Source organism: Corapipo altera, unplaced genomic scaffold (genome assembly GCF_003945725.1).
Source record: "Corapipo altera isolate COAL_440 unplaced genomic scaffold, ASM394572v1 64, whole genome shotgun sequence".
Taxonomy (NCBI): domain Eukaryota; kingdom Metazoa; phylum Chordata; class Aves; order Passeriformes; family Pipridae; genus Corapipo; species Corapipo altera.
This window is the reverse complement of record NW_020884893.1, coordinates 4632596-4697503: the sequence shown is the minus strand read 5'-3', so window position 1 is coordinate 4697503 and position 64908 is coordinate 4632596. Positions and strand designations below refer to the sequence as shown.

The window sequence follows — 64908 nt, the reverse complement described above, 5'->3', positions numbered from 1 at the left end:
TCCCCAGGTACTTTCAAGTGGAGGTTAGAGACCACCACATAGTGAATGAAAGTTTGTTTTTCTTTGTTATCGTGCACAGGTCGTTTGGAAATGGCCCATGAACCCCTGAGCTGCTGTAGCTGGCTGGGGAGCAGCAGAGTAGATTAAAAAAAGACTAAGTGTAAAAGCAAGGGCTTAATTTGTGCCCTGTCAAAACACAGCATCCTTATCCTCAGGACAAGGCAGCAGCAACACAAGCTCACAAATAACCTAATTTTTCATTTCTGAGGAGGTAAGGAAATAGCCCAGGTCACAAACAATCCTCAGCCCAAGTGGTGGCACCAAAACTGCTCACCTCTCCTTCACTTTTGATCTGACTCAACAGGAATTCTCCTTGCAGATGCAGAGGGCTCACTGCTCCTTTCAGACAGCATTCCTTCCCCTCCGAGAGCCCATGCCTACACTTTAATTCAATATAAAGACATGTCTCCGCACGAAACTTGTTGCAGCTGTTGCATATCTGCATGAAGTGATCTTCAACAGTCGTGTGAGCAGCGTGTCTGCACTGCTTTGATTCTCTCTGACTACTCCAATTTTGCCTCGGATTGTTGTGGCCACACAGCACTAGGATGTTTTGAAACCAATAATCGTTGCTCTGGTCAAACTTCTTGCTCAACATTGCTCCATGTCTGTGCTGTCCGTGTTTGATGGGATGTTTCATGCTGGGTATTATATGATACTTCCCAGAAGGCATCAGAGTTCTCAGACAAAATTATATAGTTTTCATAATTCCTTTTGTTCATCCCATCACTCAGTTGTTTTCATATGGACCATTTTCTGACATTGCTGGAAAACAAGAATAATCCCTGTGATCCTGACACGCCACCATCTCAGCAAAGCACGCAGAGCTCCCCACAGCAGTGAGGGCTGCAAGGTCTGAGGGCAGAGGGATTTAGGGTTGTTGGTGCTTGCAAATATTCTGCTTCCACTCTGCCAGGAAAAAACTCATTAATGTGATCCTGGGAGTTCAGCTGTCGAGGAGAACCTTCTGTCAAAGAGGTGGATTTTCACGTAAGACATTTTGCTACAACGCAGGTAGGGACTGGGCTAAGGAATATACTTCCTTAGGAGGCAGCAGGTAGTATGATTCCATCTGATGTCCTGTGTTGGGATACAAAATAATGTCTGACAGACACAACACCTTCAAAATGACACTACTGCCACGTGCAGGGGGCTCAGAGGTGTATCCTTCCTTTCTAAGTACAGGTGGTAAGAGTGTGTTTGATCCTTCCGGAGTGAAACGGCAAAGGATTTCATTGCTCTGGTTGTTTGGCAGGGGAGCAGTTGTCCTCTCCAGCACAGCTGTGCTGAAAAGTGTATTCCAAGGAGAAGTATCCAGAGCAGAGGAGAACTGACAGCAGCACAGGCTGGCCCCCACCACCCCAGCATTTGGTACTCAGGACCTGCCTATGGCCCTTCTGCTCTTCACCTTTGCCACTGCACATCCAAAATGACACAACTATCCACCCTTGTAAGGGACACAAATTCTTTGAACACCTTGCTGCCTTGTATTACTTTTCTAGCAATATTATTTGGACTGGCAGTCAAGCCAACATCATCAACTACACCTCAGTCAGGGTGTGATGGCAGCTGTGGGGAAAGAAGCAGGAGAGGATGACATCTGTTAACTCATCCAGCCTGCAGTGCTAAAACATTGTCTTTTCTTGGTTTTTTTTTTTTTTCATTAATTTTTTAAAAGTAAGTCAATGCTGAGTGCTGAAATCTCTCACAAACACAGCACAACTTCTCCAGGTAACAGCAAATTCTGCAAACTTCCCAAAGTTTGACCTGTGCAGCACCTCTGCCAGAGTGGAGCCACTGGCACTGCAGAGCAGGGGCCGGCACTCGGCTCCAGTGAGCAAAGCAGGGAAGGGATCTGTGAGTGCTCCTCGTCTCCAAAAGTTACACACACTCCTGCTGTACTAATAAATCCTCAAAAGAAGACTGAGAACACTGAAATACTCGGGCTCACATCAAGCATAACTTCCAGATGCAACATCTTTAGTCTGAGTGAACACTAAACAACCCACGAGGATGGAAATGGAAGCAAATCACCACTGACTGGGAGAGCTATGGGCAGTCCCAGCAAAAACACAGCCTGCTCACAGAGGGACATGACTTCCCCCAGGACGGTGCCACCTCTCAGCAAAGGGCTGTTTGCTCACACCTTGAACACCAAGAGAAGATTGAAGCAAAATTTACCAGCCTGTTGTGCCACACGTGGGCAACACGGAGCAACAGGACAGAAGAAGAGCAAGTGCCTCCCTCATTCCCCACTGCCTGAAATGGTCTGAAACCCTGCTCTTATGCCAAGAGCTTTAGTAGGATGCCAACCCAACAAGCATTGTGCCATCTCCTCCAAAAATCCTCCTCTGCCTTTGATATGTTAATCCTGTGTAAGGCAAATTCTCCCATTAGAATATAGTCCATTCTGGTCTCCATGCAATCTGCATTATCCAGTTCAAAGTTAAATTAAAAATCCCAACCTGTGTGAATGTTGCAATCGCATTATGAAATCTGTAAATCTATTTTTAATGTCTTAATGCTGCTCTAGTTGAACAAGGCAAAGAGGCTGCATGGCATTTGCTTTACACTTTTTGAGATTCTCATGCACTAGTTAAATATTCACTCTGCAGCGTTTGCATTTCCAGTACTGCAGGACCCTAAAATAGAAGACAAGTTTTTCTTTCCCTCTTTTGTTTTTAAAATTCCAACTACAGGTAACTTGACTCAGGGATCTCTCCAAATCCACTGGGGAGCACTAAACATTTCAAGGAGAAAATGTTCCAGTGTAATACAGATGCCAGAAAACAGGATTTAAGTGCCAAACATGCAGCTATTTGCAGTGTTTTTATGGGCCAAAAGAGCCAAATATTTGATTTCATTTCAAATTTAAGATACATTAAATGTTAATTCTCTGAGTAGCTTGTTTTTATTAAGAAAATATTTGAACATTGCTGGAACAACTCAAGCAACGGATCCAACTCAACTATCCCAAATCAACCTCTTACAGAACATTACTTGGGGGAGTAGTTTGTGCTTTTCATTCTGATCTGGGATGGAAACAAGCTCCAAAGGACTGGAATTTTCTGCATAATGAAACCTCTATTTTCTGACCAACTCGCTTTGAAAAATTAGTGTATTAAGCAGTCAAATAAATCCTGCTGTTTTCACTTAAGAGTCATCCTATGAGAAGTCGGGCACTGGCTCTCTCTGCAGTCCAGCTCTTTATCACTATTAGTATTTCCCCACTAGTAATTGCGATGCATTCCCGGGATTAAGTGCGTACAAGCAACGTATGTATGCAAACAACTGAGAAATAAGGAAAGTACAACAGGGACAATAGAAATATCCTGAGATCCCAGATTTTTCGGGGCAGACACCCCAGCAAACCTCTGTCACAGACCCGCAGCAGCTCCCGCTGCTCCCCGGACCCCGCATGGTGCTGCAGCACCATCTCCTTGTCACTTGGACTCGCAGGGAATCAGGGTACGTCCCTGTAGGCGACAGGAGGGAAAGCTTTAGCAGAGCTGTTAATACCCGAGACATCGATCACGCCTGAAAAACGGAGATGACTCACAGCACGGCTGGGGAGTGTGTGGGCACCAAACCCCCAACACGGTTGGGGAGTGTCGGGAAACTTTGGGCACCAAAGCGAACAAGGACGTTTAGGAGGGCAGAATTTGGGTTGGCAGGGGGTCTTGACGGACCCTGCTCGTCCCGTCCAAGCCCTATTTCCCCTCTTTCCTCCTCCTGTCCCCTGCTATCCCTCCCAATTCCCCCCAGTCCCTCTCGGTCCCTCCTTGTCCCCCCGGCCCGGCGGTGCTCCGTGCCCGTGCCGCTGCCGCCACCTCCCGGCCACCGCCTGCAAGTGCAGCCCGGCCTCGGGACGCGGGGGCAGTTCGGCCCAAAATTCCTAAAATAAAAATAAAATAAAAGAAAAAGCCTCAAAAGACTAAACCCAGCCAAGCGCCCCGCCCTGCGGCGACTCCAGCTCAGCCATTCCCTTCGGGATCCACACATTTCACAGCCCTCAGGATGCTCGGGATCCCTGCTGGGGATGTCGCATTCCCCAGGATGAATTCCCAGGTGAATCCTCATTCATTTACAGGTGCTTGTTCTCAGGGTAGTTGAGGTAGTTGGGGGAAGTTGAATCTTCCCCCATTGAGTCAAATTCCAGCTCTTTTTACGGAGAACACAAGAATGCCAGGCTGGCTGTGCCCAGCCTCCCTGCTGCAGGAGTCGGGAGGGATAGGGAGTGTTCAACGATTCCTAAAAGAATGGAGACATGCAAACCAAATGAGGTTGAAGTAGCTTAAATCTCAATGGGAAAGTAAATGGCTCCAGCTTAAGAGATCCAACCAGCCCAGCATGCCCGCTGCTGACCACAATTCAAATGCAAGCAGATTCTGTTTCACTGAATTAAACAAGAGTGCTTGTTCAAATATTAGGAAAGACAAGAAAAAACAGTCTTGGAGAAACAAATCCTGCTGTGCTGGATGAGCTCCATGGACTAACTAATCCGGGATTCTGTCCTAGGGGTCACCAACACCAAATATCTGAGAAAGGTGCAAGGTACAGACAGCTCGTCTCATCTGAGACCTCAGGGATGTGAACAATTAAGGTAAACACAATAAATATATAAGAACTAGGTACCCTTAAGTGAAAGATTAGAGCTCAACTTCATCAGCTTGAACAGACAACGCAGTTATAATGACTGAGTTTTCAATTTTGTTAATGTAATTTATTGGTCCCAGTCAGATCCCAGCAGGGATGAGACCAACTTGAAAGGACAGTTCTGGGCTCACTAAAAATACATGTTAATCACATTAGGAATACCGTGTTCTCACAAGTAACATGTACTGCAAAGCCTGACTGGCAGCTGGAGCAGACAGGGTGGGAGCAGGGACGGGGCACTGGCTGTGAAAGGGAATCGATGGGGGTGAGAAGAGCACACGCAGGTATTGTGGTTGGCCTGGCCAGTGCTAATAATCAGTTCCATTCATAAGCATAAAAGAGTCAAGTATTTCCACCCCCCCCATTTAAAAAGTATCTGACCTAATTATTACTATCCCTGTTGTGTAAATTCAGCACTTTGTCAGTCTGAATAAATGTACATTAGCCTTAACATGAGTGAAACAAGTTTAAACAATGAAGGCAGCTTTGTAAAGCTCCCTTGCTTTTTAACTTATTTGACACCACACTAAAGAGCCCATTTAGACTAAAGAGTTCAGCACATTTTGGGACCCATTAAATACCCAGGTTGAGACTAGATATTCCCTTTTTCTTTTTTTAATTTGTCCTACCTAGTTGCTAAAGTCAGCATAATTGAGCAATAAGCTGCTTTGCATTTATTTAGCTTTGTAGGCAAGTTGCAGAAAGCTACACCCATCCTGTCCAGCACAGCCCTTCCAAGGCAGGGCAAACCCCACTTATCACTGGGACTAAGTCATTCTTTGGAATTACTTTTAATTAAAAAATTTACTTTTAATTAAAAAAGAGAGGTAACTCATGGCATAAAAATGTGACATTCATGACTGCTGGGGAAACACTCAAATTGTTTTTATTTTAGGCTAACACCATAGTTATTTCCAGAGCCAAGTCAGGCTTTCACGGAATCATTAAGGGTGGAAAATACATCCCAGAGCTCTGAGTGCCACATCCAGTTGTTCCTTGGACACCTCCAGGGATGGGGACTCCACCACCTCCCTCAGCAATGCCTGACCACCCTTTCTGTGAAGAAATTCTTCCTGATCAAGAAATTACAAGCTCCAGGCCTATCCTGACTCAAACTGCCCTCAAACTCAGTAGCCTGGAAGATGGAGGAAGTTCAGCTGGGTGAGGTGGCCTGTCCTTGGCTGCAGAGAAAGGCAGATCAGTCCCAAAAGAGCAAAGAGGGCTGAAAAACCAGACCATCATTACCCTGAACATTCCCTATTCCCTGCCCTCCTCCATCATCGAGCAAAGTATAGTCTGGTTTCTGTAGGCAGCAGAAAGGAGGAGGCAAACAAGAGGGAAGAAGGGAAAAGCTGGGTGGAAAAAGTAGTGCAGTCAGAGATGAACACTACTGCAAAGGGAAGGGGTTGTTCTTCACCAATGCATCCTTAATTCTTAAGAAAACCTCTTAGAGCTTTCCCAAAGGTTGAGTTCTGCTAAATGTGTAGCAAAGACTCGGTAGGGAAACATTTTAAAAAGAACATTCCATTTTACTCCATGCCATAATGAAACCGGTTCTTCCCCAAATGAGATCTGTGGTCAATCTGTAAATTGAATTCTGTCACTGACCTGTAAGAGATACTTTAAGCCACATGAAGTTAAATGCTTGACAAAACCACAGCTCTGACATTGTCAGCAGTACCTCCACAGGAACTGGGCACTTGGATGGATATTTAGTTTTAAATCCTGGTTTATAGGCAGAACTGCAGATGAATTAGGATTCCATCCCTCCTACTCATTTTGAAGGTTGGTAAAGTTTGAAGCACAGAAAAAAAAAACCCAACTCAATTATAATTTCTAGCTGTCAGGAAGGAATTCTATCAGCTCCATCCTCCAGAAGGAAATCCACACTGTCTAGCAGTAATCAGTTCCATTTGTGATCCTCCCAACAAAACACTTTTTGTCTGTGATTTGTATTCATCTTAGGACACACTGACTTCAGACCCTCTGTGGATTGTAATGTCTAAACAGCCTTTTTATTTTTAAATGCAACTAAGAAACTATTTGGCAGGGTCACCACAGCTCTGAATCTGGAGCAAAATATACCAACTGCAACTGGTGTCTGGGCTGCAAAGCAAGGCAGGGCACTCACAGACAACTGTGTTCCTTCAGTTGTCAAGAATAGGACATTAATAAGAAATATTTTAATCTAACAAGCATCATGTTTTAAAGGGAACTTTCAGCTTTTTTTTTTGTCAATTTGACTGGCATGTTATGACCTCATAGTGTGAAAGCTGGAGACCAAAGCAGACTGCCTTAGCAAACCACGTGCATTTTCCCACTGCACAACTCCCAAACTTCAGTCCCCGTATGGAGGAGGTAGTTCTACATTTACTCCTAAAAAATAAATAATGGAACATAAACATTAACATATTACAGAATGAAGTCTGACCCTTGAAGCTTACTATTCACTAACTACAGAGTTTTATCAGCAGAATGTCACTAATTCCAGTCTTTCCAGAACAGATACTACATATTCCTCCTCAGCTCTGCCTCTCCAATGGCTGCTGGGGGCACTGCTTTTTCTCTAAAGGGTTTTAGTCTTATTTTATTTTCTAGAGATTCACGGCTGCTACACCCTCCCCTGTGCCAGCAACATTATAAAACATGGTTTAATTTCAACTAAGATTCACAGATATAAAACTCTTTGAAGACAAGCCGTTTTCAGAAGTCTTCTGGAAAAAGACGGCTGGAGAGGCAGCAATCCACCCCAAAACCCACCTCTGTCAGCTCCAAGATAGGAGCAAGGATCAAGGTGTGCAAGGTTCACTGTTCTCCATGGAGACAAAATGCCAAGTTGTCAGCACCTCTGGTTCCCTTCACGGATCCGCATGTGGCACAGGTGAGCACAGGGAGGTATCACCTGCAGCAGGACACCACAGCTGCTCCACAGAGTCTGAGGCTGTGGATGCTGTTATGGATTATTTGGGACAAGGTAGTTTTTGGATATCCCACGAAACAGCAGGAAATATCCCACCTGATTTGGTGTGAGCAGGGAATGGAGCTGCAGTTCTGAACATCCATTGCTGGGTCTGAATGTGGGAACACCCTCAGATTTTTGGCTTCAGAGGCACCAATATTGGAAGGAGTGTACCTCTGCAAGTGTGCAGTCTGCCAGCCACATCCCAGGATTGTGGCTCAGGATACACAGCTTTCCAGCCCCTTTCCACTCATGCACATCTGGGCCAGGTTTCACGACCAGCGTTTGATCTTTGGACTGAATTTCAGTCCAGTTCCCAGTGGGCAGGTTCCACATCACAAAAACATCCCCCTATTATGCAACTGACACTAACTGGATCCTTTTTTAAGCTCTTTCAGAAGAGAGGCCAAGGCTTGAACATCATGGAAACAAAGTAACTGTTCTGTGAATTCCCCGGAACAGACAAATGAATGCAATGCTGCGGGACACTTATGTGGCATCTCCAAAAATACAGGTTTCAGATTCTAAGACTTCTGCAGTTTTCAACTTTCACCAACATTCAAATTCACCTACATTAAAAGAAAATTAAATTGTCCTCCCCAACAAAAAGCAAACCACAACAAAGCAAACATCCTCCAGCAAACTATTCACTTGAATCCATTAAAACTTGCCAAGTCAACGTTCCAGTCCACGCCGCCGATCCCAGCCAAGAGCACAAGTGTCAGTTTGGGCTCCTCTGTTTTACACTAACAACAGTCAATTGTGGCCAGGAATTGCATCACATGCCAGAAATATATCACATTCCTTCACTGCTGGTTTTCTGAAATGGGAAGGAAAAGCCCTCAGCACTCACTGCCAACACTTCTACAAACCATAAACGTTTTAAGAACTTCCATTCACCGTGTCAGGATGGTGGAATATTGAACACAACCCTCCCAGAGTGACACAGCACAAACTAATAAACCCAAAGGAATAGGAAGAACCTGTACACTAACTAAACCATGCCAACCATGAAATTATTTTAATACCTGAGCAGATCAAACTGAAAAAAGAAGTCACTATTATGGCCCAATGGGCAGGAAAGTCTGTTACCAGAAGCTGGACTCTGCCTGAATATTAGTAAGAAATAATTTTAAATATTTTGCTACTTCTTTAGCAAAGTAATAGCTAAATGAAAAGCATTAATTTAATTCTCCTTAGGAATTATAACTAGAAGAAAAGTGCACTCATGTATTGTCAAACAATTACACTGCAAATAAAGGACCTGATGTGGAACACCTGTTAGTGTAATTTCATTATCTGTAAGCAACAAGTAATAAAGGATAATAATTAAAAGAATATAGAACAGGGAGAACAAAGCTGATTCCTAGACATGCATACAAAATGTGGCTTCCTGGGAGCTCCAGTAAACCTCAAAGTGTTTGATGTGATGTATATGTGCATTCAGAGCTTTGGAAAACAAAAATTCTTACCACCATATAAATTCTACAACAAGCCAATTTTTAATTATACCTGTCAAAATAATAATAAAATCCCAGTAGTTTCATTCACCTTGCTTGAATTACAGAGACCACCTATGCAAATATCAACACAGCATTTGAATCTTCAGTTAACTATTGCCCAATTATAAATGGGGACACTTTTAAAAATGAATTATGAGGATAATTAATAATTTTCACACACAAAGGTAACATGATGCAGGGGTTTTAAAAGCCTCCCAATTTCTGCATTTCTATTCTGGTTGGTTGGTGCCAAGATTATAAAAGCATATTTCAATTTTAGAAGAGGGAGAAAGGAAGGTGAAAAACTTCCATCCCTCCCTCTGGTCATTTCATGTAGATATTATTGGATTCAAATATTCAGCCACTAAATTATTGCAATGGAACATGAACATTTTAAAAGGATTCCTGCATTTGGGGAAACAGCTAAGACTGAAATGGCTAAAGGAAAGCCATAAAAAGTTGCTCTGTTCTAAGTGACAAAAAAAGCACTTACATATCTGTTCAACTGAACATGAATGTTATGGTCATATGACAAGAGCAAGTTTTATTTAAATCAATGTCAAAGGGATAAATATGAAAGCAGAACTGGGTGACACACTATGCTGAGCATCTTTCTGTAACAACAGTCAAACAGTTGTTTGCTGTTCAGAATTTTAGGGCAGAAAATAAAACAATGTGCAAATTCAGAATGGCAAATTGCTCCTCAGAGATGGCCACAGAACCTCACTGTTCCAGCAGAACAGGAAAGAATCCCATACTTTTGTTCCACTGTACCCTGATCCTCTGACAAAAGGAAGCAAACTCCCACCTGATACTTCCAATTTCAACCCACATACCCAAAGAAGAAACCCCAAAACCTTGCTGGGAAAACAACAGCCTTTTTACAGGCTCCTCTTTAAAGATAAGATTTATAAGTGAATACTCTGCTACTAAAAACAGGCTACAACAATGTGTATAAGAAAAGTGCTGCACAAACATTTTCATGATTGTGCTCTCATATATTCTGTCAAAAGGTAAATGATTTGAAAACACCTACAGAACCTTTTAGGATCATACACTAGTTCCACCAGTTAGCTTCATGGAAAAACAGCATTATTGCTCTTTTTGCTGTCAGAGAGTTGCAGGAAGTTTGAATTCTGTACTAAGACTTTGAAAACTATAATTACAGGTGTGGCACAAATCAACAGAGGAGAAGAGTAGGCAGAAACTTCTCCCCTTCCTCCTCCTGAGGACACAGCCAGCGTGAATAAAGATGACAACACCCAACTGGAACGAGAAAAGAAAAATTTCCGTGCAAAAAATTCAACATTTTAGAATGAGGTCTGCTGCTACAACGTGGATTCTGGTGATCTATTTCTTCTTTAACAGAAGTTGCAACTAACACAAGTTCATTAGTTATTAGCAAGTTTCTAAACAACTTACAAACCGAGTAATTCCAGATAATATCAGATTACGACAAAAGTATCAGAGTTGTACAGAAAAAGCCTTGGGGAAGGAAAGCAGCAGTGGATGTTCCAATCAGGCTGCTCATTGTTTCAGAAATAGTAAGCTGTGTGAGTAACCCAATTGGAACACTCCTCCTTTGAACGTTTTGCTGAGCTGTGTGTTGTAAAAATAGATTTGTACGCCTCAGACTTCTCCTCGCTGTCTGCAATGGGTCTCTTCGTAGTAGCAGAAGGAGCCTTATTGACTTTTGCTGAGACAGATGAATTTCCATTTTCTGGGAGAGAAAAAGGAACAGAGTGAAGCATGAATAACAGCTTAAAATTGATAAAAGTACCTCAATAAAGACGAAAAAGAGTATTTTAAAAATAACATAGAGATGAAATACATACACTTCTGAGTTCTATCATAAAGATCTCAAATTGTACTCAATAGCTTTCAGAATTCACACTCAAATTCACTTAGAAATCCTGAAAGAAGAATTCTTTCCTATTTGTGTAAATCCCTTGCACTGCAATTCAGTATTGACAATATTTATTCCTCTAAGTGAAAAATGGCTCTGAGCTCTAGTCTTCAGAAACATGAAAGCATCCCACCACCCTGCAGTATTGTTTAGAAATTAGCTATCAAATGTCAAAAGCTAAACTTGTCACATACCTTCCCCAGGGAATCTCTCTCCTCCCTTTATTCTTTGCAAAGTCATTTATGAACAGTAACAATGGCCTGCACCATTTTATATTTGTAGTAGGAAAATGCCCATCCCTCTGTTTCTGATACCATTTCTCTCAGTGGATTATATTACTGCTACAAAAAAACCCTTCTCTTTCTTAACAACTATTGAATCTTCTCCCAACTTGCAGGGTGGTGTTTGAAAAAGCACATGCCAAGTCTCTGGTGCAAAGAAATGAACAGAGAAGTCTGCAGAAACTCAACATCCTTAGTTTAATCTAGGCACAACAACTTGTAAATAGCTGTGGGGAGCCTGTCTGAAAATGCACTGAGCTGCCTTCTGCTCACAGGAATTGTATGTGCAATCCCAAATCCTCACAGATGAAACCCTTTTATATTTGGAGAATGTTACTTGTAATGCCACCAATAGTTGTCTGGAAAGCATTACCAAGCACTGGATTTGAAAGAATGACTGTGCTGCAAGTCCAGAACCCTCAGGGTGCTGTGTTCACAAATTCATTTCAGTGCCACTGGTATTCCTCATGGATCTTCCTTTATTTTCCCTCTCTCCTCTTACCTCTTGCTGGTCAATATAACTGCTGCCAGAAACAGAAACCAATGACCTGACATTTCAGAAAGTATATTTTTTTCTTTTACACCCTCAGAAAATAAAAGTTCATTAAACATTATTAGAATTCCGAGGCTGCTAAACATCCAAGAGCAATTATAATTATGTAGAATGAAATATTTTTAAAAGCCTATCCTGTATAAAAGCAGACACTAGAGGGCAGGTCAGGCATTGCAGATGGAATTTCTCCCACAGTTTATCATTTAAACACTTTCAGATTCTTCCAATTATTCTGACTTTTTCCGTGGCTGTAACGGACATGATTTAATACTTCACACAGAAAACTCAGACTGACCTTAAAAATGTACCCATTCTTATAGTTTGGTATGAAAACATCAGTATGAACTGCAGACATTGAATAACAGGATATATATTAAATAAAGAGAGGGCACCATCCTTTGGGCTAAAGGGCTGCCAAGTTTACTCATGGCTGCAAGGCTGCTGTAGGTACATCAGTGCATCCTGAATTATACTCCACTACTCCCAGGGACACAGAGCAAATTAGCAGCTAAAAAGGAGGACTACAAGTCAGGTAACCAGGAATTTTTTACACACTTCACCAAAATGAACTGCCAGAATGTATTTCTTGACCACTTGTACCTCAAGAAACTACTAATTTTCCTCCACTACCTCCTGGACAGTAAGACAGATACACCAAACCCTTGACTGCATCACTGTGTGAATAAGAATCTCTGATTTCAATCATTCAAGATGGTTCCCACCAACTTAAAGCAATATCAGAATGACATAAACAAGCAAACCTGTTCAAATTTTTCACATTAAGATTAAAGAATTAACACCAACCTGAGCTTTTGGTGAAGATAATCTGTCTCTTTTCCCCAGAGCTGGAATTGATAAAATCCTTTCCATTCGTAGCTTTTGAGGGACCTGGAGAATCTAAAAAAAAAAAAATAAATAAAAAAACCCGGAAAGAACAAAAAAAATGAAATCATGAATCTGCTTCATGACTCAGAAGGTGACACAGAATTTGGAGCTGGGACATTACCTTCAGTGGTCTCTTGCTGAGAAGCTGATCCTGCTGACTTGCATTTCTTTGATTTCTGAAACAACACAAGCAGAGTCCTGGTGACATCCTGAAAGGATGTACAATTCCCAACTTGTATTTGATAGACACACAGCTTCACTTAGTACATTTTTATGTCTTACACAGTGGAACTCTTCCTTCCACGTTTTTTGTATTATTTCTACATGGAAAAAAGAATAATTTTGGCAACCCTAGAGTTACACTAAAGAAAACTGTGTAGGCCCAAACTAGATTTGCCTGGATTCAGTATTTTGGTTTTCATACTTTGCAGGGGTGTGTGTTATTATCATTAAGGTTATCTGATACTCTGAACCTACACAGCAGGACAGTAAATTGCAAAACATTAAACAGGACAGTTAACTGTAATCAATATATTTTCTATAAAAATTCCAGAAGAATCCTGCATCTCATATCCACTTAATTTTATTTAGCTGATAAAAAATCCCTCCTGGCTAATCTTCAATAACAGGGTTCTTTCTTGCATGATAGCTTGGGAAGAAGAGATGCAAATAGTTGATCTAAATCTTTTAAAAGCATCTGTCCAGCAGATTTTCCAAATTAATTTATGTTTTTCCAGATTAAAAACCATAGAAAAACCCAAACTACAGCAATAAGAATCCCACTACTGGCTTTGATTACATAAATGCTAAGCTGAAAAAGAAAGATGTATTAAAACAGTCCTTAGCATTGTTTTCACAAAAGATGGCTGGATACATTTAGAATGGTGTACATGTTTCAAGAGATCTGCACAAACTCCAAGGAAATAAATCTATTTAATTCTGTTATAAAAACTAGGAGAACCCATGCTGTGAAGCAAAGGATTAATGCTCGGGGGAAAAAATGCCACTGCAAATGTTGCTGCAAAGCTGAGCCAGGAGGGGGTGGCAGAGGGTTATGGCTCTGAAAGCAAACTTGGCTCTCCTGGTCTCACAGAATCATGGAATGGTTTGGGCTGGAAAACGACCTTAAAGCTCATCTCATTCCAACCCCTGCCATGGGCAGGGACACCTTCCACCAGACCAGGTTGCTCCAAGCCCCATCCAACCTGGTCTTCAGGGTATCTGAAAAACCTCTGTGCAGGTGTTTCCACCTTTTTGTTATGGGTGGATTTACAAAGAAATGTTACCTCCCAGTATCTGGCATCTGAACCACGAGATGTTTGTAAATGTATGGATGCATACATTCCTTATGCATAATATGGAGTACAGATGCATTTCATTATGGGTACATATGACACAGTCAAGCTTGAATAACTTTTTTATGCTAGTGCTGGTGCATCTTCCTGATGTTTTGTCTGATGGAGATAAAGAAAAGGATTTTGTGCTTTCTGCTCCAAATACAGGGGGTCCACTTAGCTTGCTCTGCAGTAACTGAGGAAGAAATCTGTGCCAACAAACTGGAAGTCATCCTCTGATATTGGGACTGGAGCTCCCAGGTCTCAGATCAGAGCGAATGGTGCCAGTGACAGAGACTGGTTTGAGCTGCACAGACCAGCTGGGACAGCAACATCAGAACTTGAGGATTAAATGCTGAGAGATTGGCAAATCCTGTTCCCTGCCTGTAATATAAGTCTCCACAGAACAAACAAATTGCATTTGCATATTCACCCAAGGCATAGAGAGCCCAAGGACCAAGGCATGGTGTCCTTTTGGCTGCCACCACAGTGACTGTGCTGGCACTGTAAGAGCCAGGACTGCTTGACACGCTCAGGTACCTCTTTGCTGTGCAGAAGTTGGGGACAGCACCAGCTTTCAGACTATTCCAAATTACTGACCCAAAGCTAAAAGTGCTTTGTTAGGACCATCTTCTTAAAGAAAATCAAGTGCAAGCAATCACTGCTTTTGGGGCTGAGCACTCATCTGCTGAAATCTGCAATAGTCTATCATCAAATTATCTGTACTTTTTTTTTTAAAACATTTAAGTACTAAGTACTGAGGGGAAAAAAAAAGAAAAACCATCATGAGGTTTTTGCTCTTATGCCAGGAGCTGTAGGACATGACATGCAGAGGCTATGAAAGAAAAAACACAGCAGGATAACCATCCTTTTGATGTATTGCCCAGGCCCACTGATGCTGTCCTGGCACAGATGAATAAAGATCTTATGATGAGAAGGAATCATATGCTCACTGGCATGTAAACAAGTATTTGTTTTAAAACAAACCAGGAAAATATTTGCATGCCACGTAATCTACAGCAGACAAAATCTAGGGCAGTAACAGGGGTGAGATGATCAACCTCCATCTAAAGTCTCAGTTGCTGGAAGTGTCAGACAATGATTCATGTTCTTGAGATTCAGCAAGAACTGCTGTCTGCACCTGGCCTGAGTCAGCACTGAAGGTTTTGTTTGCTTTGTCATCCTCCAGAACAGCAATGGCAGGCCAGGAAAAAATAGCAAGGCTGAAAAAATTCCCATATGCAGAACTGTCATTTGACTGCTCAGTGCCACAGAACTACTAATACTCCACAGAGGAGTAGTTACACAGTAGAGTACACAGAGCTGCAATGATTTTATTTCCATTGTATTTTGCCTGGTCAGATAAAAAATGTAAAGATCTCAACAGTATAGAGGGAATGAGCACTGTAGTAATTGCTGAGGATTGTGAGAACCACAAAACATGACAAAATTTCCATACTGTGGTCTTACAGCATCACACCAGGAATGTACAGATCCCAATATTGTGTTTCTGTGGCCAACAGAAAAGAATTGGAGATTAAAACACTAATAACCTGTCACCAGGAACTACCATGTGAAATGTAGATCATTATTAGAATGAATTAATGTCAAGAAAACCCTGAAGTATGGCTGGCACATTGTCCATGTTATCCACTGCACAGAAATCAGTGATTTCCAGAGCACTGGGCACTGCCTGCTGGTCAGAAGAAACTTTCAGTACATACAACTTCAATATGTCATTGGTAAAACACACACACAACTCTACTACTTTTAAAAGTAGTGCTTAAGTACAACACAGCTCACTGCCTGAAGTCTTTCATCTGCATAAAGATTAGCAAGTTTAAGAGCAGATTGCACTGCAGACAAGAACTCTTTCAATTCTGTATTAAATAACATATGAAACTATTACCTTTTCTAATTTACTTTTAAGTCTTCTGTCCTCCATCCTTTTCTTCAATACTTCCACATCTTCCTTGTTACCATTAAGGATAATCACATCTTCCTCTTGGAAGGGAACACCACACTTTGTGGAAAAAAAACCACCAAAAACAAAACCAGAACAAAATTAGTATTATTTTCCAGATTTTTATGCTGGCAAACCTTTGTTAAAATTAATACTGTGTTCTTTCTCCTTTAATACAGTCTAATACATCTTCTCACTTCAAATGGCAATGGAAATTGTGTATTTATTTCTCTGTCTCTTATAAACAACACTCTGAACTAATTCTTTTTTTTTTTTTTTTTCATTAAAAAGAGTCCCATAGGGTATTTTTTGTTCATGGGTTGTTTTACTGGCATAAATGTGCTTAAACAAAGTAGTTCTAAGTAGAATATACTCAAGTTTCTGAACCCCACAGCTAAAACTCAGAAGCACTTTCTGATTTTTAGTTATGAAAGCACTTGATTAGGATCTAACCAATATGCCATTCTGCTCTAGAATTTGTCTTTCAACTCAGTGATATGAGAAAAAACAACTGTCAAGAGCAGTTCCTTTACACTGAGTAAGGACAACACCAAAAGTGTTATTCCTCTATATGTAGAACTGACAGCACCAGGGAACTTGGAGGCTTTGATTTCTTCTAAATAAATAAACAAACAATAACAACAACAGCAACAACAAAACAACAACAATATTATTAGTATTAGTATATTACTATAGGGATAAAAAGAGGTCATAAAAGCAGAATAATTCATTCACCTTGTCTTGGTGTCTCACTGTCCTTCATCTGAATCATCAAACACTCCCAAGTTTCAAACTATTTTCAGAAATTAATCTGGATAATGGATGAAACGTGCTTCGTGTAATTCCATATTTGTTTCATGGATGAAAACACAGATGTTTCACTGTGCACATTTTCAATCATTTGGTGCACCAGCACATTTGACTACGATGTTTTCTTTTCTAAGATCTCAATTTCCTTTTATTTTTTTTTTTTTGCTGGCTTTTTTGTTTGGTAGGCTGTTTTGGGGTGGGTTTTCTTGTTATTTTGTTAAATCCAGAAGCTTTCTGTTAATCTGCAAGATTAGTTTATAATCCTGCCTCTGTCATTACTCTTCTGTTTTCTGAACAAAGGTTTAGAAAGGTTACTCATGTATTTGCGGTAGGAATTAAACAAATGAAAGGACACATGGGCAGTACTTTGCCCACAGTGTGCTCATGTGCTGAGCACAGTCTAAAAACTGAACCTGTACACAAGGGTCAGAGATTATGAAGGAGAAACAAGGGTTAGAGAGAGGCAGAGTAAGTAAATCAGGCAGAATAATAAGTCAAACACAAGAAATGGGTGAGTAGCCCAAATTTTTCCATTCCTACTCAATGAGCTGGTGTTAGAAACACCAGCCTTGAATGATCTCAGACACTTGAGAGGGAGATGTCTACAAAATCAAGACAGTCTTTATATTGAGGCAGGAGCAACTGGCAGCTGATTTGATTCTAAAGAAGCCTCACACATTCATTTTTTGTGGGGTGTTTCCTCATACAGCATTTAAAAAGCACATTCTGTCACTAGGACTCTAATTTCAATAAATGTAGCATTTTGAAAGAGCAAGCAAATCCAGGTTCCCATCTGGAAAACACAGGTGGAATTGTTCAAAAATGAAAAGTATTTACAAGAAACAGGGAAATATAGACAGTGTGTTCTTTCCATTCCCTGAAACAGGTATTTTTTGCCATGACAACAGTCGGATTATATCACAGAGACCATCCCCTTCCAAACATACTTGAAGTACAGCAAGTTATAGGCACAGAACCACCTTCACCTCTCCGGATTTCACTAACTCCTGTAGGGACTATTTGCTATTGCATCATACAGGGCATCAAATGTCAGTTCTGTTGGGTGCAAAGTTTTAATTCTGATTTTGTAAAAAGCTCACTACCTCTTCATGCAAAAAAAAGGAAAGATTTTTTTATCTTGACATTTCGATAATGAGACAAAAAACAGAAAGAAATTTCAGTTTTGCAAATCCAGAAGGACTGTTCCTTCACATTAATTAAGGTCTTTTGGGGCAGAGCTTTGTTTTATAACATCACAAGTTCTCCCTTGCTGTACCTTGTTTATCTTGGGACTTTAAACACATACCAAGGTACGTGCTGTAGTTCTTAGCACCTTGAATAGAAGACATTCCTAAATGAGACTGAACTTATAAACTGTTCTGCAATGGACAAAGCATTAGAGGAGCAGTTTGCAGATCCAAATCCAAGATTTAATCTGTAATTGAAGAGTGGGATGTTAAGGAGGAAGGAGATGCTGCACAAGGAGCGTGATTCTGGTCCAAAAGCCCTTTTGGGGTTCAATTACAGAAGCCACGTTCAAAACTTTTTCTATCTAAATGGCTTAACACCCTTGCATCAAGGAATTATTTAAAGAGGGGAAGATATGATCAGTCTTCAGAGTCTGATACTCATAAATTTATGCACCCTATATGTGCATGTGTACATAGCCCATGTGTACATACAAACATATATACACACAAATCAACTCCTCAGAAAACCAAACCAAATCCATCCCCAAATATTTGAAATAATAAGAACAATGAAGGTATTATGAGCTGTAACAGGTATATTAGCTTTGGTATAAATATAATCTGTTTAAGTAGAAAAAGAAATAGTGAAATTACTCATTAAACAGGGCAGGTATTGAGGACTGAACAAACACAGAGACTGAACATCCACAGACCATATCAATGTTCATCTCCCAGCCACACAAACTGATGTATTAAAGATTATTGTCTCTTATCACAGTTAACTAAACATGTTCTGAGAAATAGTTTTCCAGAGGTTTATCCATTAAAAGATCAGTAGCATTAAGATTTATTGAACATAACTTTCGACACTGCTGTCCCACCCAGACAAACAACAGGTCAGAGAGCAAAGGACAACTTGGGACGAGTGGAAAGTCTCCTACAAACTAATTCACAGAATGGGAACTTTCACTCAGGAGTTGCAGCATCTACCACAAAAACAGTCCAAACCAAAGCCTCTATTTAAAAAGTTTCTGTGAAAGTCAATGATTATTTTGTACCTGCCATACCTGCAGCTGTGACTTAATTTACTTTGAGGTTTCCTATTTATTTCTGACCAACGCGCTATTTTTATCAAAATGTGTCCAAAACACACCATCCTTCTCACTTTTTTCTAGAACCCCAAAGCTTCCTAATTCCAGTAAATCCAAGCCACTAACTCGTCACTTATTTAAACCTTTAAGAAGGTTTATTAAAACCTGTAAGAACCTTTATACAGGGAGTAACGGCAAACATTCAGCTTGTGACGGAGACCTTTCATTTAAGCTTCCAGTTTAAATACCCAGAGGCAGCTCCCAGCTGTAGTTATTTGCTACAAACTGGAAAGTTTCAGCAGGCAAAGAGTTAAGGACTTGGGGGAGGAGGAGGAGGAGGAGGGTGGTTCCCAGTTCTCCATCCACATGCTCGGTGAGGTGCGGGGGTTAAAGGCTCTGTGGGGCAAAGCAATTCTTTGGGATCGTCAGCGACGTCCTCCCCAGCCCTGCACGGCTGATTTCAGCAGGGATGAGAAGTTTTCTCTCATTACCGCGAAGCAAAGGACGTCTCTGAAGGCAGGGAGAGCTTTGCTGCAGGATAAATATGCTAAACATTGCGGGGAGTCGGAGGGAAGTTGAAATGAAAACAATCCCCGTTAATGTTTAACCCCCTCGCCGAGGGATCTCCACAAGCCGCAGGATGAGGGACACCGACTCCTGCTGAAGGACAAGGAGACCCGGGATTTATTTTTATTATGCTGCCGTCTCCTGGCTAATTTTGGACAAGGTAAGACTGCATCAGTTAGACTGCGGGATTCAATCTTTTGCTTTTCCTTTGCTAAAAACATGTGTTAATTTATGTAAAGTGACAAATATTTTCCGCTTCAAGACCATTTCACTCAAACCTGCAATAGGGTTCATCTATTTTTTTTCTTCTTTACCTTGTCACAGATGCAAAGTACGATGGAGGTCATTACTACTAGTTGTTTGTATTATAAAAATCACAATAATTATGCTCACTCAAGCAACTTAATCTTTTTACAGCCCTGTAACTTAAGGGTTTAAATAGCTTTCATAGTATTTGTTTTACATTATTACGAGGTCAAATGCACAAGGAAAACTAAACAGGAAAAATAGCAAAGATGAACACTAAAACTGTAAATCTGAATATGCATCAGTAAACTCTAATGCAGCATTTTTTAAATAATGATTTAATATTTTTAAGGTAATATTAACAGGGTTTGATGAAGAAATGCTTTTACTCGATGCATGTCAGAACCTAAGGCAGACTCACATCCCGACCCAGGCTTAAACAAAAACCAACAATGGAAAAAGCAGTTAAAACTGCTGATTTTAACATTAAGTTTTTAAAGTATCCCCTGTTTATAAAATATCTACACTAATGCCTACATAAACAACTTTCAAACAAACAAACACAGATATAAAAAGATTTGAAAATAAAGAGTTAATGCTTTTTTACCATTTTGTTAGAAGATGAAGTATTCCCCTTGTCATTTGTTTCACTAAATTACAAAGTCATATGAAGAAAATACAAAGAGTCCAGAGAAAACAAAATATTTAGAGGTGCAGTGATGCAGTCCAAAATCCGATGGCAGGAAGAAACTCCAAATGCAAAACGAGTTTTTCCTATGAAATGCAGTCAAATATCTGCTAATGGGGTCTTAATGAGCTGAGATGACGTTTCACAGGCTTTTTCCAGGCATAATCATAATTCCTGTTTTCTCTAGCGTTTACCTTGTTAATTGTGATGGAGGAGCTTAGGCTTACAAAATTTTTCTGTCAAGCAATATCCATAAAAGCAGCCACAGGGGTGCTTGAAAACCCCTACAAAAATGGGGGGTTTGTTTTCTTTCTTTTCTAAAAATTAATACAACTTTATCTTCAGTATTTAGAAAACCTAAGTGTAACATTAAAAAAGCTGTTCAGAGAGACATTCTGCTAACAAAAAATACCTGTAATGGCACTCTTGCATAATAAGACTAAAGGGCAGGATAGTCACAAACTGGGTTATGCCTGGACAGAGGACATTCCCAACAGGATCTCTTGCTCCTCAAGGGCAGGAGGAAACCTGGGAACATAGTCCTTGCCTAGAGGACTCTGCTAAAGGACAAATTCTGTCTGCAGTGGGACCAACAGCTGCAATCCCAGCTCTCAATCTGGTAAAACACTAACAGAAAGCCGTGGCTTTCATGCTGTAATATCCCCCGAGGCTGAAAGATGTCAAATTCTGTTCTTGAAGGCCAGGCTTCATCATTCAGTCATTCCCCATAAACATGTTAACGCTGGAGAGGAATTGCTGCTTCTTACCTGATAATGGGGTGTTTGTGTACTTTGCTGCTGCCATATAAAATAACAGTTTCTAGATGCCACGTAGTTCAATAGGAAAAAATCCATAGTAAACACTTAACAGCCCGAAACATCCCTGGAAGCTATTACTTGAAGGGTAATAAAAATTTAAGTGTATGAAAGAAGCAGGTTCCCAAGGGAACTACCCTTTGCAACCTGTCCAAAGAGGTATTTAAGGAAAAAAAGCTGGCAAACACGGTCATTCTGTACAATGTTCTATATTTAAGCAGGTATAAAGTCCCAAATATTTCTACAGCTGCCTAGTGTCTTCAGTGTAATAGTTATGTCCAGAATGAACCTTCCCTGTGACATACCAGAGATCTCATGACACTCACTAATTCTGAGGAATCTCAAAGCTCCTCCTGCAGTTATTTCCTCAGAATAGGCCAGTTTGTCTGAGTCCAGTGCTTCCCTAACAGAGACTCCCCAATTTCAGCCCCTGGGTACCTAATGGCCCTCATGCAAATCTCCTCTGGCACAGGATACAGCCTGGGTCTAATTCACTTTTACTGCAAAAATCCTGGTTTTCACCTTCCAGTGGGATTCCTTTCCTCCTGCTTTCTGCACAGTATCAAAAGGTCGATTTGATTTGCTCAAGTTTTTTGTTGAAACGGATTAAAATACTTCTGTCAAGCTTGTTTACCCAGTAAATGTATCCCTGAGGAGCTCTGAGGCAAAAAGATTCTTCTGGGACCTGATTTTGTCATGTTTTTCTTGCATCCAACGCAGACGGAAGAGCTGCTGCCAGAACACCCAGGGAAAATGGATGAACCCTCCACCTAACACACAACTCCACTTTCTGGAATGCTCAGTGGAAAAGAGGCATTCTTCCAGCATGAAATCCAGTGCATACCAGTAAGGACCAAAAGATAAATACATTCTTTCCCAACAGCCTAATACAATCTTAAAAATGTGGTAACAGCCATTCTCTTGGGTCAATTTCTGTGTTCTTACTGCTTTTTAAATGGTATGTCTCATTGCTGCTTTAACTACAATGCCCTCTTTATTTTCAGATTTTTAAGAGAGAGATATATACAGAATTTTTATTAAAAAAAGTATTGTCCACTTCTTTCTAATGAAAACCTGGAGCCTTCTAACTGTAACAGCATTCCTGGAATGAAAGTACCTTTATAAAAATATGTTTGGTCTCTGCTCCCATAGAAAGCCAAATGCTTTGTGATGTTGACAGCTGCAAAGCATAAAATATTTCAAGGTGAAATGCAAATTTTGTTTTAAAAAAATATTCTCATCGAGTAAAATGAGAAGGGAAAATTAATTACCTTTAAAATAAAAATAAAAGCTTTTAAAATTAAAGTTTTAAGCTTAATGGCAGTTGGTGGACCCTTCTCCCTGGTATTTTCTCTAGGAATTTCAATACCAAATGCTTCAAGGATAAAGACTTCACGTAATTGCTGTGGGATTCAGGACTGCTGCACTCTCATTCTTTTGACTCTTCAACAAGGTGGATGCAAGGTAAAAAACACAATGGAAAAACTCCTGTGCCAGTACTGCAGTAAATTCCAGTTATCTCTGAATGCTAATACTGGCAGTGGTGTCCTTATCTCAGGGTGTGCACATATGCTAAAAATAAGAAAAGAGCATTGTCTGTATGTTCTGTTTTCCAGAGCACTCTAATACAAAGATGTCTGAGGAAGAAAAAAAAACCCTCTCTCAAATAGTCAGAAACGTTTGCTGACTTTATAAGGATAAAACCCAGTGTATTTTGTGGATTACGTTTTAGTCTCTTCCTTCTGTTTATTTAATAAATTTTCTGTTGATTTAATTTACTGAATTCTGATCCTCTGGCAGATCTCAAGGTTTCCCAGGCCTTGAGGAAATCTCAGCAGCAGCTGTTCCTCAGCACACAGTGCTTCCATGTCTTTCCTGGGGCACTGTACTCACCTTTTGCCACACAAACTCCTACCTGATGGGCTAAGCTCCCCATGGGTCAAGCAATGAAAATACAAAGCCATTTTGGGCTCTTTTATATCATTTTAGGATAATTTTGTCCTGGAAGGGCTACTTTGTGGCTCTGCAAGTCCCATTCCCAGTACACTGCAGCACAGGCACAGGGTTCCTCCCAGCAGGTATCCCAGCATTTATAAATGCATCACTAACATGTCATTTATTTTAAAAGAAATAAACAAAAAGGTTCTCTCCTCCTATCTCAATTTTCCTTTCAGATAATCTGAATGTTTAATTAAACTATGATGAGAAGACAGTATCTGGAAAACAAAAGATGAACCCACTTCATGCAAAGAAATCAAGATTTTTAGTGTGCGTTGCTGTCTGTACGTTCATCTACACTTTCATCTACCTAAAGGTTCCTCTTTCTGAAGAGCCAAATGAACAAAAATTAAATGTCAGAAGAGCAGAGTGTGGTTTTTACCCAGATGAACTTTGTTCAGCTCTTTTTGTGGGGAAACCTGCCGCCTTTAAAATTGGAAACTTCTGTCAGAACTCCTACCAACCCAAACCATTGAGCTGCATTCAGACTTCGTGCAGCTGCTCCACAGTTCTGAAGACTCTGCATTTTATCACAAGCCCACTGTCAGATGAAGAAGGAAATTTCTCATTGGCTTACATTATTACAATTCACAAGGAGCTGGAAATGTTTGTAAAGCTGCTAAGAGCTATTTATATGCCTCAGAATATTTACTGCATACATATTGATGAAAAGTCACCAAGAGATTATAAAACTGCTGTACAGAACATCGTTAATTGCTTTGAAAATATTTTCATTTCCTCAAAAAGAGAACATGTTGTTTATGCAGGATTTTCAAGATTACAAGCTGATATTAATTGCATGAGAGACCTAGTTAATTCCAAAGTTCAGTGGAATTATGTTATTAATCTATGTGGTCAAGATTTTCCCCTTAAAACAAATAAAGAAATTATACAATACATGAAAAGTAAGTGGAATGGTAAAAATATTACTCCTGGCATAGTCCAACCACTTCATATGAAACACAGAACACAGCTTAGTTACAGAGAATACGTTCATTCTGGAGTGCCATACTTGTATCCAGGAAAGACTATGAAAGCTAAACCTCCACATAATATGACAATATATTTTGGCAGTGCCTATTATGTGCTCACTAAAGAATTTGTAGAGTTTACATTGACTGATGCACGTGCAAAAGATCTGCTTGAGTGGTCGAGAGACACGTACAGCCCGGATGAGCATTACTGGGTCACCCTGAACCGTTTACCTGGTAAGAATTCTGTGATTTCTGCTGTGAATAACCCCTGGGCCCAGAGCAGTGGGAGGCTTCTGGCAGGGAGAGGTGCTGAGCTCCAGCTCAGAGCTTAACATCCCTTAATTGCATAAATATGAGCATTTCTTCAGCCTTGATGCTGCCCCTTTCAAAAAACTCACATCAAACAAAGCTTGATTCCAGAAAAGTACTACTAACAGTGCAGGCTATGAGCTACAGGGCTAGAAAAATGTTCTTTAAAAAAGGATTTTTATGCTACATGAAGGCTCATGCTCTTCAGGAATAAAAAAAAAGCAGTAAAACCGAGATTGATGTCTGTTCTTGCTACGTAAATATGTACAAATAAATATTTAACGTGACTACAGTTAAAAATGTTTCAGCAGTGAAAATTTCCCCTTTATTAAGTAAGAAAGAATCTCATCAGAGCCTTATGTTTTTAAAGATGCTCCAGGAGCTACACCCAATGCAGGCTGGAAAGGAAACCTAAGAGCCATTAAATGGAAAGATCAAGAAGGATCCTCACACAAAGGCTGCAAAGGTAATGTGAATGTTGATCATGAACTCACATTTGATTCACTGAGGAGCATTAACTGGAGATTACATGTTATTTAAACTAGCTATTAAATGTGCCTCAGTGCTCATATATATTTTGTTTTGGAAGTATCAAAACAAGGCACCCTAGTAAATTACTGCACTGTATCCAATATCAATATCTTTTGATACATATTTTTATATATTAATATATTTTTATATAATACAATATTATTGATATTTTATATATTTTGAGAACATCACAGTATCTATACACTGACAATCCTTCTTTCAGCCCCCAGTTACCAAAGCACTGACTCCACTGACTGCTTTTTAGGGGAGGGGCTTTACCTGACAGTAACGTTTGTCAGATACTTCCATCAACACTGGGTTAAATCTCTTCAATTTGAACAATATCTAAAAAAATTGTGCTGACCACATAGAAAGCATGCAGAAATAATTAAAATATGTAACTGTGTAAGCTGAGCACAGTGAAGCACTGAATGATTGAACAGGTAATCCAGATAGATCAGAACAGATGCCCAGCTACGAGACACAACATTAAGCAGAGCAACATGTCAGTGAGGCAGCTGGAGGTAACAAGCATCCATTTGTGTAAAACAAACCCAAACCCTTGCCTTTATAATACTCTTTGTTATCCTCCAGCTAAATTTCCATGATGCTCAGTAAGAAATCAAAAGGTATTTTTTGTTGATGACAGTACAGAGTGAAACTACTTTTTAAAATGCTTCAGTTCCTCTTTCTGCTGCTTCCAGATACCTTCAATTTGTCTTTGCAGGTCACTACATCAGAGACATTTGTATCTACGGACTAGGGGACGTGCAGTGGATTATTGAGTCACCTCATTTGTTTGCCAACAAATTTGAGCCTGCAAAGTACCCCCTGGTCATGGACTGCCTGGAGAGACGCCTGAGGCTCCGGATGCTGCGCCAGGCAGAGGTGCCCATCCAGGACCACTGGCGTTTCCAGGAGCACAGCTACTTCAACATGAGGCTGGATGTCTGAGCTTAGCTAACATCTAAACAAGTGTTCACGGTACTGACAGAAACCATGAACATTTTTAGCCATAGACTTCACTCTGTGCATTACAGCATGAGGGTAAAGCACAGTCCTGTACTACCAATAAACAGGTTTTATTTATTACAGTAACAGCTGCTGATGGGTTAATTCTCAAAGGAAATGACATGTCTAAATCTGTAACTTACTGAGGACAAGGGGGAAGTTCATAATCTATTAAGTGACTTATTTAGCTGGAAAAATCAATATTCCTTGTGTCCACAGCCAAAGAATGACTAACTGGTAGGAAAATAATAAAACAGAAGCAATGACTGGACAAATATAAAATATGGAGAACACAATTAAAGTCATGGTTACTGAGTGTCTTCTGAAATGGATTGTTTTGAATAATGAAGTTGATGATAAATTTGCAGCGCTTGTACATAAACAAGCCACAGCCAGTTTCAGACACAGACCATGTCACCCTGGGTTTGGGGTTTGTTTGTTTTCCCCATGGCCAGCTGCCTCTCTAATTTCATTGTGTAGCATGGCAACATCACTGCTGCCCTTCCCAGGCTTTGCTCCTAATGAGCGTGGGGAGGGGGTGTGTGTACAGGACCAGTCACAGGGTGTGCGTGTTTATCTCTTAAGTCCCTGTTTCTGAGTCTCTGCAGGAGTTCAGGGCAAGGAGACATGGAAAATTTGAGGCCAGGGAACACAGGAAAACTGAATGAAAGGCCGTCCTTCAATCCTGGTGTACCTGACTTCCCTGAACCTTGGAACAGCCTGTGGCAAGTGCAGATAACACCTGGCAGCAACCAGGACAAGCAACTCGTTTCTCAAAACCTCTGCAGACCAAACTCAGCACTCACTGGTCCTGCAGCAAGAAAGAGGCTTTTGACACAGAACGGGCAAACCCAGGGAACAGTGGCTGATCACGGATCCAGCCCTTTTCCAGGCAAGAGTTGCTCTTTCCTCCTCAGAACTCTTAAATTAATCCTTTCACTCGTGCAACAAACAGGGGAATATAAAGAAACAGAGAGGATAGAGGTGGCCTTTCATACAACATAACGACTCTTCCATGGGATTAAAGATCTCACAAGGCTGTGTCTACACTCTGACCTCCAGAGGTCTGGAGGACTGGAAGAGACTATGAGAAACCTGAATTGTAAGAAGTCACTTGAAACCGTTCATCCTCCTTTACAAGTATTTTGGCAAGGATGCAGATCAAAGTTTCATTCCAGTAAATCCAAATTCTCAGTTAATTTGTATGAACTCTGATGCAAACTAATAAAATATATCTTGTTATTTATGAGCACACTTGATTAAAAACTACAAATTACATTTAAATGTTTAGGAGCAATCTGGATGAAAGCTTCAATATGCAGCCAAAACATCCCTCAGTTTTTACAAGAAAACTGATAACAGATTTTTTTTTTCCCCAAAATATTCAAATGAATGAAATGAGTCAACAACAGAACATGAAAGTTTCTTATTACAAACTTAGTCACAGGTTCCTGGAATTGTCCTGCTCATTTTCCCACACAAGTTTCTCGGAAACATAATTTCTTTCAAATGAACTTTAACCTGAAGAAAGACCATCTGGTCCCTATTTATTTACAAACTCAACCCAAAGGCGTGTACTCAGTTTCATGTATAATCCAGGACTTATCTTGTGGCTAAATATTGCTGGAGATGCTTTTTTATGGAGGGAAATAATGAAGAAAAAAAAAAGGAAAATAAAAGCTCAGCTCGTTGAGAGTCCCTCTCAAAACCATTACTGAAGCTAATGGGTCTCTGGCACGTAAAAATCAGAGCAATATTCATAATTAATTTCTCTCCAGTCCACTGAAGGGCACTGCCAGCATTTATCCACTCCATGTTGTCTTTTAAAATGTGAATGGAACGTTCCTCATTCCCATCACTACAGCAAATCCAGTATCTCGCTTTTACCTTTGGCACCATCACACAGAACAATTGTTGTACATCACTTTGAACTGAATTAGAAGGAGAAATGCAATATCAAGGCACTATATAACAGGGGCTCCTTTTGCAGAAACTGAACCAGCCAAACTCTGGTTTGCACAAAAAGCCCTCTTAAAGCACAATTTAGGTGTGACTTTACCCATGTCAATTTAGGAAAATCACTGCAGCATGACCCTCCTTCCTTAAAGGATTTTGTATTTTAAACAAAATTTTAGGAAAATCATAATTAAACCATTCTCAGCTGGTAAGAAATAGTATTCAAGTCAGTATTCTGATTACAACGACCACATTCTATTCTTGAAACACACACAAAAAGCCTTCATGAATTCTGTGTTACCATGTTATGAGTAGATGGATCACAACTTTTAGGCTTCAGCAACCAACGTTTGCTAATTCTGGTGACTTGATCTAAGAGCAGATAATGCCAAAGTGACCCTGTTCCAGGAGCCACCGTGCTCTGTACCCTGCTGCACACGTGAACTCTGTATGTCAAAGATAAATCCTGTTTCAAGAAGCTCTGTATCTAAGTTAAACATGTGATTAAGTGTTTTATATGGCACAGAGTTTAATAGTTAGGGTACTATTTCAAGTGCGTAGTTGACTCTGAAAACAATTCCAAAATAAACTTCAAAGTGATACAAGAAAGTACATTTTAAAATGTAATCTGGTCCTTAACTTCCAAAGTGACTCCCAGAAGGGCTTCCATCACTGATTCAATAACCACTCTCCCATCTCCAAACCACTTCTAGGATACTGTTACACCAATAGGAACTTCTGAGACAAGACAGTCAACATCTACATTGATAATGCATAAAGCATAATTTTTGTCAAGTAGCAGACTTTCAATTTAGCAGCACCAAAACCTGCCCATGCAAGAACCTGGAAGCCAGTTAGAACAGGAGCTCCAAAACATTTGGAGAATCTACAGACCAACATAAATCACCACAAACTTACAGTCTTCAACATCTCATCAAATAAAAAGCAGAGCGAGTATAGAGACTTGTTTGTTCTTTTACTTTTAGTAGTCTGTTAGAGAATTAAACACCTTACTCAAAAGTGCAAGTTTTAAACTGACAGATTCCATGTCACAGGTAATTCCTGAAGAACAGGAAGGAGGAGGCAGCAGAAACCCCCTGATCTCTGAGCTGCTGCTACAGAACATACATCACCAAACTCTGGAAGTAAAGTTGTTTTTCTCTTCCTGATGACTGAAATGTGATTAAGTCACATTTTAGCATGTGACTTAGTGTTGATAGTTTAAATTTTCCCTTCTTACTGTACAAAAGCTCAAAAATATGCCTCAAACAAAAGACACTTCTGTGTGAAAAGGTATTACAAGTTTTATCTGCATTCATAAGTTGCTCTGTTTTAGACAAAGCTCTTTTCCAACTCTTTTCAGTCTAAATAGAAGCTTCAAATTTGTCTCAAGCACTTCAGCTACCAATCCGAGTCTCCAAGATAAGCCACCACTAAAAAATTCCCATTGCTCTTTCAAAAAACCTTTGTCCAGGAAGTTTTATATTTTGCAAGACAGTTCAAAGCATTCACCCTTCAGGCAACAAGACACAACCTCTGTCTCTCTCTCCGCTCTGCTACAGTGGTTGTTTGTTTGCCTTAGAGCTTTCCCATTTTAATGTTATTTTTTAACTTGAATCCTTCACTGTAGTGGTACTTAGGATGAGAAGCAAGAAAGAACAGAGACTTACAAAAGGCCTCACACATTAATTATAGTTGCTTTACTAAGAGCCTCCCACCCATGACAGTTCCCTCTCCTATTCCTGTGCCTTTCCCTAGTACCAATACAGACTTTTTAACAATTACAGTAAAAGCAGATAAATACATGTATTTTACATTGTCAGCTCTTCATGTCAAGTTTCTACTGAGGCAAAATGGGTTTTTTTTGGAAGAGAACTCTGATAGAAAGACTGCTTCATCCTCCCTGTACCCAGACTCCATAAACCCTTCCAAATCCAGCACTACACAAATGCTGTCAAGATAAACCAAGGAATGCTGAATCCTTTCTCTTGGTATTTTCCATTGCCTTGAATTAGACAAAATCTGCATATGCATTCTGCTTTTTCCTAAACACTTATTTGCATGTCACTGGGCAAATGGATCCCTCTGTTTCTTGTATGAGCTGCCCCAGCAAAAGGAGGAGCAAACTGAGCAGTGAGATATCTGCTGGATCTCTGTATTCCCTGGGGAACGTTTTCACTGCATCAGAACAGCATTTTCTTGCCAGAGTCCTTTGGGAAACTTGCTGTTTACAATGGAGCAGACTGGCAAGGCTGCTCTGAGGGCTCACAGGCAAAGTGAACACCCAGGAAGAGCTTGTTTTGAAGGAGCTTTCCTGAATTCCACGTGAGTGGGGATGGGCACGGCCACGCAGTTCCAAAAGTGACACTCCTCCAGTCCCCACCCACTACAAACCTCAGGGATGAAGTGAAAACACAGATCCTGCTGGCTGAGAGAGACTGAATACAACACAACAGCAAATACAGGGGTATCCTTTTGCACTACCCTCATCTGGGCACAGAATTAAAACAGAAGGTAGCCAGGAAACAAGAAAATTCTGTGGCTCATCTGGATCTCACAGGCTCAATTTTGGTTCAAAAAATATACTGTAATTCCTAAAATACAACATAAACACACATATGATAATCCACAACATTCAAATATTCTGTACATTAATTTTTTTTTTGCATTACAGACTATCTATCAGAAGAGAACTCATTAATAAAAAGTTTCTAATCTGAGCCCATACAATACTCCATTTTTTCTTCTTTCTTAGTTCATTTCACTGCATGTCCCATTGCTGCCTAAAGATAGAATGTGCTGGGGGAATGCTGCTAATTAGTGCTTTGGATATAAACAAACTGTTGGCTACCAGAAAGCACAGCAAGCAGTTCCCTGTGATCCTATTCAGAAGAGGTCTCTAGTCCCCTTCTTGATTCTAGATGAGAACATTAATCAATTTATACCCAAAGATCTACCAAATCACTCTTTGACCTTAATTAAAGGGCTAAAATATGTTCTCTCAGCTGGTTACCACTGTCTTTGTGTATCAGAACCCAATAGTGATAAAGATGATAGACTAGATATTATATCCACTTCATTATTTCTAGAAGCATCCTTCTGAATATTGTGAGGAATTCACATGTTTGTGAAACCAGCTGCATGCAAATATGAGCCTATGCTAAATACTCATTATTAAAAATATCCAGAAAACATGTGAGATTAATTTCATTTTTATGAGATTATCAGCCTGACCAAACCATGGACAAAACATCTCAATCCTGCATCTACTGATCTAGTTACATCCATCTATCAACCAAAATTTAGATGCAGACAAAACCCCTCATTAAAAATAAATTAGGATCTGCCAAGAGGAAACAAAGCCAATAGGACTAAAGCAATACTCTAGAAAACAAAACGAGCCCTGAGAGCAGCAAAATTCCACATCACCTGCAGCAGGTCTTGTTTAATACCAATACACTGTGTGTTTTACCCAATATCAGGGTGCTCACTGAAAAATAGCTTTCTAAATGTGACAACTATCACCACAAGTCTTGATGATAATAAACGTAGTGATGGGAGAAAAAGAGTATTTGCAACTTTTAGCTACAAAGAAACCAATTTAATGAGATCAAAAGTGCAGTCAACACTTTCTAAAATAATTCATGTTACTGCTGAAAATTTTACAAAGAGTTGCCCCCAGTCCAAAAAACCCAAACAAAACAGCACCAGATGCTCTTTAAAAATACAGGGATCAAAACATAACCTGAAAATACAACCAGTTTAAGCACACAGAGCAGACACTGATAAAACACAAGCCATGTGCATTCAGGAAGAAAATACAACCAAACAAAAGCCCCAAAATCCCAAAGCAAAAACAAACACCCTTTTAAAAAGTGAAATCATAACCAAATATTTGAAAAAATGAAAATTCTAAGGTAGTTCTTGCAAAATCCAACTGCCTCTGAGAATAAAAATATTCATTTTTACATCTACTTAGAAACACTTTTTTATTAAAAAAGGCCATGTAGAATTACTGCAGGCCATCACAGAACAGATCTTTTACAAGTCCCATTTCAATCTGAATATTCAGATTAAAAACCCCACTTTACAGTATTGGATGTGAATGCAATTGTATATATGGACCTGTATCTATAGATCTACCTGTGGAGGGCACATGTGACCCCCCTGCTTGTAAAGCTGAAGAAACTCACCTTGTGACAAACTTCTGATTTAATTTCTTTGAGGGCACGTTCAGAGAACACACAGCCACAGTTTCTCAAGAAGCAAAACCTTCAAAGAAAAGACAAGACACAACATGATTTTAAGAAACCCTGTGCCCAAGAGAGATCTGTCCAGTGTTCAACCAAACACAGAAATAATACTGCAGTGGGTTAGCAGGACACAACTAACTTTATTTACTAGTTCTTGCATCTAATATAACTATCAGCACCTTTAAAGGGGCAATTAATTTATTATTAGTTTGTACAATGTAAGACTGGAACAAAAAATATTGTGTACATTAAACCACAACACTTATTTTGTTATTTCATCCTCACAATCTCCTGGCTAATCACTCACTGTCTGGAGGAAGAAATACTTAGCAACTATCAAGCTGTGAACCACCATCATCTCACTCATCAGGGTGAACATGCACAGACAAAGAAACTGCCCAAACCAGGATGTGAGGAAATGCTCTGCCCCAGCCCAATAAAACCCAGATTATTGCAGGATTAGGACACACAAGCCATCTCCACTCTGGTCCTAACACAGGCAGAGGGAGAATGGAGCAGCTCTGCTGTAAGGAAAGGCTGAGAGAATTAGGATTGTTCAGCCTGACTCTGGGGTGACCTAATTGTGGCCTTCAAGTGCCTGAAGAAAACTACAGGAAAGATGGAGAGAGACTATTTACAGGGGCCTGGAGTGACAGGACAAGGGGGAATGGCTTCACACTGACAGAGGGCAGGGATAGATGGGATATTGGGAAGAAATTGTTCCCTGTGAGGGTGGGGAGGCCCTGGCACAGGTTGCCCAGAGAAGCTGTGGCTGCCCCATCCCTGGAAGTGTCCAAGGTCAGGTTGGATGGGGCTTGGAGCAACCTGGGCTAGTGGAAGGTGTCCCTGCCCATGGCAGGGGGTGGGATGAGATGATCTTAAGGTCCCTTCCAACCCAAACCATTTTGGGATTCTAAGAGCTTGATGTGACACAAAGGAGGTCTCATCCAATCTCCTGTGGTTTGGCCTCCAAACATTGCCCTCTACTCCTTTATTATACATCTAAATTCAGTTAGCAAAGGGTTAGCTTTTATCTTTCCTCTTGAACATGCAATGAAAGGACACTCAGTGGTCTCAAACTCCCTCCTGAAAGAGAGACAAACAGTCCCCACAAAGGCCTGGGCAGGTACAAGATTTGCAGCATTATCCATTCAGATATCTGCTCTGTGGTCAGTTCAGCACAGTGCTCACTTCTTAACCCAAAATGCAGACCCTGAAACACTGACCTGTGTCTCCCATTCATCTCCAGCCCCACCACGGGGCAGATAAATCGTGCAGACTGCAGGTCATCATACTTGTCACCTTTTATACTCTCCTTATCCCCACTCCAGGCTGGATTATCCACAAGGTTCAGTTCTGTCACGTTCTGAAAAATAAAAATGCAGGCCTTGAGCTTTTAACCAATGATTTGGAGCCATGATAACATTCCTTAAGATTTTTTCTGTTGTGTTTTGGTACTTTTAACACTTTAATACAGGGTGAGAACACAAGGAAATGGAGGTTTTGCAGCATGACTGAACTTTCCCTCATGATTTTAACTTTTACCTTGATGCTCTTGATGTGGGATGCAGATTCCATGGGGGTCTTATCAGGTGACTTGTCCAGCAAAAATTCAATGATGGCATCTTTGTTGTACAACCTGTAACATCGAAATTCCAGTGATCACGTTTGATTGCCATGGCATTTGTATTTATACATTTATCTATAAAATATTTTTATAATATTTATATTATTTATAATGATGACCACATTTAATGATCATTATTTTTTCCCCCTGTGGAACCACCCCTACCTGCCCAGCTCACAGGCCACGATGGGCCGACACAGCTTCTCTTGGCTCAGGGCACAGTAGAACCACCTGGCCACCAACTCAGCAACTTTGTCGACCTGAAGGAACAAAAAAAAACCAACCCTCATTATTTTAAAACAGCTTTTATATTTGCAAATTATTTAAGCATAAAATCAGGTAATGCTCAAAGCATTAGTGAGATCCTCAGGTTTCTTACCAAACCTACCTTCTGCACTGTAAATTAATTCATAAAATAACTTTAGCAAGGCTGTTTAGCAACGTTCATTATCAGGTTTGAGGCTCTGCCTACTGACTCCATTTCTTTGTCATGGAACATGAGACCTCTCTGCCTAAATCTAACTCAGTTTTTATATTTTTGTCACTTTCACCAGTCCCCTCTTGATGCTTTTTTTACTCCTCACATGTTCTCCACCACCCTCTTCTCTCCGGTTCTACATCTCAGCCCTGCTTGGGTCAACTACTGCTTCCACTCCCTGGAAGGAATGAGGTGAGGAAGAAACCCTTCCCTGTGAGGGTGGGGAGGCCCTGGCACAGGTGCCCAGAGAAGCTGTGGCTGCCCCATCCCTTCAGGAGACCCCTGAACCCCTTGTATTCTGCAGATGGCAAATCCCAGAATTACTGAGGTTGGAAAAGCCCTCCCAGCCCATGGAGTCCCAGCTGTGCCTGATGCCCAACTTGTGACCCAGCCCAGAGCACTGAGTGCCACGTCCAGTCATTCCTTGGACCCTCCAGGGATGGGGACTCCAGCCCCTCCCTGGGCAGCCTCTGCCAAGGCCTGAACACCCTTTCTGTGAAGAAATTCCTCCTGATGTCCAACTTGAACCTCTCCTGGCCCAGCTTGAGGCCATTCCCTCTCCTCCTGTCCCTTGTTCCCTGGGAGCAGAGCCTGACCTGCACTGGCTCCCCGCTCCTGTCAGGGAGTTGAGGAGAGTGAGAAGGTCCCCTCGAGCCTCCTTTTCTCCAGGCTGAGCACCCCCAGCTCCCTCAGCTGCTCCTGGTGCTCCAGACCCTTCCCCAGCTCTGTTCCCTTCCCTGGACACGCTCCAGCCCCTCAAAGTCCTTCTTATTGTGAGGGGCTCAGACCTGGACACAGCACTGGAGGTCTGACCCCACTAGTGCCCAGAACAGAGGGAAAATCCCTGCCCTGTGGCCACGCCGTTGATACAGCCCAGGTACTGTTGGCCTTGCCCACCTGGGCTCACGTTCGGTTGTTCTCACCAGCACCCCCAGGACCTTCTCCAGCTTTCCAGACGCTTCCCCCCATCCCGGAGAGTTGCCGGGGGTCGTTGTGACCCCAGCGCAGGGCCTGGCACTCCCCCCCTCAACCCCCTCCCCCAGGAGACAAAGGGCCTCCCCTGCAGCCACATACCAGACAGACACACAGTCACAGACAGACACAGGTACCCGCGAGCCGGCCCATGGCGCTCCCCTCCCCCTGCCAGCGCCAGGAGCGCCATGCCCGGCTCTCCTTCCCCCCGCCTCCCCCTCGGAGCCCCCTCGGACCTTCTCGACTTTTCGGGGCCCCTTGACCAGCTCGTGCCGCTTGGGGATGGTGCCGCCATCGCACCCCATCGCACTTCCGGGTTCTCCTCCCTCGCGCACTTCCGGCTCGCACAGATGACGTTGCCGCTATTGCTTAGCAACCAGCCGGCTGGGGGCGTGGCCATGGAGGGGCCCTCGGGTGGGCGAGTCCATCGCGGCAGGGCCGGGGGGGGTGCGGGACGTACCAACTGAGCGCGCGGGGAGGGGGGTCACAGCGCCCCCGCGCGGCCGCGGGAGGAGCTCCGGGCGCTACTCCCGCCCCTTCCCTCTCCTGGTCATTCCCATCCCGGTCCTTCCCCATCCCGGCCCCGCGGGTTTATCCCTTGTTTTTGTGAGGGACCCACCCCCTCCCCGGCCACCCGTTTTGGGGGATTTAGGGCCAAATGAGGCTCTCTCGGGCCGGGCCGGGCTGGCTGCGGGATGAGGGGCCGCCGTCCCGCCCTCGGCCCCGGGGCGATGTCAGGGCACGGACACGGGTGGTGTGAGGGGCGAGTTTTAATCCAACACGCACAAAGCCAGCGGGGGAGGGAAACACTACGTTTGACTTTGCAAACAGGAATATTTACACGTGTCGGCGTTAAATACCGGGGTAAAACGCGGCGGGTGCCGAGGGAAGCTCGAGGATGCTGAGGCGGGAGCTGGTTCCCACCAGACGCTGTGCGAGTCAGCCCCGACTGCCCCCAAAATTCATTGTCCCACCAGTAAAAGACACCGATAAAACATCACCAAGAAAGGCCAGACGTTAAAATTACAGATACAAACATTAAAATAAATTAATCAGGGAAGCTACAAGTCACACGGGTGTACCCACACTCTGCCTGCGCGATCGCGGCGTCTTTGTCATCGGATTTCACACCCAAAAAATTTGGGGATAAAGTTAAAAAGCTGCACGGACCAAGGCAACTGAACCCCTGGGCAGCTGTGCCAACGCTGGGTGTATCTCGCTGGTATTCCAGTAAGGAATAACGTCACCTTTGCAGTCTGTAGGAAGAGCTTTGGAACCCTCTGCACGTTTAGTGACTAAAATAAATTCTGTCTGAGTTGGAGAAATGCTCTGAACAGCCTCAGGCTGCGACAGAGGATGACTGAGGTGCTCCCTGTACATTTATCACTCCTCCAAGTCAGTTTTCCTCCGTGCTCAGGTGCCAGCCTGGAGCATTCCCCATTAATATCTAGGCTCTGTTTAGTACCAGATTTTGTACCATAATACGTTTGTTGCATTTGTATGTTAAACCCAAAAATTAGCTTTGCAGCTGCTTGGGAAAAAATACTGTAACTACAAATTCTGAGTAAAGTCCTCAGGAAACAATTGATCATAAGCTGCAGAACGTTCTGCAGGTAAATTTGGAGATGGACTTTACATGCCTGAATAGAAAAAAATAAAAAAGGAAAAGACAGTTATCTGACCTATAGAGAGAATTAAAAATAAGAAATAAGTTAGATAATAAAACCATTTTGCTCTAATACACAGCAAACATTCCTACCCAGCCACTCTGATGATGACATTTCCAGGCAGGATCTGAACAGCGGAGAAGAAAGAATAGATTTAATTTTTCAAATCTTCTCCTACATCTGCTGTTGTCTGGATTTTCACCTGCTAAAATTGCATCAGCACCCCAAGAACTCCCGGCAGTGAATGAAAATTGGTGTCACTGAGCTGGTTTTGCTCCCCTTTGGCTGCCAAAGGGGCAGCAACAGTGGAGAACGTGTGAAAACAGTGACATTCCGTGTCTCATTCCATCATTGCTCTGAACTGCTGCGTGTACTTGGACAGCTCCTCGGTCCGATCCCGAAGCTCCCTCGTGGCGTCCGCGTCGGGATATTTTATGGCAGCGGTTTTGGTGGCCAGAGCCAGGTTCTTCAAGAGGCTGCAGAACCGGCTGCTGCTGTGGAGGACGTCGCTCCGGGCATCCCTTTCCTGAGTCTCCTGGCACAGAGAATCCACCAGCTTCTGTCCCACCATGATGATCAGTTTGCTGTGGGATATGAACACTTCGGGGGGCTGGTTGCTGTTCAGGCTGTTGGTGAACACCCCGATGGCCTTGTGCAGGGCAGCGAAACACAGCCTGCAGTGCTCGGGGAGAGGGATTTTCTTGGCACAGTCCTGCTTGCTTTGAATTCCAGCCTTTTTTGCAGTTGGCAAAGCCTGGAGAAAGGTTTAAAAAAAACATTCATCTCGGTGTCACACACTGATTGTTTCTTTAGTTGCTCCAGCACAAATTCTTAGTTCATACTCTCCAAATTGCCCCAGCCCAGGAGCTTTTACAATAATTTCTCTTCCCATAAAGTATTGGAAATTCTCCCAATTGCCTTTTTGCCCCTAAATACGATTTTAATAATGGATAGCACACAAAGTGCTGCAGCCAAACACCAGCCCTTTACACATTTTGGACTTGGAGCTTTCAGATAGTACAAAAAATTGATTTTTAATGGGCTTAATCAGGGTTATGAATGATTAAAATGGACAAAACAAGAGTCAATTTTGTACCAGTGCAGGACAAGATATTGTGAAATACTAGTCCTCACAGCCTTATCCCAAATGATGCACAAAGGCAAGAAAATAAATAGTATGATGTTGAACTGGAGGGGTTCATTATGTATGAAGAAAATAAATGTTTTTCACAATTTTCAGCAGTAATTCTAAGAATAAGTTCTGGGAAATAAACCATGAGAAGCAAATAGATTATGGATGGAGACGTGTGTCTGAATGCTTTGAATTTTGGCAAGCACAGAAATCAGGGACTAGAAGTCCTCATAAACAATAGTTTTCAAAATCAGAAATACCTTCAGTTTTGAATCTGTGCTCTTCTTTGCTACTTCTTTACCTGAAATGATTTTCTGTGCCTGTTATAAATTAAAATGAAAGCAAAGTTGAAATGACTTACATAAAATATTTAAATATAAATGTGGTTTTATCTTATTTCACGGGGAAACAACTACTTGCTCTGCAGCCTTCATGTTATGGAAAACAATTTATTAGAAAAAACTGTAGGTTTTATCCTACTAAAAATATAGTGTCTCCTCCTGTAAGATCTAAGACTGAAAGCAACATGAACAAAATAACCTTTACTAAATCCTAAGGACATGCCAACATTTCTTTGTGAAACCAAGAGAGATGTTCTTAGTAGATATTTCAGTAGTTCTAAGAAGAGTGGTTCTAACAAACATCCAGAATGATTCTAACAAATAAATTTGATAATTCACAGTAAGAGTTTGATTTGTTACAGCAAAATTTGCTGTGAAAACATGATTTCCAATGCACCTCAAGTTAGAAAGTAGCATTTCTTGTCCAGTCATGCCAGAGCCAAACACAATGAACTGGCAAGAAGAGAACTAAAAGGCAAAAGAGAAGAAAGAATTTGCAAACCCCCAGCTAAAACCTGTCTCCCGAATGAATTTAAACAGATTATAAAGATGTTTTGTTGGTGTTGGCTGGATAAATTCTCAGACTCCAGTTCTCTTTATGGATTAAAATGATTCTCATTCCACATGTGCCACCCAGCACTGGAACAAAATCCTGAATTCAGTCTGGAAAATGGGAAGTAGTGCAAACTGAATCTGGCACTGATGCAAAGGTAAAATAGTGGCAATAGCTTAATATCTGCAAACAATGAAGAACATGGATGGTAAAGCCCAGTTTTACTGACCTGTAACTGCACATAATCAGAATCCTGAGTGGCATTTTCCTCCTGTTTCTCCAAAGGCACCCGACTCTGGCTGGGTTTGTCAGGAGCGTTTCTCTGGAGCGACTCTATTTCTATTCTTCTTGGCACTGGGATTTGTTTTGCCATTTTGCATTCTGGGCTCCCTTTTGGCTGCTTTATTTCTTGTTCCTTGTCATTCTTTCTGAAGAGCAGCTTCCCATTGGCGATGATGATGGACACAAACCTCTTGATGTCGTCGGGAATCGTGCGGGCCACCATGACGAAGCGGTCGAGGTCATCTGGGTTGTTCTGGGGGCTCCTGAGGACCAAGGCCTCGAGTGACCAGTTGCAATTGTTTAGAGCTTCCCTTGTCTCTGTTAAAATTTGGAAGGAGTTCACAAGGATCTCTAACTGCTTTTTAATCCTGGTCTGAAGGTTGCTGTCAGTGAGGTGAGAGGCGTTTCCCTTTATGGCTTGGGCAAAGGCCAGGAATTCTCCCAGGGACACCTTGATGTGATCCACGGCTCTGTGGATTTCCTCAATGCTCTTCTCCAGGTGTTCCTGCAATCGCCACTTACTGCTCACAAAGATCATTAAACTTGCAACTGAGCTGGACACGCTGTGCTGCAGCCTGGTCAGGGTCTCTATGGCTACTTCAAGGTCCATTTTTATTTCTTTGCCAGGCTCTTCTGACGGTGAGGACGTAGAAAAAAACTCAGCAGATGAGTTGGAGGATGTGGAGAGTGTGCTGCTCTTACTGTCCACGCTAGAAACAGATGAGATGTCTCGTCCTAATTTGGCACCTCTGGGGAGCTTTGGAGAAGCACCGTGTGCTTGTTCTGCAGAGCTGTCACTGTTGTTTTCCATCTCTTTCTTGGACTGCCCAGGGGTGGGCAGACCTTTTGGAATATCATAAACATTCCCTTCAGAGATCTGACTCTCAGCCTTTGGAGCCAGGAGACTTGGGGGTACATCACAGCTACTGCTCTGTGGCAAAAGGAGCACATCCCGTGAGGATGGAACATCATAAAGAGGGATATCTGGAAGTGTTAATTTCTGTTGTGTCGGTGGGATATTGTATAATTGTGGATTTACAACCTTGGCTTCAGCATTTGTTGTTGGCACCTTGTACCTGGCTGGTGGGATATCATACAGCACCTGGTTCTCCAAGGAGTGGCCAGATGGGTGGTGTTTTAATCCTGATTTTTCAGGTGATACTGGAATATCATAAATCCATTCTGACTTTCGAGGATTTGGCAAAGTATTGTACTGGCCCCAGCACTTTTTTTGAGATTTGTTTTCTGAAGCATCAGTTTCTCTTTTGGGAGGGACATCATACAACTGCAACAGAGCACAGAGGGTTTATAAACCACCTTTTTAAACAAGAAGTAAGAAACAAAACTGAATTCTCAGGGCACATAAATGTGTGCTACTCCACTGATGTCAGTGGAACTGCACCATGACAGGACTGGCCTGTGTTTTTTTATTTTCTAAAATGCACAAGCTGCACATGTAGAAGGTAAAATATTTTGAGCACAAGTGATTAGATCATACTGCAGTGTCCCCAGCCAGGGACATCTGTAGACACTTGATTTTTTCCCTGTTCATGTGCATACCCTGTCAAAAAATAAATAATCAGCAGACACCACTGACTCTTCTCAAATACCTTCAATTAATTTAAGTTTTTACTTGATACAGGTTTGCTAAGATGGGAACAGAGTTTACCCAGTGCCTTAAAAATATGTGTGTCTACAGCTGAAGTCCAATTTGGAAAAGGCAAATGCAGGACCACTTCTTGTGTAATAAAATCCAGACTAACACTAACATTTAAGGAAAGATCCTACCTGCATGAAGCACAACCACGGGGGGAATGCAAGGAAATACAGGAATGTGCAGCAATAAGAAACAACTGAAAGTTGTTATATAATACAGATTTTAGGGAAAAAATAACCAGGTCAGGCTTCCCCATTTGTGGAAAATGTGCATGAGAAGGGGAGGCAAGGAATGACAAGGGTGTTTCAGGCCAACTCTAGAATTTTCCAAATTGCCCATGAACAAAGAATTCTAAGAAAATTTGATTTTGGAAGCAATGATAAACCATGATCTCTGAAAGGAAATCTGTTCCCAGGCTGGTGCAGCTGGTTGGTACAATTCCTAACAGCCATGGAAATGTTGGGAATGCCAGCTTAGATGAGCAGTTGCTCATGTGCCAATTCCCCCATTCTGGGTGGCACCACTCTGGCTGTCACTGCTGGACAGGCTCTGTGCAAGACTGGCTTCTGCAGCCCTGAACCTACAGCACTGCTCTTTAAACCCACAAAACCAGGGAGCCTCAGATTCCCTGTGCTGGAATGATCCTGCTCCTCAGCCCTAGGCACTAAGGAGCGTGTCAAAATCCTCTTGGATCCTAAAGCCATTCAGGAAACCTGAAATACATGGCACTCAACTAGTAAAAAGTTTCCATTAAGGTGTTTTCTTAGTTGTGAATTTTCAGATCAGCCCTTTCTTCAAGGATGGTGCTTGGCAAACACGGGGAGAGGTGGGAAACCTGCCCTTCTGCCCAAGGTGGGTGTCGCGGCACTGACAGATTGTTCTCTTGGGGCTGACAAATCTTACTTACATTGCCTGCTGGTGAGTCTTTCTGGATCCCAGCTCCTGCCTTTTCTGGGCTGGATGGGATGTTGTAAAGTTGCTCCTGCTCTGCCTGGAAGTTCTCGGTGGGTCTGACTGGCACGGAGCCCTTCCGCGCAGTGGGTGGAGTGGCACCGCTCTGGGTAAAGGGGAAAAAAAACCTGGTCGACTTTGATTCTTTTTAGATCTCACTGAATACTCTGGTGGAATCAAAGGCATGTGGGAGTAGCTCCTGGTTTGGACAGCGTGGGCCACCCTCAGCCTGCAGGGAAGCTGCTGGAGCCTTCCCACAGTGCTGGGTGGGAGGGTGAGGCAGCCACCGGCACACCTGGCTTTGGGTCTGAGCAGGGATCACCCACTTACACAAGGAGCTGACTCCAGGAAATCTGTGGATAACTTGATAATAACGGAGTGGGCTCAATCCTGCCCTGCCAGCTGCCGCCAAGATAAAGTGCATGGGGAGGGCCAAGGACGTGCTCCACTCCCACCCACACCTTGCATGGGAGGTGACAGGGCTGGGGCCTGGTGTCTGTCCCATCCCAGCGACCTGAGGGATCGAGGGAATGTGACATTCACTCTCCTCAGGGAAGCACAGTGGGACCAAGAGCAGGATGATGCAACAGGACACTTCAGTGGTGGATGTGATCCTCCTGATCACAAATCCATGGGATGTTCTTCCCCAGGAGGTGGGTGGGGTGGGTGACATTTAGTTTCCTTTTGAACATGCACTTGTGACTCTTCTGTAAACACCCTGAACTCATCAAATGACACAGACACAAAGCACATTTCCTCATGAGTTCCAAGCAGAGAGGGTGACCCTCTGATACTGAGAATTCTGTAGGACATCAGTAGTGTCAATCTCTCTGCCTTGGAATCCAGCAAGAAATGCCTTAATAATGGTAAAACTGAAAGCATTCATTAGAAGCATACCAAATTTAGGACCAATTTCTCTGAATTTCTTAGAAACTCAAGAGAACTGCTTTAGGTTTTGAGCTAAAAATAGATTATTTTCTTCCCAATTTTACAAAAAGCGAACAGGAAGATGCTGGAATTTGCCTCAACATCTATTCTGAGGTTCTACAGAGTCCCAGCTGCAGGGAGAGCACCACGGCAGGACCCACCTGTGTGAGCAGGGACTCCCGGCGCTGTGTGGAGGGAACGTCGTACACCTCACTCCTGATGTTTGGGGCTGAAGCCCGGCAGGCTCTCGGGAGAGTAAACAGGTGCTTGGAGGGGGAGAAAAACAATACTGAGAAAGCTGCAGTGAGCAGGAAGCTCAGGACATCTCTGGAAACTCATTTAACTGGATAGGCCACTGTTGCAGTAATCACTCTTAAGTGATTAAAAACCTTCAGCTCTTCACTGAAGCCGAGGTAGAAACTGAGCTTGGAAGCAGGTGGCATTCTTCCCTCATAATTCTCCTTTGCCAGCATTTCTGCTGTATTTCAGGTGAGATAAGAACTGGTACATACAAATCAAAGACAAATCTGCCTGAGTAACCATGGGAGGGAAAAGATTTGGAGGAAATCCAGCTTCACTTATCACTTAAATCTTTAGACTAACCAAAAGCAGAACCACTGAAAAAGGAAGTGGGGGAATTTCTGCTTCTCCAGGCACACAGAGCCATGGGGTCAAGCCATATTTAGTGTAAGAGCAGCAAAAAGGTGTGGGCTGAGCATTATTCTGTAGTTATGAAAGACTGACTTATTTGGAAGGAATAAACCTTGATGTCCTGTTCAGCTCCATAAACAGGGAAGTCTGATATGAGAATTACATTACTGGCCAGTAGTTGAATTCTCCTGTTTGCTTGAAACATAATTTGAGAAGACATGACCACATCTGTGGGATAATTAGTTAAGATCCCAAAATATGAATGTTGAGTAGGATTTTTTTTTTAATCAATCAGTTTTGTTCCTTCAGCCTGTCTCTAGCTTGGTTGTCCTCAGCTAGATTATAAATGGACCTTTCCAAACCCCTGACCCACAAAAACACGACTGCAGATGAGATATTACAATAATTATTTAAAATTGGAGGTAGCGATCTCCATCATGTGAGTGTTGTAGCAAAGTAATTTAGGGGAAATATGGTAGAGGAACTAGACTTCACCCTTACAACTGCCTGTTTCAGCTTTGTAAAAGCTCTTAACTCTCATCTGAAGAAAGGGGAGGAGGAGTGAAGATAAATCCCCTTAGTACTCTATGAAACAGAATCACAGAATCACTGAATGGTTTGGGTTGGAAGGGACCTTAAAGGCTGTCCAGTCCCACCCCCTGCCATGGGCAGGGACACCTTCCACTCCCCCAGGTTGCTCCAAGCCCCATCCAGCCTGGCCCTGGACACTTTCTGGGGTGGGGCAGCCACAGCTTCTCTGGGCAATCTGTGCCAGCACCTGGTGATCACCTTTACCTGCAAATAGAGGCATAAAAGAGACTTCCCTGAGCAAAAAGGGTAAAAGAAAAGAGGTGTCAAGAAAGCCATCCTTAGCTCAGCTCTGTTTTCAGGTGGACAAATCTCACTATACAGCAAAAAGGAAACTCACTGGATATCACATCTTACTACTTTTTAAAGTCTTTTCAGTGACAGTAAAACACGAAGGTGCCCTGTGTGTCAGGCAGCAGCAACGAGGCTTCTCTGTGGGCTCTGAGGGATTTTGTTTTGTTTTATTGCTTTCAATCACAGTGGCTTCACCCAGCTGCTCAGAGGACAGCTGACTATGCCAGGAGCTTTGCCAGTTGTCCCACAGGATCTCCGTGGGGCAATTCGAGTGCTGCAGTTCGTCCTGGCTTTTCACAGGCTGCCCTCCCTGAGCCTTCCCTGCATCTGGGCATGGCTTGTGACCACCACAGTGCAGCTGGTGTGGGAACAGCTGGGACACTGTGCAACAGACAGCTCAGCTCTGAACTTCTAGATCATAAATGCAGGCTGGGACATTTCCTTTTTGTTCTCGGTTAGAGTAGACAAAGCTTAGGTGTATAAACTCAGAAGATGAGACAGGAAGAGCCAAGGAGCTCTTCTGTTGGGCCATTCATTCAGAAAATGAGTAGATGAACATTTTCCACCTGATTTGCTGGCACAACGTGGAAAATTTGTCCCAGTCTCGCATTCAGTTTGCAAATGGCTCCTTTAGGATCAGGAATGTGGAGAAATCGGATCACGGTAAGTGCAAAAAGGTCCTTTGCAGCTCTTAGCTTGAGCTTGCAGTTGTGGGAACTGCACACAAGGTCTGCACTGCAGCTGCAGTGCTGAAAATTAGGTTTCAGTCACCAGGGTTGCACTGAGTTTGTCTGTTTTCCAGCACCCATCTGCCACACAGCAGGAAGCAGCATCTTGGTTTCCATGACTTGCCTCCCAGCACAGTGGGAGGGAAGGTGGCCCCATAAATCAAATAATCATTAAATTAGCCTGAAAGACTGTATATGTCAGGGTTGAATTTCCTTCCTTTTCCTTTTTCAATTAGCATTTCTAACGTGATTTTCCTACACAGAATAAAGAGCCACCCGGGGCTGAAGAGCTCATGGAACTGAACAAAAACTTGCACTTGAATTCTGTACTCACTTGCTCTATTTATCTTTCATTATAAAACAGTCCCCATTCATTTTTTCCTGAAGAAAGCACAAGTTTTGGATCTTAAGACACTTGATACGACATGTACATGTTCCATGTGCAGATGGATGTAAAGACCCCACGTGTGCCCAGGGGACTCTGAATGGCCACATGCTGTGAACAATCAGAGGAGAAAGTTCTGTGTCTTGTTATTTTAACTTTGGGGGAGGTTTGTAAATAATTTCTAGATTTTCCCAAACAAATGGTATATTCTTTGCTTCCTGCCCTATTTTACAGCTGCTTTAAACTGCCAAAAAATGAGGGACTACAGAATATAGAGACTCTCATATGTTGCCCAGAGCAGTGTTTCTCACATAATGCTATAAACTGTAGTAGAATTGAAGGGAGTTTCCTAAACACCATCATTCTTTTGCTACAAATTCCACTGAAAAGCTCAGGCTGACAGCCTTTGTTATTTTCCCACTCCCAATGGTTGTTTCAATAGTAACATCTGTTACTCTCAGGGATGTTTGCCTTACCTGGTGTGTGGAGCTTTTGGTCCTCTCACTGAGCAGCTGCGCAGCCAAGGCTGGCACCTGATATATGGCTTGGGCAGGCGTGGCAGAGAGCCTGGCTGGGGGTTTGACCCACCCCTCCATCTTCTCGTAGGTGGACGACACCACGCTGGGTTTGGGGCCGGAGGGAACCTGGTAGATGTTTTGTTGGCCCGCTGGCAGCTCCGTGGGGTCGCTCCGGGTGGAAGGAAGCAGCAGGATGGTGGGAGAGAGCAGCTGGAGGCGGTTGGCGGGGGCCAGGCCCTGCCTGCCATGCAGGGAGCACTTCCACCAGCCCTCGCTGCCGAGGACGTGCTGGTCCAGCACGGTCAGGATGTCTCCCTTGCGGAAGGCCAGCTCGTCCGAGCACTCAGCCTTGTTGTCGTAGAGCGCCTTGGCCAGGGTGTTCTGGGGACACAGAGAACACCAGCATCGCACTGTTACACCCACAGCAGTGTTCATTGGGTTCTGCTTTGGTGTTTATCCCCACCTCGATTTCAGTTTAGTTCAAGCACAGGCGTTTTCACATCAAACCACCTTTCTCAGAGCGCTGGTCTCAGGAATTAAACTTCTGCCTGTGCAAACTTCAGTGCAAACTTTAGCCTGTGCCTGCCACATTCAGTGCATAAAGAAATAGATAATAATAACTAAACAACAAGGTTGTGGGTTCAATCCCCTGTATGGGCCATTCACTTAAGAGTTGGACTCGATGATCCTTGTTGAGAATGTTCTGTGATTCTGTGGTAGCACTACAATATATTTCTTCAGCACCTTTTCCCCACAAGGCTCTTGAAGAGCACTGCTAATGTTCATTATTTAGACTTATTATATTAGACATATATATATATGAGACTTATAAGCTAAAACAGAAGAAGTTCCACCTCAACATGAAGAAGAACTTCCTTCCATGGACGGTTTGGCAGAGCATTGGAACAGCTGCCTTGGGAGGGTGGAGAGTCTCCCTTTCTGGAGATATTCCAAACCCACCTGGATGTATTCCTGTGTTACCTGCTCCAGGTGACCCTGCCTGGGCAGGGGGGTTGGACTGGATGGTTTCCAGAGGTCCCTTCCAACCCTAATGATTCTGTGATTCTATGATTACTGGTGAACACTCCTATATGAAAAATAGATGTTTTTCCCATTGTCATTCTGTGAATTCTTCATTTCACCCCTTGCCATGGGCAGTGACACATGCCACCATCCCAGGTTGCTCCAAGCCTCGTCCAACCTGGCCTTGAACACTTGCAGGGATGGGGCAGCCACAGTTTCTCTGGGCAACCTGTGCCAGGGCCTCACCAGCCTCACAGGGAACAATTCCTTCCTGACATCTAATGAAAAACCTCCTCTCTGTCAGTTTGAAGATGGCACTTAAAAAAAATGAAAAGTACTAACAGCAGGTGGCTTTGGTCACCTGAGGCATTTGTGCAAAGGTTAGAGAAAGCTGTGGATGTAGTTTTTTTCAGTACAAGATAGAATTTGCTTTCAGCTCCAAAATGGGACTGTCTGTTTCCCAGGCAGAGGGACACTGGCTGTGTCTGAGCATGAGTTTATCAGAAAGTGCAAGTAATGCCCAAAGAGATAGCACCCAAATAGGAAATGTGATGCCTTGTATTTTCGTCCAGAGCATTTGCTGTAAAGCAACAGCTGGCTTGAAGCTGCAGCAGAAGAACCCGAATTTGTCAGCTCAGCTGGTGAGAGGGGCTCGTTGTTGGCTGCACACGATCCGTGGTCGGGGTGGCCATGAACAATGGCCTCTTTGTGAGCTGTGGGCTCGTCCCTCGGCAGCTGCCAGGGGTGGACAACAGCCCCTTTTACCTTGTGTCCCAGCCTGGTTTTAGCCTCGGACATGGGAGTCCCCCTTCTGTTTGGACAATGCCAAATGTTGCAGTCAGGCCCCCAATAATCCCACCATGAGCACAGCCTGGGCTTCATACGTTGTTGCAATTGTGAGGGGGGAAAAAAAGGGAAACATCCAACTTTTCCTATTATTCATCAACACTTTGAGATCCTTGTTGTTGGATGCTGTACAGGCACAATGAAAAGCAGACCCTGTTCTTAATCCCTGAGGAGGATGGGCAGGGGAACTCTCCCCCTTTTCCAACATGAAGAGCCTTATCCAGGCACATGCAGGAAATGGGTGGCAGGGCAGGAAGCCTTAACTCGGGAGTGGAGCCTGGCACAAACAAGACTGTCCTTCCTAATTGCACCAACACAAACAAGAGGAAGATTTGGTTCACTGTGTGGTTTTAAAAGGCATCTAAATGTTGACATTTCCCCAGCTAAGTCTTTCCTGTGGTAGTAGCACACTCAAAATGTTGCTGTGCCTAATTCTTTAATCAAACAATGTATGAAACAACACATCTATTTTCAAATCTCCTTTCTTTTAGAGTGAATATGCATCCAGGCCAGAAATACCAATTCACATCTAGTCTGCTAGTGGTAAGAAATAGAGTTACTTCTTAGTTACACAGGATGCCATCCCTGTTCCAGTTTGCCTTCCAAAGATACCTCATTTTTCAAGACAACTCGTCCCAGCCAATTGATTTTGTGATCACAACAACAGGAGGAGAAATTCTACAGACAACATTTCCAGGAGGTGAGTGCTTGATATGACTGCACAGATTGCTAAGGTCCACCAAGTCTGTCTCCAGTGATGTGGAGTGAGGTTATCTGCACTCCAGGCTCTGGATCATCTAATGTGGGGCTGTTTGCCAGAAATCCAGCCCTATCTACACTCAGCTCTCTGGGACATGTGTGAGGGATCACTGTGGCAGCCCCTTCCTATCAAAAGCAGAAGCATCTCTGACCTACCAGTGACTATAAACAAGAACTGAATTCCCAGGATCGCAGAGACCTTTGGGGATGCTCAGCTCAGAGGAGGCCGTGCTTTGGGGGCAGTGAGATCTGCATTTTTTCCCTGTTAGCCAGAGGAAACTGTCTGTCCAACGTGTCACCCACAATGTGCCAACCAGGGCTAGCTGGGTGGAGCTCTTTGGTATTTTATGTGACCTTGTTAATGTGTCCTTACAATAACCAACGTGTAATAAGCACTAAAGCAACACAGATGAGATCAAAGTGTTTTTTCCTGTTTTGACATTTGTTGTTCCATCCTCTTCAGCAGCGCTGAAAAAACTCTCCTAAGACAAAGAACATCCTAAAAGGCAGTTCTTGCCCCACGAGAGCACCTTGGCTGTGACTTTTCTCTCACTGAGCAGATTTTAACGAGATGATGACAGAGCACAGACCTAGAACACAGAGGCTGTGTCCCCTGCAGCCCCTTCCCGAGGCTTTGTGCCCCCTCCAGAGCCCATGGCTGCCCGAGGGCAATGCAAATGTGTCACACACTGAAGTGATTTACAGTACTAGGTCCCTGGAAACAGCTTCAGTTTAAAAGTTCATGTGTAGCTGGAAGTGTGTCTCCTTTATTGGAGTGTGGATCAGATGCTGAGAGACTAATTCCTCCTACAGGTTGGACTGTTCACACCTTTACTGTTTGCATACCCTTTTCCAGCCGTGCTCCCCCTATAAAACCCAACAGCCCTTGAGAGTCATCGAAGTGAAAGCTTGTTAACTCATGTTTATTAATGAAGAGAGGGGAAATTTAATTAAGAGGCGGTGAAGATGAGCAGTGTACAATTCTATCGTATAAAATTCCTTACCATCCAAATGGGAATACTCATAGACTGACTCTATGTACACAACAGGAAAAAACACCTCAGTATTACCAAGATCTCCTGATGCCTCTCCTATCCCAAGCCCAATCCTCAGCCTATAGTACTATGCAACAGAAAAAAAAATCCTTATAAAATATTTGCAAATGTTGCTAGAAAAATCCAAGCCTGACACAATAACTTCTCTATTCCCCCTTCCCACTCAGTTTGTGTTTGGAAATGTCAATTTATCACCACAGATTATTTCACATGATACACAGGTAAGGCACTGCTTCACAGCATTTCAAATAAAACAATGTTCTTCATTTATTGTCTTAAATTTGCTTCTTGAAAAACCTATTGAAATAATGTAAATAAAGAGACAACTTTAATCACGGGAGGTTTTGTGTGGATCAAGGTAATTATTTCTCAGCTGCATTTTGCACATAAATACATGTGTAAGCACTTTTACTGCAGGAAAACGGGACTTAAAATATTCGAGGGGGAAGAGATACAGCTAAAGGCGTCGGGTTGTGTTTGCTAAACAGTTCTGTTCGTGCATCAGTGACACCTCTGACATGTTTACAGAGCGGCTTCCAGTTAATCTCTTCATCTCCCAGCAAAGCTGGAGGAATAAACATTCTCCATCGTCCATTAGCTGGGAACGGGCTTCCCAGAGAATTCCCTTTTAAACAGCACGCGACTTCGAGTCAGTTCAGTTTTGCCCAGTTAATTGTAGAGAGTTCCCGTCGTCAACCTCCCCGAGAAAAAGGAGAATTTACCTTAAATGATCAGCTTTTTCTCTACATGCAGGTGCCTCCCTGTGGCCACGGGGCTGCACGTTCCTCTGATGTGCAGCGCTTCCTGTGACTTGCAGAAAGTCCTTCTACTGCATTTTTTGGTTTGTTTATGTATTTTGGAAAATAGACGTTCAGGTCACACAAAAGTTTTGTGTGAGCTGCAATGAGGAACCATTGTCAGGACTTGCTTTTATTGCCTATCCAACAGTTAATTGACTTTGGGAGGGTGGAACCAGGTGCTAACCAGCAGGTTTTCAATTCTCAAATGGTCAGATCAGTTCTTGATAAAATAAAGAGCCACTTTAAAAATTCAAGCAGGACCACAGAGATCCTGCAGCTTCCTCCAAGTCAGTGCTGCACATACAGTGGCAAATACAAGCTGGCTCTGTTAATTTTCCCCAAACTCTTTTTTCTCCACAAATCTAGTTAATCAAATTCTAGCTGTGTTAAAATCAACAGAGTTGGCAAGTGCACTCAGGATTTCACACCATTCAGAGCATTTTTGCATCTGTGGTCATATGGCCAAGTTCAAGAGAAAATAAACTGCCATTTCCTGTAATTTCAAACCCTGACTCTGTGTATAGTTCTGGGATTTGGGTCCTCCTACTATCCAAAGGTTTTTGCCCATATGCACCCAATTACTTTGCTTTTTAAACCTTTTAGTATCTTAATTACATTTTACCACAACATTTACTTCCAAGCATGGATTTACAGACACAGAAAGTTCTGATGAGTACAAGTTTTCTCCTGTTCCTCAGAAATAGATGCTTCACAGCCACTCCTTAGAGCAAGGTCCTTGCCCTCCTTCTTCCCCTTGCTCAGGGAACACACAGAAAATTCTTGGGGCACGTTGTCAGGAGCAAGCTGCACGTTTTTCATTGTCAGGGACTGCTGTGTGTTCCTGTCCTGGGTGCACAGGTGTGACAGGATGGTGTCCTTGCCTCCCATTTGACCTGTGGTGGAGTTTCTGCCCATTTCCTGGATGAGGCAGAAGGGGCAGCAAGAGGAGAGGTCGGGGTGGGTGTTTTCTGATTCATAATGAATCAGCAGCAGCACCACAACTCCCAAATGGTGTGACTTCCTGCGTCTCTCTTGCTGCAGTTATCTGCCCCCAAAATCAGTTCTTTTTTTAACACTTTGGACAATGCTGCAATGGTAATATCACTGAATGAATTAATTAACTAAATCAGATTAATAAACAAGTTCTTTCTGCATAAATATTACTGACATGACAGTATTTCTCTGGGAAAAGGAGCGGCTGCTTTTCCACCTGCCCTAATCACTGGTGTCCGCCGCCGCTCCCGGGTGGCAGCTGGACGTTCCCCTTTCCCTGTCATTAGCACGGGACACATGGTGACAGTGCAGACCCTTCCCGAGCCACAGCTGCCAGGGATCAGCTGTGACAGGGGGAGTCATTTAGTTGTGTCACAGCCAAAGCACAAAGCCAAGGCTGGGGGTCCCTGTGCTGGGGGGGGGGGAGTCTGGGCAAAAACACTGACATACGACTGCAAAATGGATTTGATCCATCCACCTATTCCCCCCTCCTCCCAGGGGCCAACAGTATTTCCTAAAAATGAGCACTGCCACCACTCCTTTCCTCCTTTGAGCTTCACTTCTTGTTGCAAACAGCACCGCAGGACGTGGCCAGTCGTTATCCTAGAGAGCACAGGCTTTCCCAGGCTCACGTAGCTCCTTATGCAATTACTTGACGTTTTTCTTATCACAGCATGACTCAAGTTGTTGAAACATTTCCATTACCTCTTTTCTAGGAGTCAATGTTAAAAACATAATCTTTTTCTAGATAAAGTCCAGCTCAAGTGTTAGTCATTTAACCTCCTTGTTTCCAGGAAAATAGGGAAATGGCCAGTCAGGGTCATTCAGGATAAGTTTGTAATAAGGCATATTATGCATGGTAGAAACCTTTACCCTCCTTATCCATATTGTTCTTGATAAAGCATTTTTTTCTCAGTTTTACTTGGATAATATTTTAAAAATTAAGCCCATGTGCTCTGTTAGTGATGTGCAAATCAGATGAACACAATCACAAAGGGACCCTGCCAGATGCAGATTTTACACTACAAATGAAATCAGTAAAATCATTAAATTAACAGAAAGAAAAGAATCCAGTACTTACATTGACCTTCATTTTGTTGCCTCTTGTTTCCCTGCTAGTCCATCACCTGAGGAGGAGGATGATCTCCCCCAGCCTGGCCAGTGGATCAGGCAGCACTGGAGGGTCTGGCTGGAAGCCTGGAGAGGGAAGGCTCAGCCTCTGGCACCTCCTGCTCACTGGGAGCCCCAGGAAAGGGGCTCTGGGGGATGGAGGGAGCTCATTACGTAGCAGATTTATCTGCAGGGAGCCACTGGGCTGCAGCTGGTGACGGTGCAGGACACACAGACATCCTTCCTGCAGACACCCCTGGGAAGTGCCTTCCCTGCTCTGAAGAGAAAACCCAGGGAAGCAAGGCTGGACCAGAAAAAAGGATTGGATTTGGAAGCATTTTTGCTGCAGCATTTTTTACCCCTGGGTTTTTTGGTTGGGTTTGTTGTTTTTGTTTTTGTTTTTAACTTAAAAGTGGTTTGATGTTTGATATACTTTGCAATTTTCCTGTTCAGGTCTCTAGAAAACTTAGCAGGTCCGTTTTGTGGTTATGGAAAACCCTGCAAAGCAACCTCACCCTACAGAGGCAGAAAACCCTGGGAGGAAGGCTAAACATGACCTGCAGCTGAAGGGTTTTTTTTCTTTGATTATTTAAAAAAAATCCTTTAATATTATTAAACTATAATGTTATTTAAAATTATTCGTGGTTGCTGTTTGCTCAGCAGCAGTTCAGCCCAGGTCACACTTATGCAAATGCACAGGTTTTAGCACTTTGGACTTGTGAATGTCTTGGGGTTTGCAGACTTTTACCAGTTTTGCTTTTGTACATGCTGCCTTTTCTTTGACAAAAGCCTTTTCCTTCCTCTTTCCATGGTAGCTTCAAGATGAAATTAGACACTTACTCCCAAAGCCACAATCACTTCACTAGAAAAGACTTTTGCCTCTTGAATAGAAATGCTGAATTGAAAATGCTTTCTCAACAAAATCTACACCTCTGGGCTGGAAGCAGGGCAGCAGCTGATGCAGCTGCCCAAAGGAGAAAAAATTCCTGGCATGAACCATCCCATTTGAATGTCTTTGGGGTTTTTCTTTTCTTTCCTTATATTTTTTTTTTTTTTAGTATTAGAACCAACAGTTTTTCTCCTTCAAACAGTCCATGCAGACGATAAAGAACCATTCAACTGCTACCCTGGAATTTTAAAGGTGCTCCAGCCTTTGAAATTATGGAGAGTATAAACAACAAAGCCACAATTTGCGGCCACAAAACTACTTTCAAATGCAATTAAATGTTCTCTTGAATGAATCCCAGAAACCTCTGTGAAGGACCTGGGGTGGACTGAGTGCACCCCCCTAAAATATAAGGCAAGTTGAGACCAGGAAGGGGGAGGAAAGGTGTTTACTCAAGTGTTTCCTTAATTGTTCATGGTTTACTCTTTCTCAATCACCCAAATCAGAAGTTTGTGTTAACTGGCATTAAATTACATGAGGTGAAAATTCCCTGGGTCAAGACTCTTCTGTCCATGACAACTAAAGTTTCACCTTTAAGATTTCCCCAGGAAAGTTGGGCATTGAGTCTACTTCCATCCCTGAGAATAGCCCCAATTTTATTGCCTGAGGCCCAGGAAAACAGAGACTTCACCATTTTCTCCAGTATTTCCTCTTGGCTATTGAAGTAACTCCTTGCTCAGTATATCAACTCTGGCAAATCCTATTTTGAAACACATTATTTGCTCCTGGATGTTTGAGATGGAGACTGGGGGGTGACAGCAGAGCCCTGGGGCTTAAGGTGAGCACATCCCCAGGGGCAGAGGGACCCACAAAACAAATCAGAGAGTCATAGAATGGGTTGGGTTAGAAGGAACCTTAAAGATCATCTCATTCCAACCCCCGCCACGGGCAGGGACACCTTCCACTAGCCCAGATTGCTCCAAGCCCCGTCCAACCTGGCCTTGGACACTTCCAGGGATGGGGCAGCCACAGCTTCTCTGGGCAACCTGTGCCAGGGCCTCCCCACCCTCACAGGGAACAATTTCTTCCTAATATCCCAACTAACCCTACTCTCTGGCAGTTTGAAGCCATTCCCCCTTGTCATGTCACTCCAGGCCCTTGGAAATAGTCTCTCTCCATCTTTCCTGAAGCTCTTTCAGGTCCTGGAAGGCCACACTCAGGTCACCCCAAAGAAGGTGGAATAGCTGGGGTACAGGGATAATTGCAAAATGTTGCCATTGCTGTAACACTGCTGAGGGTTGGTGCTTCAAGGAGTCCAGATAATAGAAAAAAAAAACCTTAATGTTTTTGCATTAAGCATAATATTCAAATATTAAATAAACAGTACTGCCAGGGTAGTAGGAACCTTATAAACAGTTCATAAATGATGTAGCAGAGATAAGTTTGACTTTTTCAGTTATTATTCAGATGAAGTTGACTGGGTGTGCTATGGCTGTGTCTAAAGAGCTCACAACAGAACAGGGAATCATTGATTTACCATTGACAATCCATTTAAGAAAACTGGAAATATCAAACCTAGAAATAGAAAATTTCTCTGTATAGAGATGAAAAATGTCCTGCCTCACTTACTGTGACTCAATGTGAAAAATAGCCCCCTAATGTTTACATACCTCAATGGAAAATTGACTCATGGAGCTCATACTAAGCTTTTTCCCCCCACTACATTTTGTATCAAATTTCCAGGAGGCAGCTTATTTACAGTAAACACTGAGATCATAATCCAGGATGAAAATCATAATTTCATTACACTGCTTATTAGACTTGCAGACAGTAGGACAATGAAGGCACTGACTTGGAATCAAGACCTCAGCATTCTCTAACCCTTACAGCTGCAGCAGGGCATTTTAGCTATGTATATATATAAAATTAAACTAGATGTAATATGAATACACAAATGTAAAAACCCTATATAAACTAGTTCCAGTCTTTCAAAATAAAAACAAAATAGTGCTTAAAAATGTTTTCTATTTTGCTCATAACGTAGAGATGCAACTGGTCACTTGGACTGTCACTGAAAGCCTCTGACAATGTAACCATGTCTGCAGTGTCACTACAGGATAGCGGTATGACAGGTGGAACCTTGAAGTTATATATTTGTAATTTCACAAATGTGGTTATCTGGAGGTACGTGTTATTTAGGAATCCTGCTTTATTCAGAATCCTCCCCAAGAAGACCTTTCTTGCAGTCAATAATTCTGTCACAATGAAAAGCACAGGGTGACATCGGGTACATGAGCATTCTAAGAGCCTTCTGTCCCCTTGAGATGAGAAATCCAAACACTTCACAGAGTCACAGAATCATTAAGGTTGGAAAAGCCCTCCCAGACCAACAAGTCCAACCTGTGCCCCATCCTCACCTTGTCCCCCAGCCCAGAGCACTGAGTGCCATATCCAGTCCTTCCTTGGACACCTCCAGGGATGGGGACTCCAAACCTCCCTGGGCAGCCCCTTCCAATGCCTGAACACCCTTTCCATGACTAATTCCTCCTGATGTCCAACCTGAACCTGCCCTGTCACAGCTTGAGGCCATTTCTAGGGCCCAGAACTGGACACAGCTCTTGAGGTGTGGCCTCGCCCAGTGCTACCTCCAACATCATCAAGCATCACACTGAATTCAAACATCAAACCCTTCCCTTGGGCCCCCGTTTCTTACTTGTTCATATGCAGAACTCAAAAAACCAGACGTACCTTTGCCGTTCTGTTGACCCCTGTGTTTTTATCCATTGTTGTCATTCCCCAGCAGCACCACTTGAGCAATACAGGGAATTACAGCAGGATGAAGAGACTTCAGGCTTGCACAGGCGCCGTGTTCTGGAACTGCGCCTCAGGAGAGCCCATCTGACAGCTCTGCCCCTAACAGCACTTAGGAGCTTGGTGAAAAGATTCTTATGAAAGATAATTTCTCTGACAACAGAGAAGATAAAAAAAAAAAAAAAGGACAGAAGGCAAACCAGAAAAACCCAACTGGTGACCAGAAGTGAGAAAAAAAGTCTGCCTGCAAGTGGAATTTTCCTTGGTCTATCTGTCACTAACTTGTCGCAATTAACCGCAGTGGGAAGTCTCACCCCTCTTTTGCTACGTGTTCCTGTGTTTCCTCTTTTAGCAATGCAATGAATACCAGGCAGTGGTACCACAGGGAGCTGCTCGGGGCTTGATAAGAACACGGCTGCCACAGTGGTGGAAATCCAGGATTTTGAGGCCAGCAGTTTTCATGGCTTTCAAAGTAGTTTCTGCTTTCATGGCACCGACAGTTTTTTGCCACGAAGGGGCTTTGGGGAATCTGGGTGTGTTCCCAGCCCCACCTGGGTGGATGCTGATCCTCCTGCCTGCACCACAGCTCCAACAGGCCTGGGAAATGCACAGCTCCTGCCCCAGTGTCCTGCTCAGGGAGCAGAGCAGTTGTGCTGCAGCACATCTGAAGGGTCCCCTACGGCCACACCGAGAATTTCCCAACCTGAACCACAATTACCTTCACTACTTTTACTTCTTCGGTTTTTCCTGGGATTCACTCTCACAGGGCAGCTCTGGTGGAAAAACAGCCTCTGTGTCCAGGAAGTGAGAAATGTTTAGACCAGTATTTCCTCTTAAACAGAAAGTTTGATGCCTAACTCCAGAAGTGGTCTCTTAGGAAAGACCATCCCTAGAGCCATGTGCCACTGCCAAATCAGCATCCCAAGGAATGCTAGTGGCTGAAAGCTACAAAAAGAAATAATTTGTCTCCAGTTTTTTTTGGCTTTCACATTGGTACAGCTCATGTGTTATCTGTGGCATCACCTTGCCACATTTCCATGGGAGCTTACTCTGAGGAGAGGCAAGAGTAGGTTACACATCAGATGGATACAATGGACCTTTAGACAATGATGGAGACCTTCCTGACATGGTAAATTCCAAGTATGACAGTGCTTCTCTGACAGTGCTTCTCTGAGCAGAGCAGCTGGGATGTCTTTACCAAGAGGTGCAGACTGTGAAACTCATGAAGGGCAACTGGAACTGTAGTTATCAAATACAGCTTCGAGGGGTGAAGCTCCTCTGACTGCAGGAGGGAGCAGGAGCCCATGAGGAATGGTCACTCAAAATACTACCAGACTTCCACACTGGAAAGATCTTTTCAGAGAATCAGAGTGGCTTATGTTGGAAGGGACCTTAAAGCTCATCTCATTCCACCCCCGGCCACGGGTGGCATCTCATTCCACCCCACTAGACCAGGTTGCTCCAAGCCCCGTCCAACCTGAGTTAAGTTTCCTCCAGCCTTTATTCCTCAAACCAAAATCCACCAAACCTCTGGCCTCAGGAAGAGGACCAGGATATGAAAAGCCAGCAGGGCACCCACGGCAGGATGGTTTTGTGTTAACAGAGTAATTTCTACACTGCAAGTTCAAGACCGCAGAATTAAGGAAGCTTGAGGTGAGAGCTCCTGTTAACACTGTTAACACCCACAGCGGTGTTTTAATACATGAACCACCACAGGAGTGTTCTGAAAGGTTGCAAATCCCAGTGACAAATGCATTAGTTATGGACAGCTGCTTTAACAGAATTGAAAAAAGGTGACGCTCCAAATGAAAATGCCACTGCTGTCTGTGGCAGAGCTGCTGTCACCCAGCACACACCACACATCAATGGCTGTGTCAGGACTTCCCTTTTCCCTCCCCCAAGCTCTGCTTCTCCTTGTTTCTCCACCAAAAAAGCCACCAGAACCACTATCTCCAGCCACCCATGTTTCTGAAGTTTCAGAAACTCGAAGGGAGGCAGAGGAGGAGCACAGAGGATTCTTAAGCCCAGGAAATATTTTGCATAGCACGAGCTTTTAAAGAGAACATTGAATTCCATTCTCTCTTTTAAAACCACCATCCCACTCTGTTAAATCTGTGGCTGTACCTGGTTCAGGTGTAACACAATGAATTTATCAAGCTTTAACAAGTCCCTAAAGACCCAGCTTTCCATATTTCATCCATTTCTCCCTTGTTATATAGAAAACAAACACATAATCCCTTCCTTTATGTATCAAAGAACTTTTTAAAAGGCAATTTTTATTTAAATACAGACAAAACCTGTACCCTCACCAGCCCTTGACAATTCATCAGTGTAATGGGAAGTTAATCCAGCAGCAAGAACAATCTTACATTTAAAAATCCTCATGAAGGCAAGTGCTGAGCTTGGACCAAAGGAACCTCCCAGATGTGACACTCAAGAGCCCTGCACAAAGAGGCCTGAGAAAACATGTTTACAACTCTGCTCAGGCTGTCCTCTGTGAAAATAAGTAGTGAATTTTCAAACTTACAGGAAGTTTTAAGCACAGTCTCTTAATGATCTGCACTGGGTTTTTAAGTAATTAAAAAAGAATGTCATTCAATGCTGGGTAACAGAGCATGAAAAATTCTCGGTAAAATGAAACAGTGACCTTTCTGAGGTACATATACAAAAATTCATATGCACAGGTTTCTTGCTTTGAGAGGGTACTAAAGGTCTCTAAGGCAAAATAATTCCCATTTTCATCTGCAGCAGCGCTGTCACATTTCAGTTGCAATGTGGATATTCCTTGAAAATATTATGAATTAATTATGAAGTCCCATTTGTTCAGATAAATTCAAAAGAAGATGAGATGGAGTCTGAGGTTTAACACCAGAACTAGAAGACCATTTCTTGAATTCATCTAAACAATTTAAAATCCTGTTTGAATTCTTTTGGCACAAGACAACTCAGAATTGAAGGCCCACTTGGCCAATTCAAAAAAATAAAAAAAAAGATCCACCAAACCCCCAGACTAAAAGATACAAACCAGAGCTTTACAAAGGATGAACTGGGGCTGAAGGCAGCTTAAGGCTTCATTAAAGTATCTGCCAAGTTCTGCTGCTCCTTGTGTAATCCATTAACAGACTTCAGTGGGATTGCACAGACAAAACATGGAGCAGAAATGGCTCATTCTGCCCAGTTTGAGCAAGACACAGTCACATTATCTTTTTTGTGACTCAGAAAGGCAGGAGAAAAAGTTAAGCCCTTCCTGCCAGGATCATTTTATTCTCCACCCCTTCCCTTGAGTACTATTAGAGATGACTTACAAAAATTAAACCACACACACTAATAAAAAAATTAGTGTGGGGCAAAGAATCTCAGTATTTTGTTGTTTTCCTGCCACGTTTGACAGAATTAAAAACCAGACACAGCACGGTTTTCACACAGGCAGCTGCTGGCGGTACAATCAACACAAGGTGGTGTGTGAGTTGGATCACCCCTGTCTGTAAAGCTGTCCTTAGTCTGTTGTTGACCTCCTGTACCAAAACCTGGCCCTGTAGTCGTCACTGCAGGTCATGAAGCCGGGGTTGGTGGGGGAGTGGACGATGCAGCGGACGATGCTGTTGTGCCCGAGGGAGAGGAGGTTCCTCCGCTCAGCAGTTCTGGAATCCCAGCAGCAGAGACTTATGGTCCTTTCATCTGGCAGCAGCACATAATCTTCTGTGTGGTTGAAGACAGCTTGTGTCCTGTGTACTTGTCGGCCACTCAAACCGGCTCCTGAATATATGCAACAAAATATTGTTAAGTTTTAGGAAGTTTCCAAAGACCTAAGAATAAACTTTTCCTAAGTATCAATTCCTGCAGTCTATGAAGGAGCTGTATTTTCTCTGCTTTCCTACCTGCAACAGGAGACCAATAATGAATATTCTTTTGTAGAATCATAAAGGTGGGAAAATATCATCAAGTCCAACTTGTGCCCAATCCCCACCTTGCCCCAGAGCACTGAGTGCCACGTCCAGTCATTCCTGGGACACCCCCAGGGATGGGGACCCTACCACGTCCTTGGCAGCCTGACCACCCTTTCCATGAAGAAATTCTTCCCGATGTCCATGCATATATACGTAATAAATTGCAAAATTCCATAAGAGGATGGAAGGAATACCTACTCCAGCTGTGCCCAACCCCTCGGTATGAGCACAATCATTTACCTTTAAAGAGCACTTTTGCTTTATATTTTTGCATGAGGCTTTCAGCTGTAACCAAGGGGAAAGAGCACAGACAGGAGAACACACAGATTCTCATGATCACTGAGGACTTTTTAATGTATATATCATATGGCCTGTTGTATGAGTTTCCCTGGCCATACCTTCAATAAAATATGTTTTCCATACAGACATTTACTATGCACTGCACACACTTGATCCTACCTTGGATCCTGCACACGTTTCCTGGGAAGGTGCTGCTCCCTGCTGGCTGGGAGCAGGAGAGAGCTGGAGTGCAAAAAGGGACCTACACAGCCCAAAAGCTGAGCCACACAACTTTCAGCATTCTCTTCTCTTTCATGCTATGGCTCCTACTGCTGAAGCACTTAGTGCTTGACACCAAAGCCTCCCAGCACACAGCTCCTGCCACATACAAAGCTCTACATCCTTCATCATTCCCTAATTCCTGCTGAGATCAAAGCATGGCACTGTTACCATGCTCCAAGGATTGCACACAACTGCATCCTTGGAAAAAAAATAAGCAAAAAAAGAAACAAACCAACTGCAGCCACATTTCAGACTATTGCCATGGCTACAGAGCTATTTTTTGCACCCGAGTTAATGGTTAAAACAACTGCCCTGAAGTAGGTTCAGTGTTTCTTTTTACTTTTCCCCAATTAAACATCCTTCCAAAGCAATGGAGTAGCGATGTCAGTAAAGTCTCCAAAATCTACTCACACTAAATACGTTTACACTGACACAGAAAGATCACAGCTTCTCTTATGGAACTAGTTTATCTGTTTTCAAAAATCTGGGGCAATTTATCCTCAAAGCAGTAGTCTCTCATTGCCTTTAACTGTTCTTCTGACAGTATTTCCACCCCTGCCACGGGTTAGTATCTGAAAAAAAAGGTGTTTGGGTGGTCACCTGCCACATACCTGTGTATTTGACCAGCGTCCTACCGGTGGATATCTCCCAGAGCTTAGCTACAGAGTCTTTTCCACTCGACAAGATATACTTGGAATTTTTGGAAAAAATAGCAGAGCAGACTTCGGCTCCATCGTGTGCCTTCTCAAAGGTGGTGATGCAGCGGTTGGAGACCCCATCCCAGAGTTTGATGCAGCCATCCTTGCTGCCCGTCACGTACATGTTGGCGCTGGCGTTGTAGTTGACGGAGCAAATGGCATCTGTGTGCTGGTCCTGGGGGTTGCAGGACACGAAGCACTGGAAGGTGTTGATGTCGTACAGTCGTAACGTCGGGTGCTGGGTCCCAACCAGGATGAAATCTCCAGAGGGGTGGAAAGAAATGGAGCGCAACATCTCCGCTTCCTGTTTGCAAAAATACACAGATGGGTAAGGAAGGACAAAATCTGCAATGGAAGGGTCAGTTCTGGTGGCACTGAAGTGCTCAAAACCTGCTTAAATGATCAGTTAGCACAATGTGTTCTGGTTTTGCAAACTAGAAAATGCCTCCTAAATAGGATTAAATGTCAAATAGGATTAAAATGACAGGCTACCTGTAACTGTATCACAGTTCTTGTCCTAGAGCAGCCTGCAGTGTCTCCTCATTTTTGGGATATCACACAGAAGTGACAGGAGGCTCTGTCAGCCAGTCACACAGCTCCCAGCCCACCACCACCTAATCCTAAGCTCCCCTCCAAAACTGATGATGTAACTGACTTCAAACTCAGCCACATTAGATTTAGTCTAGATGAACAAAAAGTTGATAGGCACTGCATTTAAATACTGTGTCCATTATGCACCAACTCTTCACCATAATGTCTGCAAACATTATACCTGCATCCTCCTACATCCCTAATCCCTGATCAACTCAGGCACAACTCAACTCACTGATACCCCAGCACTTAAACATTCCAGCTTTGGCTGCTCTGAACTGGTACTGTATCTAACCTGTATATATTTGAAGGCTCTTTTGGCAGAAGGTTTTGAATAATCAAACAATTTAAGTGTGTAGTCCCTTGAACCAGATGCCAGGATCTGTTCTGTTGGATGGAAAGCCAAACATGTCACTTCATCCACGTGATCATACAGAGTCCGGATAACAGGGTGGTTTTCCATGTTTTGCTGTGCTGTCTCATTCATCATGACCTACAGGGAACATTCAGCAAAGTTATTGTTAGAAACCAGAATGTTTTTGACAAGAAAAGTAGGTTCTAGGCTTGCCAAACAGCAGTTCCTTTCCAACATAACCAGGCACACAATCTTTTTTCTTCATTGTTTTGATGCCTCAGAATTTTTAAGACTTTTAGCAAATACAGATTTTTAGTATGGCTGTAAAGTTTCTCACACTTTAGAATAGCAGCTGACAGTTACCAAATCTGTTCTCGTGCTTCATATTGAATTTTCTACAGTCTTCAGGCTTTTTTAATGTTCTTCTCAAAGAAAAAGACTTTTAGCAAGGACATTCCATTGGGACATGCACCTGGACTGGAATAACAAGATATGTGGTAGACAAAATAAGATATAAGGCCCAGGACCCTTGGAGGGGCTCCAGTGGGGCAGTTCTGAGGGTGGCACCAGGGCAAAAGGACTGCATGTACCCACTAGACATGATAATTAGTTAAAGATATAAAAGTGTAAGAATTCTGTATGTAGGTGTGTGCCTATGTATTGTGTGCACCTGAAGGCCTTCATTAAAGAGCTGCTCTCTATCTCATTTATACTGATATTGTTTGGAGTATTTTTTCTTCCATTTTAGGCATCAGTTTGAAGGCCTCTTATATACTGTCAACGAACTAAATCCCTGTATCTTTACATAGGTCGAACAACTTGCTCAAGGACAAACTAGTTTCAGTAGCAGAAAACTGATGAAAGAAAACATCACCTTCATAAACAGCCCAAAGCAAAACACTGCACTGCTATAAGAACTGAGGGAAGCTGCACCAGAATTGCAGCTTTTTGCTGAGAATTTAGTGTGCACTCTGTGCAAAAAAGCCCACTTTTAAATGCCACCTGATAACTGCCTTGGAAAAAGATAAAGCAAATCAGTATGTACTGTATCAAACAGTTTTGAAACACCCAGTGAAACACGTCGCCATGGGGGGCTGCAGAGGCCAAAAGTGCAAGTGGGTTCAAGGTAAACTGTGTTCAGACAATACAGCAAAGACCAGCAACCAGGGGAAGCAATTCCTAACTCAATTCTCTCTCTGCTGCCAGGAGTGACACAGGTGTCCTTGCCCTTGTTCTTCCTTTTCTTCCAAGGTCTACGAGCCACTGTTGGTGCAGGAAATACATTGAGACAGGTATTTAGTCCCACCCACGGAGGCAGACACACAATACAGACATGGCAAGGACACAACTCCCAAAGGGTTACAATTCCTGTGTCACCTCAATGGGCATGGCATGGACACAACTCCCAAGGGGTTACAATTCCCGTGTTACCTCAATGGGCATGGCACTCTTGGCCAACATCCTCTCCGTATCCAGGATTTTGATGGAGGCATCAGCAGAGCCCGTGGCTATTAACTGTCCATCTCTGCTGTAGGTGGCCACACGACAGGGCCCTTTGTGAGATGTGACATAGCAGGTCTCATACTCTGAGGCCTCAGGAGACATGGTCTGCACGTCTGCATCGAATTCCAGGTCAATTCCCGTGCCCGGAGCCACCGTATCCGACCGGCCTATTGCGTATTGGACAGCGCTGTCATCGTTCTCCATGCCTGGAATGAGAGAAGGGGGGGCACTTAACCAGGGGAACCTTCTCCTCAGACAAAGAACAGACCCTGTCATGGCTCCAGGGTGGGTTTTGGGAAAGGGAACCCCGAGGGGCAAGGTAGAGCTGGCAGAGCAGATTCGGTCACACAGCAGCACTTGTGGTGAGCAATGAATGAGGTGCTTGGGCTGCACCAGAGCAGGCACAGCTCAAACTAACTGTGGAAATACAACCAGTGAATATTGTAGTGTTCAGTGCTGGTAAATACACTGAGAATCAGCTACTGGCCACGGACAGCCCTCTGCTCAGCTTTTCACAGGGGGTGAAACAAACCCCAACACTATTACGAGTTTTAAAGTAAAAAAATGAAGCATTCACTGATTCTTTTCTTACTTTATTGCACTCAAGAACAGATTTTTGCTGCTTTCATCTGCAAATTTCAAGTCTCTCATTCATATTTCAAACAGACACGAGGTCTCATG

At 42.9% G+C, this 64908-nt stretch overlaps 4 protein-coding genes across 7 annotated transcripts in view; 1 reads left to right on the top strand and 3 right to left on the bottom strand.

Moving 5' to 3' along the window:
- Window positions 1-9154: 9154 nt before the first annotated feature.
- Window positions 9155-35982, bottom strand: RTF2 (replication termination factor 2). Of its 2 annotated transcripts, XM_027645884.1 has the most exons (9): window positions 35852-35982; window positions 34331-34425; window positions 34084-34177; window positions 33765-33904; window positions 32479-32557; window positions 16046-16159; window positions 12924-12978; window positions 12722-12814; window positions 9155-10897 (listed from the first exon to the last, which is right to left on the bottom strand). In XM_027645884.1, the coding sequence occupies exons 1-9, from the start codon at window positions 35918-35920 to the stop codon at window positions 10713-10715; spliced, it is 924 nt and encodes a 307-aa protein (XP_027501685.1). In that variant the 5' UTR covers window positions 35921-35982; the 3' UTR covers window positions 9155-10712. The 2 variants fall into 2 exon arrangements, with proteins under 2 accessions (XP_027501685.1, XP_027501686.1); XM_027645885.1 differs by lacking the exon at window positions 12924-12978.
- On the top strand, window positions 19546-26630 carry GCNT7 (glucosaminyl (N-acetyl) transferase family member 7). Of its 2 annotated transcripts, XM_027645882.1 has the most exons (6): window positions 19548-19917; window positions 22227-22352; window positions 22864-22970; window positions 23681-24712; window positions 25158-25253; window positions 26046-26630. In XM_027645882.1, exons 4-6 carry the CDS (start codon window positions 23737-23739, stop codon window positions 26270-26272), a joined length of 1299 nt encoding a protein of 432 aa, XP_027501683.1. In that variant the 5' UTR covers window positions 19548-19917; window positions 22227-22352; window positions 22864-22970; window positions 23681-23736; the 3' UTR covers window positions 26273-26630. The 2 variants fall into 2 exon arrangements, with proteins under 2 accessions (XP_027501684.1, XP_027501683.1); XM_027645883.1 differs by lacking the exon at window positions 22864-22970 and having other exon boundaries at window positions 19546-19917; window positions 26046-26272.
- Window positions 35983-37622: 1640 nt separating the features above from the next.
- Window positions 37623-48110, bottom strand: CASS4 (Cas scaffold protein family member 4). Its single transcript, XM_027646060.1, has 7 exons — window positions 48078-48110; window positions 46248-46670; window positions 43287-43391; window positions 42155-42304; window positions 39538-40875; window positions 38675-38734; window positions 37623-38036 (listed from the first exon to the last, which is right to left on the bottom strand). Exons 1-7 carry the CDS (start codon window positions 48108-48110, stop codon window positions 37623-37625), a joined length of 2523 nt encoding a protein of 840 aa, XP_027501861.1.
- Window positions 48111-58814: 10704 nt separating this feature from the next.
- The window catches only part of CSTF1 (cleavage stimulation factor subunit 1), an 8637-nt gene continuing 2543 nt past the window's right edge, over window positions 58815-64908 (bottom strand). For both annotated transcript variants that reach the window (XM_027645845.1, XM_027645847.1), the window contains 4 exons: window positions 64156-64433; window positions 62665-62862; window positions 61692-62082; window positions 58815-60328 (listed from right to left, as the gene is read on the bottom strand). In XM_027645845.1, the coding sequence (XP_027501646.1) occupies window positions 60069-60328; window positions 61692-62082; window positions 62665-62862; window positions 64156-64433 (1127 nt within the window). In that variant the 3' untranslated portion in view covers window positions 58815-60068. The remainder of the gene's footprint in view (window positions 60329-61691; window positions 62083-62664; window positions 62863-64155; window positions 64434-64908) is intronic.

Coding starts and splice junctions, on each gene's coding strand:
- CASS4 (XM_027646060.1), bottom strand. CDS start 48,110: ATGTCCGAGGCTAAAACCAGGCTGGGACACAAG. Junction 46,671..48,077: donor AAACCAGGCTGGGACACAAG/GTAAAAGGGGCT, acceptor CTGTGTCCCCAG/AACACCCTGGCCAAGGCGCT. Junction 42,305..43,286: donor GGGAGTCCCTGCTCACACAG/GTGGGTCCTGCC, acceptor CCCTTTACCCAG/AGCGGTGCCACTCCACCCAC.
- GCNT7 (XM_027645882.1), top strand. CDS start 23,737: ATGAACCCACTTCATGCAAAGAAATCAAGATTTTTAGTGTGCGTTGCT. Junction 24,713..25,157: donor CACCCTGAACCGTTTACCTG/GTAAGAATTCTG, acceptor ATGTTTTTAAAG/ATGCTCCAGGAGCTACACCC. Junction 25,254..26,045: donor CTCACACAAAGGCTGCAAAG/GTAATGTGAATG, acceptor TTGTCTTTGCAG/GTCACTACATCAGAGACATT.
- RTF2 (XM_027645885.1), bottom strand. CDS start 35,920: ATGGGGTGCGATGGCGGCACCATCCCCAAGCGGCACGAGCTGGTCAAG. Junction 34,178..34,330: donor GTGGCCTGTGAGCTGGGCAG/GTAGGGGTGGTT, acceptor TCGATGTTACAG/GTTGTACAACAAAGATGCCA. Junction 32,558..33,764: donor GAGATGAATGGGAGACACAG/GTCAGTGTTTCA, acceptor TTTTCTTTGAAG/GTTTTGCTTCTTGAGAAACT.